This window comes from Pelmatolapia mariae, linkage group LG3_W (genome assembly GCF_036321145.2).
Source record: "Pelmatolapia mariae isolate MD_Pm_ZW linkage group LG3_W, Pm_UMD_F_2, whole genome shotgun sequence".
Classification (NCBI taxonomy): domain Eukaryota; kingdom Metazoa; phylum Chordata; class Actinopteri; order Cichliformes; family Cichlidae; genus Pelmatolapia; species Pelmatolapia mariae.
This window is the reverse complement of record NC_086229.1, coordinates 29,844,277-29,916,365: the sequence shown is the minus strand read 5'-3', so window position 1 is coordinate 29,916,365 and position 72,089 is coordinate 29,844,277. Positions and strand designations below refer to the sequence as shown.

Genomic DNA, 72,089 nt, shown 5'->3' with positions numbered 1-72,089 from the left:
GCAGTGATTGGTTACTGTTCCCACACATCAATAACCCACAGCGCCCTCCAGTGGTGGAAACACAGATAATACATGAAACATGAAGGAGACTCACAGCAGAGGCAGACGCTCCGTCTCAGACAGCCGTCACCTCCACAGCTCCACAGGTCTGCTCCCCGACCTCCTACATCACACAGAGAAACATCAGCACAGGAGGAGTAATGGTGCACATCAAACTCATGTGATGGTTCGTGCTGACAGCGTGATGGTGTTTGTTAGACAGTAGGAAGTGCTGTGAACTTGTTGTTCCTGCAGACACACGAGTGGAAGGAAACCTGGGACCAGCTGAATGTGTGATGTGTAAACACAACTCCTCTGTTTTCAAACGCACAAACATTATTGTTCCAACTCATCCTGCAGCAGGTTTTAAAAGAGTTGATGGGAGCGCGGCTGCTCTCGTCAGCTTTAAGGGATAAAGGAACAAGACTTTTACTTCTGTGCAGGTTTATCACCTTTTAGTTTACTGCAGAGGAACCGAACTCCACCCAGAACCAGAACCAGGAGAAGCCCAGAGACCAGACCTGCTACAACTGGGACCAGGAGAGAGGGAGGAGGAGGAGGAGGAGGAAGAGTAAAAGGAGTTTTTACAGGAGCAATGTTTGAGGAGGTGCTTGGAGGAGGAGGACAGTGAGGAGGATGGCTGATTGTAGGAGGATCTGCAGGAGAGATGATGAAGATGGTTCAGTCAGTTTATTATCAGGTCACAATCATCACATTACATCAGCTTTTACACAGGAAGTGATGTCAGTGTTCTGACCTCTGACCCTCAGAGAGCTCTGAGGAGATTTTCCACCCTGATCAGTAGCACAGTAGAGACCTTCATCAGCCTGTGTGATGTTAGTGATGATGTGCTCTCGTTCAAGACCATGATGACTTCCTTTGATGAAGAAATAAGCTTTAACCGTGTCACCATTCCTCTGTCTGCAGCGCAGATTGACATCACTTCCTGTCCTCACAGGAAGTGCAGGGATCTCCAGGATGACAGCTTTATCAGACCAGCAGAGACAAACAGAGTTAATGAGAGCAGAGTCACACAGAGACAGAGACACAGCTGGAACATCTCACCTGTAGTGTCTGATTGGACACTGAAGGAGACTCTGTCACTCTGCTGTCCAGAGGAGTCCTCACACCAGAAGGTTTCACTGGGAGCAGAAAGATCCACAACACAGTAGGAACCAAGAAGCCTCCCAAAGCCTGGAGCTGCTCCACAGTCCTCAGTGAGTCCTCCTCTGGTCCTCTTCACTGTCCATCCATCAGCTGTCTGTCCATCATCAACACAACTCAGATCCACTGAAGAAGATCCACTGAAGACCTGCTGAAGGTTTGGACTGACAGACAAAGACACTGGAGGACACACACACACACACACACACACACACACACACACACACAAACACACACACACACACAGACACACACACACACACAGAGTAAATGTATTTGTGTTCTTGTTGGAGTCTCACTGATTGTTTTCACTTCATCAACTCACCTGCAGAAACAGTCGGTGCAGACAGCAGCAGCACACACACACCTGCAACAGGAGGTTACTAAAGGTCAGAGGTCACAAACAGGCAGACCACAGTCTGGACCCAGACCCTGTCAGATCCAAACCAACAACCAAATCAGATTTTCCAACCTGCATTTAGCTGATGCGACTAACGTGGACCTGAAGCTTGTAAGAGGTGACCTTCCACCACTGAGACGAGTTTCTCAGCTTTGACTCTGAGCATCGTCACCATGTTTGGCTCCACACACTAAAGCAGTTTCTCCACAGTCGACATAATCACAGCTAAATATGGTTCCCAGCTCATCAGTGAGCTCCTCCACATGTGTGTGAGGCTCTGAGTCAGCCAGGGTTAAAATCCTGGCAGCACAAGCTGGAGCTCAGTTTACTCACAGAGCAGAAACGTGCAAAAGCACAGCAGAGTGGAAACTGTGGTTGAGATGTGTTACCAGTATAACTGAGACACAGTCAGTGTGTGAAACAGAAAAGAGGAAATTCAAGTTCTTTCTCTTTTTATTTATGTCCCTTTGAACATGCATCACATTGTATTATGTTAAAATGGAGCATTATGCATATGAACAGTCTTACATATGTGTTTACTTCTATGTTGCATCTACATATCTGTATCTGTGTGTTTATGTTTGATCCTCTGGACTTTAGCTTCAAGACACTGTCTCTGACACGACCTCTTTAAACTTTAGATTAATACACCTGGTTTACATGATCATTACACACACACACACACACACACACACACACACGGTTACCAAGACTACGTGAAGTATCCTCAGCAGATCTACTAGATGATGTGAATGCAGGACCACACCTACTGCAACCAGCTCATCTACACCACAGCAGGAGAGATCAGTGAGATGCTACAAGCAGCAGTGGCCTCCATGGAGAAGGAGACTAGAGGCCAAGGTCAAAGTATCACGGAGGGAGGTTGAAGTGGTCTTGAGCAGCAGTTCTCCAGGGTTTATGATCAGCATTCAAGTTTTTTCTTTGGACATATTTGGTTGTTTTCTCACTGGTTTCCAGTCGAGTAGAAGTCAGCAGGAAGTCACATGTTGTTAGTAGCATTAGCTTCAAATTCAGAACAGGGTGCTCTCTGTGCCCTGTGCTGTGTGGATGGAAGAGTCAGCACTGAAAATCCACCACGCACAGACCTGTACCTACCCCCATCACTCCCACAGATGGTTTTAAAGGTGAGTGAAAAGAGGCAGCAGTAATACAGAGATACTATTTCCTGAGGAGTGTGTTCTTTTTCATGTATTTACATTCACACACTGGTGATGGTAAGCTACATTATAGCCACATCTACCCTGGGTTGCATTAAGACTGCTAGACACTGGCAGCACCGGGCCCTCTGACCAACCAGTAGGCAACAGTGAAGTGTGTTGCCCAAGGACACAACGACCGGGACTGTCCAAGCCGGGGCTCAAAGCAACAACTTTCCGATTACAAGGCGAACTCCCAACTCTTGAGCCACGATCGCCCCGGACTGGCAGCCTTCCAAATCTCATCCTCTATATGAACATGTTCCCTCCTTTCATCCCTGAGGGAAAAAGAAGTGGCTGATTGGGACCCACAACCGTTTTCACACCTTGGCTCATGTGATTAGGTAAAAGATCATCAGGAGGTCCTTTGTACCTATTTGGGGGGAAACTCCCACTGGGTTTAAATCTGGGACTCTCCACCATTGGACCTTAGAACTGAAGAAGCTTCTCGGGTGAAACGTCTTCAAGCAACTCAAAGAAGTCCAGACGCTTTTCTTTCCAAGCTCTGTGGCCTGTGCTGTGCTCTTTAAGGTGGATGGAAGAGTCAGCACTGAAAATCCACCCACGCACAGACCTGTACCTACCCAAGGGCGTAGATTTGGCATGGACGGAAGGGACATGTCCTCACCAGTATCCAGAGATTATTGAATTGTCACAATAATTTGATCTCTTTGAGTAAAGCAAAACAAACCCAATAGAAGAAAAAAACAATCTGTCAACATCTCATTCACCCAGCGGTGCAGAAAGAGTTAAATTACGTTCTCTACTGGAGTCCTACATCATGTGACAAATATTTCAGGGAGCTCTGTTTAGTTTTAGCAGCGGCAAGCCTGCGCTGCGAGGACCTGCAAGGAGGACGGCAGCAAAAAAGGAAGAACCTGAATATTAGAAAGTATTTTTCAAAGAAACCTGTAAGTCACTCAAAGCCAAGTTAACTCATAAAATGTGTCCGTCATAATAACGTTACAGGCTATGCTAGGCTTTGGCACACATCAGTCTAAAATTATATGTAACCATTAATAACGTGTTTTGCAAACTAACTCAAAAACATGCAGCTCTGTTAGTTCTCTCAGTCTCAGAGCAGCATTTCTAATTTTGATTGAAACTGTCAGAGAAAACGGCAGCCTGGAGCAAGCCAGGATATTAGTTTAAGGTGGCTGTTAAAATTATATGTCTAACGTTAAAATGTTGGTGACACAGTAATTTCATCCTAATGGTACTGACATATTCATAGGGTTAATTTTTGAGACAAAATATCATGAGGTAGTCAAATATTCCACCTTGTAGTGCAGTTTGAACATTTTTTTAAAAAATGCACTCACCCTACAAACATTACTGATGAGTGACTCATCAGTAATTTTTGGTAAGTCCTTGTGTTTTACACCTTTTCATGTACACAGTGTCCTAGACCACTGAAATCAGTATTTTAAAATGCTTTTCCTGCTTGTTTAACCATAATTATTAGTGTGTAGTCACTCTGGTGTACTGGAGAATTATTAATGTGTATAAAAAGTGTTTTTATTTAAATTCATGACCTGATGGCATTGTTTTTGTAAACTGTTATTAAACGACGGTAAACATTAAGTAGACTGAACTCAATTTTTATCAGTTTGTTATTAGATCTCAGGTTAGGTAAGTTACCAGTACTTTATATTCAAAGAGCTGATCAACTCAGTTTATTTGAGTTGTCTTAAATTAGAAAAACTAAGTAAGCTGGAAATTTTGACTTTATGGTTTGAAAATGCCACGTCACTACCGTCCTCTTTTCTGGAATATGTTGAGCAAACCTGGAGAAGCTTCAGCTCAAGAGATCATTGTTGTCACTGCTGTGGATCTTTACCTGATACACTGACTCAGTGAGTAAATCTTTACTCTTATTCAAACTGTTTTTGTGCCTTCTCTCAGTTTAGCACCAGGTTTAAGAACTTGCTAGCTAGCTAGTGTTAGCCTAGCGTTGCTGCTGCCTCTGGGCTCATGTTACTTAAAAATTAACCCACAGCTTTAAAAACATATAAAATCTCTCAGTGAAGTTTTCTGTTGATTGTTTGAAATAGAAATATGAGCAGATACCAGATAAGAGCCCAGCTGTTAGGGGCGGGGCTTGTTTTCAACCCACTTTTATAACACATGCACTGCATCTTCTTAACCTCTGTATTTACAGGGAGTGCAGAATTATTAGGCAAGTTGTATTTTTGAGGAATAATTTTATTATTGAGCAACAACCATGTTCTCAATTAACCCAAAAAACTCATTAATATCAAAGCTGAATGTTTTTGGAAGTAGTTTTTAGTTTGTTTTTAGTTTTAGCTATTTTAGGGGGATATCTGTGTGTGCAGGTGACTATTACTATGCATAACTATTAGGTAACTTAACAAAAAACAAATATATACCCATTTCAATTATTTATTTTTACCAGTGAAACCAATATAACATCTCGACATTCACAAATATACATTTCTGACATTCAAAAACAAAACAAAAACAAATCAGCGACCAATATAGCCACCTTTCTTTGCAAGGACACTCAAAAGCCTGCCATCCATGGATTCTGTCAGTGTTTTGATCTGTTCACCATCAACATTGCGTGCAGCAGCAACCACAGCCTCCCAGACACTGTTCAGAGAGGTGTACTGTTTTCCCTCCTTGTAAATCTCACATTTGATGATGGACCACAGGTTCTCAATGGGGTTCAGATCAGGTGAATAAGGAGGCCATGTCATTAGTTTTTCTTCTTTTATACCCTTTCTTGCCAGCCACGCTGTGGAGTACTTGGACGCGTGTGATGGAGCATTGTCCTGCATGAAAATCATGTTTTTCTTGAAGGATGCAGACTTCTTCCTGTACCACTGCTTGAAGAAGGTGTCTTCCAGAAACTGGACTGGGAGTTGAGCTTGACTCCATCCTCAACCCGAAAAGGCCCCACAAGCTCATCTTTGATGATACCAGCCCAAACCAGTACTCCACCTCCACCTTGCTGGCGTCTGAGTCGGACTGGAGCTCTCTGCCCTTTACCAATCCAGCCACGGGCCCATCCATCTGGCCCATCAAGACTCACTCTCATTTCATCAGTCCATAAAACCTTAGAAAACTCAGTCTTGAGATATTTCTTGGCCCAGTCTTGACGTTTCAGCTTGTGTGTCTTGTTCAGTGGTGGTCGTCTTTCAGCCTTTCTTACCTTGGCCATGTCTCTGAGTATTGCACACCTTGTGCTTTTGGGCACTCCAGTGATGTTGCAGCTCTGAAATATGGCCAAACTGGTGGCAAGTTTTGACTTTTCTGAGCCTGTCAAGTCCTTCTTTTGACCCATTTGGCCAAAGGAAAGGAAGTTGCCTAATAATTATGCACACCTGATATAGGGTGTTGATGTCATTAGACCACACCCCTTCTCAATACAGAGATGCACATCACCTAATATGCTTAATTGGAAGTAGGCTTTCGAGACTATACAGCTTGGAGTAAGACAACATGCATGAAGAGGATGATGTGGACAAAATACTCATTTGCCTAATAATTCTGCACTCCCTGTATTTTAATACTTTGTGGTAGCTTTTCACATTACATCAAACTCTTGCAAGTCTAGAAAAGGAGCTGTTGGACAGAAAGACATCAGCTGAGTGGGAAGTATTTTGGTTACAGTTTACTTCCCACAATATATTTGTAGCTGTCACATTTATATTGATCAGGCTGAACTTGAATCATACTTTAGATCAAACTCGCTGTTTCCTTTATGCTTTGGTTTCCTGTCTTCTATTATTAGACCTGAGATGTGACTGCTCTGTGCTGTTGCTGATGACTCCAGTTAATCCTACAAGACATGCTGTGTAAGTAACAAACAACGACAGTTTGGTCTGCATTTATTCAAAGATCACAGACTTAGTTTAGAGGGTCCACACTGTCTGCACTGTATATAGTGAAGTCTGTAAGTTTTTGAACAGTGAAATTTGTTTTGTGCTCAAATTATTCTATTTTTAAAATTATGCTTTCATGACATTATCATGTGTCGGGTGGTGGTCAGAGCTATCAGTGAATGTCACCTCTCTGGTGGGGGTGGAGCCTGAGATTGAGTCTAAACTGAGGTCTGTTCTATAGCAAATGCTGGAAAAACATGTTTTAATAAAGCAAATAAGTTGTTGTTCTAAAGAATCTGATTGTTTGCTTGCAGGACACCAGCAGAGATGAGTCCTCCATCACTGATGGTTGGTCAGTGACCTGCAGGTCAAAGGTCATTGCATCTCCAGCCCACATCCACTGCTACTGTACTGAAGGGAAGTTAAAGACTTTCTGCTGCACTTACATTTGGATCATCTCGATCCATGACAGTCATTCAGGCAGTGATGCCTGGACTGGAAACAAGCATCCTTAAAATATTACAACACACCAGCTCCTGTGTTTGAATGTAAAACAAATGTGTTGTTTGATCTGGAGACTGAACAATAAATACATTTTATTTTGATTATAGAAGTAATGTAACTACAAACAAACTTAATAAAGTAATAAGAATAAACTAATAATAAGAATAATTAAATCTGAGACGTTGTTTCATTGTAAGATATAACAATGATGACAGTATAACTGTTGTTGTTCAGCAGAACAGTGTCCAGGATGTTGGCTGTTGTTTTACATTTCAAAATAAAAGTTGGGCTGATAGAAACACCATTACAAGAAGTGTTGTTAATTATTCTCTTTGAATCACATTTGCATACAGTGTTATATTAATATAAGTTACTACAAGTTGTTCTTTAATGTAGCAGAACTTGACATGTTTGTCAGTGGGTGAACACTCAGTGTTACACAATCATCAAGTTATTCTTAGAACTGTGCACTTAATGAATAAGTTGTCCTAATATAATCATCTTAAGCTTTACTCTGTTTTTTTGAGGCAACAAGTTTATTAGTTTTTTTAGTTCTGGGAGCTAATTAGATTTCACAGTGTGGATTTAGTGTCTGTGTCTGTCCTGCATGACAGTTTCCCACATTCCCGGCTGTGTGTAGCAGAGCTTCCATTCAGTTTAATGCTGATGAATAAAGGAGCAGCAGCTCTGAGTTTGACTCACCGAGGAGCAGAGAGACACACGGAGTCTTCATCGTGTCTGGATGACGACTGAACATCAGTCTGAGCAGCAGCGAGACGCCTTCAGCTTCATCACTTCCCCTTTAACAAGTTTAACACATGAAGTGTTTCACTGGCTGAACTCCACCACACTGTGTGGTTGGTGAGGGCGGGGCTTACTTTACTGCGCCGCAGCCTGTAGTTATCATGTACCAAGCTAACGTTCATCATTGTCCCAGCACACACACACTCAGGAAAAGGACAAAGCCCACCATCAGAACCATTAACACCTTCTCTGAGGAAGCTCTGGCTCAGCTGCAGGACTGTTTTGCTCACAGAGTGTCTCTGAACAGGACGACCTAGAGACTCACACAACCGCAGTGCTGGGTTACATCAAACACTGCATGGACACGGTCACCACGGAAAAGTGCTACAAACCGTAAACCCTGGATGACAAGTCAGGTTCAGGCATGTTAAAGGCAACTCTACATACAAATCTGGGGACCAGGACATGTACAGCAGAGCAAGAGCAGACCTTAAAAAAGGCGTCAGAGCAGCAAAACTGGACATTTCAAACAAGTTATCAGATCTCCTCTCTGATAACGACTCCAAGAAGGTATGGGAGGGCCTGAAACACATCACCAACTACAAAGGCAACTGGACAAATACAGATAACATGGACATCTCATTAGCAGAGGAACTTCCACTTCGAGAGAACTGCAGACACCCCCACCATGCACACTGCCCACAGCCTCCTGTGAGCACAGCAAACACACATTTAGCCTCCAAGAACAGCAGGTTCACTGTGTTCAGAGCAATAAACTGCCTCCCATAGGAGCTCAGTTTGAGTGGAGTTCTGTTTTTTCTCCTCTTGTACCTGATGTGGGTAATTTCCTTTGTTTTCCTACCATTCCACCTCTCTGACCTGTCTTCACTATGTGAATGTTTGTGCTGTGTATGTGTGGTCGGTAGGGTCCAGTTTTACTGCAAGTAATTGTACGTGTAACATGCAACATGTAAACTTTGCATGTGACAATAAAGATTGACTTTACCACAGGGGTGTGTGCTGAGTCCTCTCCTGTACACCATCTACACCAGTGACTGCACCCCCATGCATCCCTGCAACATCATCATCATCTGCAGCTGTTTGCCAGGTGTTTCCACTTCCCCTTTATTTAAGTCCTCTGTGTTGTTCAGTGTCAGCTCGTCTGTTCTCCTCCTACCACGTCACGTCAGGACTTTCACGATGCTCAGGTTATATTCATGTTCATGTTCTTCAGAGTTTGTCTCACACACCTGTGCAGAGTTGTGTTCATGTCACTGTTTAATAGTCAGTCATTCCAGTTTAGGCTTTAATTTAGTTTTGTTCCCGTTCCTGGATCTGTACATGTGATCAGCAGTATATTCTCCACACTACAGTGGAGACTATGTCTGCTGAGAAAATGTTTTTTACAAACACAGTTTCTCTCATGTTTCACATACAGAGAAATCATTTATGACACACCTCCAAATTTCTTTGTCCATTAAATATAAAAAGAAAACACCAGCTGGCACAAACTTGTCACTTATAATTAATTTAAAAAATGCAAAATAAATAAATGATTAAATCAATATGTGAGGAGTCTAATAAGTCACCCTGATCTGTGACTGAAATTGCTGTTTTACCCGAGTGACTCTGAACTAAGCAGGAGGCTCAGTTATGATGTCACATGAAAAAATGATTTGCAGTGGTAAGAAGATGAAAACAGGAACAAAAGAAAAAAGGAGGACGTGCCACAACAAAAATAGATGATTACTGAGGAAGGAAACAGCACAGAGCTGAGTGACAGAGCTACTTAGATGTTCTTTTAGATTATTGTAGGCTCTGCTTTAACTGTTGTTGTGATTTGCTGCTGTATAAATTGAATTAAATTGAATCGTTGCCTCTAAACCAGACAGTCTGCTGGAGCAGACATTGTCCTCATGTTAGGGTACCTGGGTCGTTGACCCAGTGGTTTCAGTTTTGTACCTTTTTATTGGTGTTCTTATCTTAGTTTGTTTTTGTGAAGGTTTTGGTTTCTGTTTTGCATTTCTAATTCTTCCCCAGTTCTTCTTGATGTTTGATTATGTAGTTCTCAGGTTTGGGTTTCTCTCTCTATTCTGTGTCCAGTCAGTGTGTGTCTGTTCCCACGTCTCTGTTACCTGCCTGCTTGTGAGTCTGTGTCTATAAGTTCAGTCTGTTTCCTGTTTTATTTTGAAGGTCCATGTCTTATGTTAATGTATCTGGTTTTGCTTCCCCTGTTTCGTTAGGCCTGATTTGCCCCAGCTGTGTTTCTCTGCTGTTACTCGTTCCCTGATTGCTGCTCTGTGTATTTAAGCCCTGTGTTTCTCTGTGTCCGTGTCGCCATCTGCCCTCATCTTGCTGTGTGTTCTGTCTGTGTGAGCTTATTTTGTAGTCCTAGTTTTGTTACCCTTTTGAGTTCAGCATTAAAGCTGTTTTGAGTTCATGTTTCGTTCCCTGAGTCTGCATTTTGGGTCCACCGTTCCTGCCTGCACACAGCCCTCACATGACAGGCTGAGAATATATAAATTGTAGTTGTTGTGGAAAATCTTGACCCAGAACAGCATTTATTAAACACAAAATAAACCTTTATTATCAGAGATAGTAAATCCAGATGGCTGAAGAAGGAAGGGTTCAAATCAGGTAATACTTGAGGCAAACACTTAAACAATCCGAGTACAACACGAATTAAAGAAAACTGAGGCTTAACTGCACATAAGCGAGTCAGGAAAAGACACACAGTTTGGAAAAAGAAGGCACAGGAAAACAGGATATCAAAATAAGACAGGAAACATCAAATATCAAACAGGAAACTGGGTACAAAACCCAGGATCATGACACTAATGCAGATATCTTCATTCTTGATTCAAGTCTCAGTTTGATCTCATATGAGGAAATGAAAACATTAAATATAATGAAAGGTCTCAGGCACACTATGGTATTTTGGTTGTTTCTTGAACATGTATGCTGCATGAGGTCATGCAACAATCATGCATGACCTGCCGGATACATGATGGACGGGTGGCATAACTGGAGGGTCGTGTGCCTGGCGGGACTGTATTGAGGACACTGAAGACACCTGCCTGTTCTGAACCATGATAACAGGGTTCTTGCTGATCAGAGCTGGCTTGGCCCTGACTTATCGAAGATTAAATAAAACAGAACCAGCTGTTCAAACCCCACAAGTCTGCCCACTGGGATTGAAACGATGGGATGAGTCGTGAGTTCTCAAAATGGGCTCATTGAGTGCAGCACAGATAAGATATTGGAGAAGTTTACGGCTGCCGTGAACACTCAGAATAAGATCTCTGAGTGCAAACTGGATTACATCATGGAGAAGCTCACGCCTCTCCAACGGGAGATTGAGAGACCAGTGTCGGACTGTTACAACAGCTTTGAAATTCACATGAGTTGTTCGCACTAAAGTTTAAACCACCATCATTTCATGTGGATACCCCTTCAGTGCCAGCTGCGGTCTCAAGGCTGGAGCTGAACAACAACACCCTGATAACGACTGTGTTTAGACTGTTCTTCCTATCCTATGCAAGGCCACCTGGGTTGGCTGGAAGACTGTTTACTTAGCCTGGCAGGGCGAAGGACACTGTCTCAGCTGAACTCTGGACACACACACACACACATATACACACAGATATACACTCATCCCCCCTCCACTTCCAAACGCCTTCGACGCTTATCCCGATGCAGACGTGGATCAAAGGAGACCAGCGCATACGCTGCAGGCACAGATGTGCTGTCTACACTGGCTGTCTCTCACCCTTTACCATCCCTGTTGCTTGTCATGCGTTTCTTTTGTGTATTAAGAGTTTTTCATGTGCTATGTGCAGAGGTGTTTCTTTTTTCTGGTCCCAAACTGATCTCCCTGTTGGAGCTCAGTCTGGGGGGAGTTATTTTTTTTCTCCTTGTCTGTCCTGATGTTGTGGATGTTATTTTCCACTGTTCCTGGTCGCTGCTCGTGCGGCTGACCGGCCAGCTACCCAGCCTGACCTGTCTCCCCAATGTGATGTTTGTGTTTTGTATGTACCGACCGTACACACAGACAAGGCCAGTCTCTCAAATGCCCCTCAGGGATAAATAAACTTGTCTGAATCTGAATTTCACAAGCCTCCCACTTCCGGCCTTCTTGGCCTTCGAGGACACGGCCCACATAACGCGAAGGCCGCCTCCTCCAAGGATGCAGACCCTGAATTGGGACATGCCAAGAGGCTTCAGTTTTCAGGCCCCATCTTATCTTAATGACCTTGTAGTACCATATCACCCTATTAGAGCACTTCGCTCTCACACTGCAGGCCTACTTGTTGTTCCTGAGTATTTAAAAGTAGAATGGGAGGGAGAGCCTTCAGTTTTCAGGCCCCTCTTCTGTGGAACCAGCTTCCAGTTTGGATTCAGGAGACAGACACTGTCTCTAAAATTAGACTTCAAACTTTCCTTTTGCTAAAGCATATAGTTAGGGTTGGATCAACTCTGTGGAGATGGACAAGTCTGTGATGCTTCAGTGTTCAGCTATTTGAACTTAACAGATGAATTAAATGGATCAATCACTCTTACTGGCCTCAGCAGTAAAGGCCCTCCATCAGGACCTGGGTGGTGTAAATCCATGTTCTTTGTTTTTCAATGTAAAAGGTTTACATGCTGTGACATTTTGTTTTTTTAGGATTTCAGTTTAAAAACAGTTTACAGTTGCTTGCAAAAGTATTCAGCCCCCTTGAACTTTTTGAATGGCCCAGTCAAAGTCCAGATCTAAATCCAGTCGAGAATCTGTGGCAAGATCTGAAAACTGCTGTTCACAAACGCTGTCCATCTAATCTGACTGAGCTGGAGCTGTTTTGCAAAGAAGAATGGGCAAGGATTTCAGTCTGTAGATGTGCAAAGCTGGTAGAGACAAACCCTAAAAGACTGGCAGCTGTAATTGCAGCAAAAGGTGGTTCTACAAAGTATTGACTCAGGGGGCTGAATAATTAGGCACACCCCACTTTTCAGTTATTTATGTGTAAAAAAAATGTTTGGAATCATGTATGATTTTCGTTCCACTTCTCACGTGTACACCACTTTGTGTTGGTCTTTCACGTGGAATTCCAATAAAATTGATTCATGTTTGTGGCTGTAATGTGACAAAATGTGGAAAAGTTCAAGGGGGCCGAATACTTTTGCAAGCCACTGTAGATGAGGTAACAGCTGCAGGTTGTTTTTGCTATTTTCTTCCTGTCAGTTGAAGACAGAGTAAGAAGTCTTGTTCCTGTTTTTCTCTGTGGTCTCAGAGTTGAAGAGATAAAAATGTGCAAACAATTAATTTATTAAAACTAAAGAAAAGCAGAAGTCCTGTGAAGGACAGTTTGACACATCAGCTGTGAGTGAGCTGTTTTCACATTAAAAACAGGAGTGACGTCATGATAAGATCAGCTCTGTGTTTGTGAGGACTCGTCTTACTTGGAGGTGCGATGTTTGTCTTTGTTCTGTTTGTTCCTGTTTCCTAGTGATGTGTTGGTCGCGAACGAAAAGGCTCTTAGAGCCGGATCTTTGAGGTGAACGACGCGAGCCGGCTCCTTATCGCGAGCCGTGGGTTTTGTTTGTTTTTTTTCTTTCTCTCACCCTCTCTCTCGCACTTTTTTTCCGCATCACTCGTGAGGCCTTGTGCTTTGCGCTGGGAAGAGGGGGGAGGGGCGGTAGTTACACTCGCAGTAGCACAGGAACAGAGCGGGAGGGAGAGAGAGAGAAAGAGAGCCAGGGATTAGAAAGGTATAGTAATCATCAACAACTATTTTCAGTTGCAGATGATAAAGGATTCAGAAAGTTTATTCATGCAGGCCCACATGACAGAGAATATGCATCTTCTTTTTGTTTTCATATTTTAATTTATATTTAATTGTGTTGTGGTTTGCAGTGTTTTGTGTTGTTTCTTTTTAATTTGTTTAAAAGGAAAAAGCTGAAAATTTAAATAGTTAAAAGTTGAAATGTGAATAGTTGGTTTTTTTATTATATGATTTATTTATTGCATTTTATGTGGAGTGAATAAATAAAAGTATATTTACGGTGGCCCCTACAGACAAAGCACGTACAAACTCCAAAACACGTAAAAACTCCAAAACATGTAAAAACTCCAAAACACGTACAAAACACAACAGAAGTGCTCCAGGATGCTCGGCGCAGTGTTGAGCTTTTGTTACCTAGTGGCTACACAAGCCAGCAAGTACCAACGACTGGAATTGGTGTGTGGTAGTAACAGCTAAATGAACTTTTTTTTAAAATTATTTGAATATATATGAGTGCTTGTGTATAAATACACAAACCACACACATATGCTTTCAATTGTGTAATTTAAGTGATCTAGGTAGCTCTGTTTTGGAAGTTCAGTTAACGCTAGAAATGTGTTTTTGTCAGGGCTCTGTGTGCAGGCAGGCGGGGAGGAGGATCCAAGTGCAGGACTCAAACACAGAATTGTAACTTAAAACCTCAGCTTTATTGCTGGCATGAAAACGAAACATAAACTGAGCAATGGTACTGAATACTAGTGATGGGTCCTGCAACACTGACGCACCGACGCTTGTATCAAGCTCACCTAGCGAAGCCTGTATCGGTGCGTGTGTCGCTTTAAGAAAAAGTCACGTGATCGATACAGCTGCTGTATCGCTCATTGCCAACGCGCGAAACTGTGTTTAAAAAAATACCGCATCCGCATCTGTCAACGGAATGAGTCGCCACAAAACAAAAAACCCACGAAATTACTCTCGCAAAGATAAAAAACAAAACAAAAAACAAATCTCTCCATAACAAAATGGAGCCCGAAAGAAAAAGAAATGTTTCTGCTGTGTGGGATCATTTTGATCTTTTAACTGCAAATAAGGTAATAGTTTGTCTGTCTTTGTTTCAGTGTAATCTATCAGAACAGGAAAAACAGCAATGTCACTTGCAGTGTAAATTATTTATTTCATTTTATGCAGGTTAAATGTCGCATCTGTTCTGCATTTCTTACACAAACAAAAGCACCTCCTCAGTGTTTAGGCATTACAGAGCCAAACATGAAAATGACGAGACAAACACACCGAGAATGAACACAGGTCGGCCTATATTGACACTGAACAGCTTTATCAACACTTTTCTTTTATTAATATGTGTTTTATTATTTTGAAATCAAGCATCTAGGAAGACTGTTCTGGACCAGGCAGTCCTGAATTTTATTCTAAAGGGCTGCCAACCCCTTAGTATTGTGGAGAGTGTCGGAGAGAAACATTCCAAGATCAGAGGATCCTTTAACGTACTGGGGGAATAGGAAGACATCTTATCAGAACTTTTTCCACCTGGCTTTACAGTTTTTGTGTACCCCAGCTTCATCTGTGCCTGTGAGTTTTCCAAAGCTGGGGAAATTGTGTCAAAAAAACGCAATAGACTGAATGCAAAAACATTGGATAAACTTATTTTTCTGAATAGAATTTTATAATAAACTCTGAGTCAAATGGGTAATATTATATTCACAATACTTTCATTTTAATTTTCACTTAGTGTCATTCACAATATATTTTATAGATGTCTACAATATTTGAAATGTAAAAGATATAAAATGATTCCATGGAAAGTACAATACCTTAGTGTACAAGTATGACTAGGTCATTGAATCAGTGTCTGTTGTGAGTCTCAAGTAAGTTGCCTGCAATGATATTTAAGGTCCAGCAGGTGTCAGTATGGAGCAAAACAGCAACACTGTGTCGACACAGTATCGATACAGTTTGGGGAATGTGCTGAAACGCTTCACGAGGCCTCATCTACCCATCACTACTGACTACTGAATACTGAATACTGAATAACTGAAGCACTGACACGGAAACACACTGGCATAATCTGATGGTACGACGCGACACTGAGCAAGGGCAAACACAGGGCTAATGTACACAGGGAAGTAATCAGGGAATGGACAACAGGAGGGAGACGAAGCTGGGAGAGATCAGGGCTAACGAGAAAGGGGGAACAAAGCTGCACACACTAACATGAGGCACACTCCTTCAAAACAAAACAGGAAACCATAAACCACTAAACAAGGACGCAGACTGAAAGGCAGAATATAACACATGGAACTCAAACAATACATGACCACAATTCCTAAAACACAAATAAACAGAAACATGAAACTCTAATACTAATCATCACCATTATCATCATCATCATCATCATCATCAAGATCATCACCACAAGAGAATGAGAAAACAATCCCAGATGCAAAATTAAACCAAAACATAATAAACTCAAAATACTGGGTCCAACGGACCCAGAACCGTGACAGTTTTGGAGTTTGTACGTGCTTTGTCTCCAGGGTCCACCACAGATATATATAAATAAAATAAAATGTATATAAATAAAACCACTATATAAATAAAACCACTTTTTTTTTTACATTAGTAATTCCTTTTGGCATAATTTTATATTATTGTTAATAATAAATTAATTAAAGCAACAAAACAACCTGAAAAGCCGGTTTGGAGCCGAAAGAGCCGGTTCTCTAAAAAGAGCCGGAAATCCCATTACTACTGTTTCCATTGCAGCTTATAGTGCTTTGGAGTTGACGTCACGCCGCAGTGCATTGTGGGATCACGGCGCCATGTCAGAAGGCAACAAATCAAAACAAACACACTGTGTTGGAGGCGGGACTGCCAGAACCATGCATTCAGTGCAAAAGACAAAGGGCTGTATTACGACCGATTGTGCCCAGACGCCAAGAGACGGTACTTGGAAAAAATAGCGTGCATCGGTAATGTGGACCTGTATGAAATAAGGCAGTGGCGTGGAAACCCAGACAGCCTACCGCCGTTGTCCTATCCCGATATCTTCGCGTAACTTGTCAGTGCATAGAGGAAATCATTTTCGTAATTATAAATTCCTGGAGGCGCACATCTGATTCACAAACGGTTGGGTACAAGATTTGGCCGTTTTTAAGCCTCCACGTTGTGAGTACATTGACCATATGACCAAGATACAGCCTGAGGTTGCACATAACATTGACTTCTCCTCAGCACCTGCCCCAAAATTTGCTCTAGATGAACGATTCACGATTGATACCAGCTGTGCGTTGCCATGTAAATAGTTTGCATTTCATGTGTATGTACCTGCTAAGTACATGTGAACAGATCTTGAATTTAAAAAACAAAACAAAACTCTTTTCTGTTTTATTGAAACCACTTTACAGAAAGTACAATTATTTACAATGAACTGTACATGCAACACAGCAGTTTTATGAATATTCAACAAGAGCAAGTTTCATTTGGCCCTGGTTTGACAACCACACTGGGGCACATATTCACCAAAACACAGCACACCTTAACAATCTTATCAAGCAGTGTTGTGTCTTCACCCTCACATGATATGAGTAATCGGATTGGCATTGTAGTGTGTAGCATTTTGAACTTGTTACGCAAACTACCTGTTACTCGCTCAACATGAATTCTCAGGTGGACAATTGCTCTCGTTTGGGGATGGCAAAGAACTCAATATCCGCTCGTCTGACCGCTGCAATCCAAGCCTGACGTCTTCGTTTAGTATTATCGGATACATCAGATCCCTCCCGTTGCCTCCAGGAGGGGAAACGATGAAAAGAGAGCCCATTTTCCAGCTTCTTGCCTTCTCTATCGTTTTATCTAACGTTGCAACCGACAACACAGCACGTACGAACCATAGCTGACGCTTCCGTGTGCTTTGTCTGGCCTACTGTCATGGCGGGAGGGGGCGTGGCCCCGTGACATCACGCTCCAAAGCCCTATTGATGCACACACTTTAAGTCTGTGAAGGTTCTCAGTCATCCAGGTCATCGTAGTCTAAGGAGCTTGGAAAGAAAAGCGTCTGGACTTCTTTAAGTCTTGAAGACGTTTCACTTCTCATCCGAGAAGCTTCTTCAGTTCTAAGGTCAAATGGTGGAGAGTCCCAGATTTAAACCCAGTGGGAGTTTCCCCCCTAAAGAGGGACAAAGGACCCCCTGATGATCCTCTAATCACTTTGCAAACTCCTTTGACTCTAATCACATGAGCCAAGGTGTGAAAATGGATGTAGGTCACAATCAGCCAGGGTTTCAGGTGAGCTCATTGTGAAACCTGGCCCCACCCTATCATGTGATTTCCTGAGGTCAGATGGCCCAGGATGTGAGTGGGCATTAAGGCGTCTGGGAAGGGATCTCAAAACTGGATTATAGATGGCAGACAGTTGGTGTCGTAAACCACCGCCTCTGTTCAAAGATGGTCGCTCACAGTGGACATAGATGGCTTCTTTCACTCCTCTTTCAAACCATCTGTCCTCTCTGTCCAAAATGTGAACATTAGCATCCTTGAAAGAGTGACCTTTGACCTTTAGATGCAGATGGACTGCTGAGTCTTGTCTCGTGGAGGTGGCTCTTCTATGTTGTGCCATGCGCTTGTGAAGTGGTTGTTTGGTCTCTCCGATGTAGAGGTCTGGGCATTCCTCGCTGCACTGTACAGCAAACACCACGTTGTTAAGTTTGTGTTTTGGAGTTTTGTCTTTGAGATGAACCAGTTTGTGTCTGAGTGTGTTGCTGGGATGTTGTGCTTGGAGAAAACTCTCCTGAGTTTCTCTGATACACCGGCTACATAGGGGATGACAATGTTGCTGCGTCTGTCTTTTTGATCCTCCCTCGCTGGTGTCTGATCTTCTTTTCTGTGCCTCTTTGCTCATTTTATAAACACCCAATTAGGATAACCGTATGTTTTAAGTGCTTCCTTTACATGTGTGTGTTCCTTATTTTTCCCTTCAGGCTTAGAGGGAACGTGTCATCCAAGCCAAACCAAACTCCAAACCAAGTCAAACTTTCTGTTTTGGGATTAGTCAAGAATGTGTTTACTGACCCGTGTCAGGGTTGATTCTCAGTCTTCTAGAGGCCCCAAGAAACAAGCCCATCAAAGCCTCATCAGGAAGTTATGATCACACAGTTTATGAAATTACAACAAATAAAACTACATTTTTTTATTTGTTTGTTTCCATGTTCATGAATTAACCTCAGTTTGTCTGAAGGCTAGTTTTTATTTTTTATTTTAGTTGACTCCTTTCAGTGCTCCATTCAAGGCCCACATTTCCTGCAGCACATTGACACCAATCATAAACTGATTAGGTTTGTTTTTGCATTACAACACTGCACGACTAACGTAACTCTGAATACTTTTATCATTACAGAATTTTCTTTCACTTGTCTTTTCAACAAAGCCGTCTTCTTTAGTGACGTTTGGCAGCATAGATGCTTCTCTAGGAGGGAAGTTGCATAAACCAATAAAGCACAAATATTATTACATCTTAGTGTTATTTGTCATCTGCATGTTGAATTCTACACTTCACATACTTTGATCATATTGTGTATTCTGGTGGTTTACACTCTTGTCTTAAACTGTCACACTGTTTAATTGAATTATGTCATTGGCCTAGATCATTTTTGTAAGTGTGTCAGCCTGTTGTTTGAATACTTATTTCAAAATCTCATATGGTGCAGAGCCTGCTGAGGTGATGTTCACTGTGAGAGGATGTGGAAGCTTTATTAGTGGGAAAAGCACAACCAGAGGTGCTAAAGCTCTTAAGATCAAACTGACAGAACATTATTGTTATTTCATCAGGACTGGCTCCAGTTGAATTGCTGTTTGGCTGTTCTTTGTCAGTCTTCGATTGACCTTTGAGAACTTTTCTGTATTTTTCAAATGTAGAATTGAGCGTCTGTGGAGGGACGTTTGGACAGGTGTGACACATTTATTATGATGTACTCACAGCTTGGAGGAAGATGGATTTCTCATCATCTCAGATACTCTTCATCTCTTCTGTGCCCAGCACTCCTTCCTCCCAAGTCTCAAGGTGGATTTGTTCTCTGTTGTCTGGAATGATCATCCCATTAGGACCGAGCATTTCCTGAACCAGCTGTGGGAACTGTGGATGCTGCAGCAGCCCACCAGAGAGCCACAGAGATCTGAGGAAAATGAGGCAGTTGAGTAATAATGGCAATGATTTTCTTTTCTTGACTCTTCTGTGTTTTGAAAATCATTTACACATGCTTCTTGATGTCAGCAAATCCAAATTGAGGGCATTGATTGGGAGAGCTCAGGGCCGTCATACCCACCCAGGTGTTTTGGTGCCAGAAATGGAGTCTCCACTGAAGGCTGAAGATATCGAATCTCCACACCTTGACATTGATCCCCTTGTGCCTTCATCTAGTTTTAGAAGAGACATTTACTGGACCACACTCTCACATGCTCTGTACCTACATCAGCATCCCTGAGAGTCGCAGCTTGGCCCATCACAGGGTGAAGTTATAAGAACGTCTTATTTTACCAAGTCCTCTCTCAGGTTCCTAAATCATTTATGGCATTGAGATAGTTTTTTAAATAATCTCTTCTTCTGTAATATAAGAACCTCTCCTGCTTTTATTGGTACTTTTCATTTACTTCCTGTTGCATTCTCGTCCCAAATAGATGCTGACAAGCTGACACAGTCACATGGAAGAGGGAAAGAAATCTGACAAAACTGTTTGTAATGATTTCATTGAACCTAATGTCTAACAATGAAAAATGTATAAAATAAATAAAGATAAAAGTTACACACGTCCTCTTTAGTTTTCTGTTTTACTAATACTCCATTGATCAGATGTGTGGCTGGATGATCAGGCTCCTAAACATGATGAAATGACCACAGTGGGAGGCCTTTGTCATCACACGCTTGAACTCATCATATGTTTGCATTTGCTGAACAGGCAGTGGGACTGTATCACTACATGCTGTGACTGTTGGGTAGCAAACTGCATGAACACCATACTGAATATGACAGGTGTGGTTGAACTGCACGGACACTCTGAAGCTTCTCTTCTGGCAGGACAGGAGTGTGGCCTTGTCCTGTGAGCCGCTGTGAGGATGTACTTGGGGAAAGGACGGCTGGACTGTCACCGGCCTCGGGCTCTTCACCTTTTTATAGACAAAGCAGTCATTTAGATAGAAGATTGGATCGTGTTTACCTGCACAAAGAGAGAATAAATTAAATGTAATTATTGACAAACACTCGTAGTGTAATCTACAGCTGTGGCCAAACATTTAGACAATAACAAGTGTTGCTTTTCACACAGTTTTAGATCTTTTTGTCAGATGTTTTCTGAAGGACAGAAACATCTAAGTTTCTACAGCATGTGATTGATTATATTTGCTCAGCTCTGTGTTCTAATTGTAGCTGATGAGAAATGACTGAACCATCCTAGTGACAGTTCTGGATCTTAGACTGTAGGATCCACAGGATCTACAGGACTGAAGAGGATCAGCTGCATTTATTCAAAGAGCTTCTGATGGTCCCGTTCAACTTTTCCAGGTTCCCATCCCAGTGCTGAGGGAATGATCTGTATTCCTCACTGTGAGGAAGAGGCTGGGAACCCTGATTTCCATCCACAGAAATCAGATTCATTCGATCTTCCTCATTAAGACTGACTTGTACAGTTTTATAAATCTGACAGCCTGAATTTGGAGACCTGACCAGAGTCGGTGCTCAGCTCTGCTGGGTTCATGCAGGCTTGGAGGGTCACTGTCATTTTATTATTCCCACTATTCAAACTAAACCACAGCTGAGAGTCTTGCACATGCTCACCTGGTTTGTTTCTGATGTAGAAATAAGTTGATGAGCTCTGAGACTCGCCTGAGCCATGCTGGCACGTCTCAGGAGGAGGAGGGCACCAAATGCAGAGGTCAAAGAGGAGCTGAGGTATGTGTGTTTAACTGTGAGGTCACCAGGAGGAGGAGGAGGAGCTGGTGATGAAGAGCAGCCTGTGTGTATATACAGTATAAAGTATTTAGTGTGTATTGAGCCCTGAGGAAGATGAAGGTGCAGCTTTGCTTTGGCCTTCCTCTGCTAGCAGCTAACTAACCTCAGCCAGATGTTCTGCAGCTGTTTCTCTAACATTAGACGTTTATAATGATGATGACCACAAGCATGTTTCTGCTGTTCTGATGGATCCACGAGCGTCCTGACTCTGTGTCACATGTTAGCTTCATGTGGGTCAAAGGTCAAAGCTGCTGACTGTCAGGAAGCTTCAGAGAAGATCAGACAAAAATGAAACACAGAGCTGAAGATGAAGCAGATCTACATGTGACTGTTGATGCTTTCAGATGTAATCAGTGTCATGAATAATCAGAAAAACATTTCAAGATTTCAAAGCGTTTATTGTCATATATATACAAAGAAAAGCATTTCTCTGTGCAATGAAAGTCTTTCTTTGCTGTCCACACACAGATGCAGGCTAATATATACAAATAGAACAAGATAAAATACAAATACTATGAATAAATGAAGGAGACTAAATTTAAGTGTGAGCTTGATATGAAAGATGATCTGATGTGCAACAATTACTGTTAAAATAGGTCAGCTGTTCAAGAGTCTGATAGCCGTGGGGAAGATGGAGTTGTTGAGTCGGGATGTTCTGAATTTCACACTTCTGAACCTTCGTCTCGAGGTAAGAAGTGTGAACAGTCTGTGTTGGGGGGATGTGGGGTCTTTGAGGATGGAGGTTCTCAGACTTGCTGCTAACAGGTGAGTCTGTTACCTGGACTGAGTGAGCTGCTGTGTCACAGCTTTATCAGTGACACACTCAGCATGTGTGTGTGTGATATGTCATAGTGCTTGAAACACTATAAACACATTAAAGGTTGATTCTTGTTTTCTTTTGGTTTGTGGAACAAAAATCAGCAACAAAGAAACGCTGGCGTAAAACTTGGTGTAGAAGTGCAACAAATGTAAGCCGGCTCATTTGATGGTGTGACGCTTGAAAAGGATTTGCGCACCTACATTGTTATTTACGGTTTAAATTGTGCTGCCTTTAGGTGCACCTGGTAAATTCAGGAATCTCTACTCCAAACCACAGCAGGTTGTTTTAAAGGCTTTTCTGGGTTAATGTTTGTTTGTTGGCATAAACATGTCTGTGATCGCTGTGTTGTTCTTTTTGATGCAGTATTTCATGTAACTCGCTGCTAAAATCATAACAATTAAGTTTAACAGTTCTAGTGCTCATGCGTCAGCTAGCATGCAGCCTGTTTCAGTTGCTCCTGTTTTTACTCTTTACTTTATTTACTTTATGTTGGGTCTGTTCCCACAAACCCCGCTAGTTCTAGAGACTTATTCATCATGAAAGAAAACAAGACAGTCGATCGATGATTACTTGCGCAAGGGAGGCCTCGTTGGTATCTTAGCTCATCACGAATGACCCTCCTCTCGCTGCCTTTTATTGAGAGACAGTTCACACAAAACACAGTAAGCAACGCCCACATGGTTCTAAGGCATTGTATGTATATGTGTGAACTTCCATATGTAAGTAGGAATGTGTGTGTGTGTGTGTGTGTGTGTGTGTGTGTGTGTGTGTGTGCTGAGACCTCCTGCTGGGCAGGAAGCTTACATCAAAAAGACCTTCACAAGGATGTTGCCTGTAATAAAGGACTACAGCCCCTCACCCAGAACCTCGAGAATCTGGGGAGGGGGACAGTGGAATTCCTTTCATCCTACAGTTAAACAATGTAGAAATGGATGGTAAGCATAAAAATGACAAACATTTAACAATTCACTCTAACACCTTATTTCTTTGTCCTTTACTGAGTGTGTTCGTCTGTTTAAAAGCTTTCTTTTCAAACATGTGGATCTGCTGTTACTTTCACTGAGGAATGGGACCGCAGCACAGCAGCTACACACCAGAGATCAGCTGAGCCGCCTGATGCTCAGATTAACTGGAGACGCTCAAACAGATGTATGACAGACTTTAAGGAGCTGCTGCCAACAAACCAGCAAATAAACACTGAATATTTCATGTGTGACATTTGTGAGTTTACCTTAAACACAGTCCGTCAGTCTTTTTGCTCTTGAACAATAAAATATTAAAAACTGTCTCGAGTTTATTTGGTGATGTTCTCATGCATGAGGCGAAAACAGCAAACAAACGTCACAGTAAATCTTTCCAGCTGATGTTGGGCATCCTCCACCTGCTGAATCCACTTCAGCCTCTTCCTGCTCATGTTCCTGTTTAGAGGCACAGTCAGTCTGTACAATGGAGAAAACTGAACACAGGAATATTTGGATTTTCCTTCTTTTTCTCTGCTCATGTTCAACTTGTCTGATTCAAGCTGGGAATATTTATTAGAATTCAAATTTAGACAGAAATAAAGTGAATAATATTATTTTATTATTACATTGATGCAGCACATGGTTCAGTTAGCTTTGTATAAACATATGTGTTAGAAATGTTCTTCAATCAGCTCTTTTTACTCTCTTACATTTCACAGCCAGGACTTTTTTACTTTTACTTCAGTAAAGAAGTTGAATTAGTACTTGGAGTATTTTTAACAGTAGTACTTCTACTTCAGTACAGACTGTGTGTACTTTTACCACCTGTGTCTGAGACCTCCTTCAGGGTCCACCTGAAGCTCTCAGTCTGCTGTGGAAAAAGGAAATCCAGGTGAGTTTCTCCTGATCACCTGAGGCCGCCATTACTGTGTGAACCCGCACACCACTCCTCACTCCTCCCACCCGCTGCACACAGTCACTGAGTACAGACTGGCTGATAAAGGGAGAGGCAGGGAGAGGTGGAGCAACACTTGAAAAACAAGAAGTTCAACATCATTTTCCAGAAGTGAAAGTGTGAGAGAGCAGCAGCAGAGCTGCAGTAGAGTCCTGTTTGTCTCTAAAAGAAGATTCACTGGAGTCCATCAGGTTTCTCTCAGCAACAGTGGTGAGTGCAGCTGATCACACTTCCTGTTTCTACACAAATCTTCACTCTGTTCACTTCATGCTGACTCATCACAGTCACACTGGATCCATAGAAATCTGCTCATGTAAGCACAGATCCACTGCAGGAACATGGAGCTGCTGCTTCAGTCTCACTGTGGCTCTGCTCAGGACTGTGGACTCAGTCTGTGCTCTGGACTTCAGACTGACTCCACACTTCCTGGTTATTCATCACTTCCTGTTCCTATTAGATTGATTCTGGATCTGATTGATCATAAGGATTACAGACGTGAAAACACCTGTTTATTCTTTATTGATATAAAGCCTTTGATACTGTAAACCAGCAGATTTTGGTCAGTACTTCATAAAGTCATTCAAACATTTTACAAAGAGAGATTATCTGACTTAGTGTATCCTGTAAGAGTCACAGATGTTCCTGAATCATTCAGAAAACAGTCGATGCTGCACTTTATAACTTTGTGTGGAAACATAAATCTCATTATTTAAACAGATGTGTTTAAATCATCCTGATAATCGAGGCTTTAAATATGTCAGAGTTCACACATCAGCTGTGATATTCAAGCTGAACTGGATCAAACATGTCATCAGACACAAACATAGATGATGGTGTTTAATCCCAAAGCTTATTTAAACAAACTGGAGACAGAATTCCTCCTTAAATGTGATTTTGATCAACAAAATTCACTGATCTCATTTTCACACACAGGCTTTATCATGGTGGCTTCTACCCCAATTAACATAAATCTTTGATTTGGACAAACAAATATATGAAATACAAAAATAAATCAATGTTTTCTGAGGATCCAGAATAATTGAATGATGTATCCCAGCGAGTGACTGGAAAAGTTCATCTTCTTCCATATCCTGAGTTTGTGAGGATGTTCCAGTAGGGGTGGGCGATAGAAACGATATAAATTTAGTCAACGATAGAGATCTTAACTATACTGCTCTATCGCGATAGCGCATGTTGATGATGTCATCAAGCTGCGCCTGTTTTGGTCGAAAGCATCGCAGCGGCTACAACCATTATCATCTGCAAATTATGCCGGGTGACAGTCATAGCAAAGAGATGAAGCACGTTTGAAATATGGGGAAAGCCAAAAACTGCGCTTCCTCCACTTCAGTAACATTGATTCATTAAAGTTGAATTGTCTCGCAGCTGTTCTATTCCCATGTTGTTGCAGTATATTAATAACTAACCTTGTGTTTTGGATGAATAATCTCAGTTGTTCTCCTGACTGAAGTTTGTCCCATGTATATCATCCTGCTATGCGATTGCATTTGTCCCTGACCACCAGAATCCCTTACGTTAACTTTTATCGAGTGGAAAAAAGTTGGCGTTCATCCTCCAGCTTCACTGTGCTAATGTTATGCTAACATAGCTGTGTCGCTAGCAATCACGTAGCACAACATTATATTCCAGGTACTTCAACTTCAGTAACCCTGCAAATGCCACTGCTGTTTAGTTTTCTGTCTTCATTTATGTTGGAAGTGGTAGCAGAGCTGTACGTTTTAATTTGTTTCAAAAATCTCTCAGTCAGTCAGAATATGGTATGTCATGTTTAGGTGTAAACTAGCGAGCTAACTTCCTGTTAACTTCTAACTCTGTTAAATTTAATAAATTCTGTTTTCATGGATGCCTGGATGTTAAACTTAATTGTTACACCCGATAAAGCAGCAACGCTGATGATTTTATAAAAGATGAAAGAATTTAGACCGTTTTTAGCTCTCAGTGTTCGTTTGAATAGAATAGAATAGAATTCAACTTTATTGTCATTGCACATGCACAGGTACAGGGCAACGAAATGCAGTTTGCATCCATCCAGAAAGTGCTTTAGCCGTGATATAGATATATTACAATATATATTAGCAATAATATAGATATGTAAGTATATTACAGAAATGGGTCTATTATGGTATGTTATAATGTACACGGTATGAAGTATGTTATGAATATTCTATAAGTATGTACAGGCTGTAGTGAGTACAAGCTATGTACAGGCTGTGAACAGGATATAAACAGTGTTGGGTAAGTTACTTTAAATTAGTAACTTAGTTACATTACTAGTTACTTCTCTAAAAAAGTAACTCAGTTACTTCAAGTTACTCGTTACTTTCAGAGTAACTAGTTACTAGGGAAAGTAACTTTGGTTTTACTCAGAATTCTCTTGTTAATGTGTTGCTTCCGTAACTGGATACCCAGCCAGATTGTCAGTCTTCTAGCTTGCTTACTTGCCACAAGTGCACTGTGCCACCTACCAACAGAAAGGAAAAAATAATGTGCACATTTCCACGAGAGAAATCCCACGCCTGGACCGTCGTTGACCACCGCCATGATTCTAGCCTGCTTTTTACATCCAACACAAAAACTGCAGTCGTGGTGCTTTTGATTGTACTCAGAACTTGGAAATTCTGCCTTCTGAATAGGAAGATGTAGGTAACACCAGACTGCAGATGAGCTGCATACAGAGCTGGACTGGGACAAAACAATCGTCCCGGGCATTTTGACTAGAGACCGGCCCACCATTATAGGAAAAATCATAAAGCCTTTGAATGAAAATAAACACTGTTGTGACAGTGATGTACACTGTTCTGATGGTATATATGTATCAATCTATCAATCGTTTGTTGTAAGACTCAGATAATTATTTTTTTAAAAGCGAGACATTTTAAATGAGAATAATAAAGAAAAGTATTTCCTTGTCCCCCCCTTTCCCTGTTAATGCCCTACCTGGCCCCCTGGCAACACTTTGCTAGACCCGCCCCTGCACAGTTACCAGCTGTCAGCTACTTAGAAAAGGATGCTGGTGTTATTTGTCTCTCAGAAACAGTTCATAACTTCCCTTCAACTCATTCATGTCACCTAAAAGGTAAACCTGTTTCTCCATCACCTGTTCAGCTCTGATGATTCAGTAAGGACATCTCCTGGTTTCATCTTCATGTTTCCCTCTCACCAGATAACCAAACCGATATCATGACCAGCAGCTTTACAGCTGTGGCTCCAGCAAACATCAGCTGATACTAGAAATTAATATTAAATAAATTCTAACAACAGCTGATCAAGCTTAAACGTACTGCTGTTGTTTAACGCGACATCCGCTGGTTTCCTCTTTCTGGCGCAAAGTGGGCGATAAACAAACAAGACAGAAAAGCCGATCAGCTGATCATTGATCAGTTTCGTGATTGAAGTAGAAACGGGAGAGGGAGGGGGGAGAGAATGAGAGAAGAAGAGGCAGCTGTGCAGCTTCAGCTTTGTGTCTTTTTCATTGTAGCTGAAGTCCGGGACAAACTGTGTTCCTTTTCACCTCAGTACGAAACGCGTAATATTTTCTCTGAATACGAGACGATTCTGTTTTTTAGGGGACGGTTGGCAACTCTAATAATTAACCGTATGAACAAAATAAAGTTCAACATCAGTAACATAGCACCCACCCAGCTGTATAGAAACTCCGTCATGCTAGCTAGCACGCAGTACGAAAATGTCAGCATACCGAAAATAAACTCCACCTAAACTTGGTTTATATCTGACTCAGATAGACTGCAGGTCATAACTTCTTACCTGAAGTTCAGTTCACCTGACACGCGGACCGGCGGCCGCTTCGGGTCTCTCCTCTTGCCTCCCTTTTCCTTCATCCACCTGCTGGCCTCCACCACTTGCTAATGTTATGGAATCTGTGGAAGCTCCGCGATATCCACCACACGAAGTAACGAGTAACGAGCCTATCTAAATCCCAGTAACGAGTAACGCGTTCCTGGTTTTGGCATAATAACTAGTTACCGTGCTCGTTACCACAATAATAACGTAGTTACTGTAACGCGTTACTTAATAACGCGTCAGTCCCAACACTGGATATAAATATGAAATAAAAAAAACTATACAGAAATATGAACTATGCAAGTTATAAACAGTTGTAGGATTAAAAATTATTGTATGTACAGAATGATTATTACACAGAACTATACAGTAGTGCAGTTAAGATAAGTGAGATATGTGGATAATTTCTACAGAGGCTATATAAAGTGCTAGTGGTTGTGAGTGGTGGTTCAGTCCATGTTATTATTGTGTGTTTGAGGGTACGGTTGTCCATTGTGTGTGTGTGTAGGTGGTTGTGGGTGTGTGTATGTTCAGTCCATGAGTTTAACGTGGGTCAGATGTCAGGAGGCAGAGTTCAGGAGTCTGACAGCTGTAGGAAAGAAGCTGTTCCGGTACCTGGTGGTCTTAGTCCGGAGGCTCCTGTAGCGCCTCCCAGAGGGCAGGAGGGTGAAGAGTCTATGTGATGGGTGACTGGGGTCTTTGATGATTTTCCCAGCCCTTTTCAGACACCACTTCCTGTAGATATCCTGTATGGCAGGAAGTGGTGCTCCGGCGATGCGCTGGGCAGTTTTCACGACCCTCTGCAACGCCTTCCGGTCCGAGGCGGAGCAGTTCCCGTACCAGACTGTTATACAGTTGGTCAGGATGCTCTCGATGGTGCAGCGGTAGAAGTTCACCAGGATGTCTGAGGACAGGTGGTTCCTCCTCAGAGTCCTCAAGAAGAAGAGGCGCTGGTGAGCCTTCTTGACCAGCTTGGAGCAGTTGGTCGTCCAGATGAGATCCTCGGAGATGTGGACACCCAGGAACTTGAAGCTGCTGACACGCTCCACAGCCGTCCCCTTAATGTGGATGGGTGGATGTGGGTCAGCATTCCTCCTGTAGTCCACGATGAGCTCCTTGGTCTTCTCAGTGTTAAGCAGCAGGTTGTTTCTGTTGCACCACTCAGCCAGACAATCCACCTCCTCCCTGTAGGCGGTCTCATCGTTGTCACTGATGAGGCCAATCACCGTGGTGTCATCTGCAAACTTAATGATGGTGTTGGAACCATCAGCAGGTCTGCAGTCGTGGGTGAAGAGGGAGTAGAGGAAAGGGCTCATCACACAGCCTTGTGGTACACCGGTGTTCATTGTGATTGTTGATGAGCAGCGGTTATCCAGCCGGACATGTTGGGGGCGGTTGGTCAGGAAGTCCAGTAACCATTTGCAGATGAGGGAACTGATGCCCAGGTCTGTCAGTTTCCTGATGAGTTGTGAGGGGTGGATTGTATTGAATGCTGAACTGAAGTCTATAAACAGCATTCTTTTTTTTCTTTTTTTTCTTTTTTTTTTCTTTTTTTTTTTTGTCTGTCCCATTTGGTTCTTTAGCCGTCAGAATTGTTGTCTGAAGACCAACAAGGATACCAAATGGATTTATTTTGCCAAATGGATCATCATGGCATTGCCGTATTGGTCCATTTGATCAAACTTTGTTGTTATTATTTATTTTATTTTCAGTTGTTACAGATGGGACAGACATGACTGGGGGATAGGAAAGGGAGAAAGAAAGAGAGGAAGGAAAAGAAAAACAGAAGGGAAAAGGGACAGTGAGAAAGGGCACTTACAAAGACAAAGAGAAGAAAAAAAAAATCTCCTGGATCACCTGTTGAGAGACAAAGAAGAGAAGACAAGCAAAAAAAACCAAACAAAAACAAAGCAACATGCTAAACACAACACCATCATGTTAATCTAGCTAAGTGTGAACAGCAGTAAATACTAAATATTGAAAGTTGTTGTGCAGCACGCAGGACAGACAGCGCACAATGTGCTTTGAAGTAGCAGCTAAGAAAGGTGTAGTTTATGTCTACGAACAGTGAACACCCGTGTGCACACCTGTGTGGATCAACGCGCTTGTATACAAAAGGTTTCCCCATGTAACGGTCTGCTAGAGGGTGTGGAGGCCCATAGCCCCGTCCCCCAGGGCATGAAGCAGGCATGGAGGAGATCCAGGCTCCAGACATCCAGAGGCCCCAGAGTGCGAGAGCCCAAGGAGTACCACCGGAGGGGCATCCGTGCCACCCTCCTGGGAAGGGCTGAGGAGATCCCCAGACAAGGGGTCACCCAGTAGCCACGGAGCAGAAGCCAGAGGGGGCTGCACTGGCGTGCCCGCCGGCTCTGCCGGCAGCCAGCTGTGCCAGAGTGAACCGAGAGCCCCCTTTGCCCCGGAAGAGGCCTGACCGAGCGACAGGCACCAGGCCCCGCCAAGTAGCCACCGGGAGTGAGCTGGTGCATACCTGAGCGCCCGCCCAGCCCCGGACACCAAGAACCACCAATGCACCATAAACAGCATTCTGGCGTAGGTGTTGTTGTTGTCCAGGTGTGAGAGGACAGAGTGCAGTGCGATGGAGACTGCATCCTCTGTGCTCCTGTTCTGGCGGTATGCAAATTGGTGGGGGTCCAGGGTGGGGGGGAGACAGGATTTGAAGTGTGCTAAGACCAGCTGCTCTAAGCACTTAGTGATGATGGGGGTGAGTGCTACTGGGCGGTAGTCATTGAGGCTAGATGGGTTGGAGTTTTTGGGTATCGGGATGATGGAGGTGGATTTGAAGCAGGCCGGTACCACAGCGTGGGCCAAGGACAGGTTGAATATGTCTGTGAGCACTCCTGCAAGCTCCCCAGAACAAGCTCTGAGAACACGCCCGGGGATGCCATCAGGACCTGCAGCCTTGTGGACATTGATCCTGCTCAGCACCGCTCCTACATCGGTGGGGGAGAGAGTCAGAGGTTGGTGGTCTGGCGTCATGTCTGTTTTGGTTGTGGTTGTGGGGTTCCCTCGCTCAAAACGAGCATAAAAGTTGTTGAGCTCGTTGAGGAAGGAGACATCAGAGGATGCGGGGGAGGTTTTGGTGGTCCTGTAGTCTGTAATGGTCTGGAGTCCTTGCCACATGTGTCGGGGGTTGGAGTTGGAGAAGTGTTCTTCTACCTTCTTTTTGTAATGGTGTTTGGCTTTTTTGATGCCCTTCTTTAGATTAGCCCTGGCTGTACTGTAGGCGTGTGCATCTCCTGACCTAAAAGCAGTGTTGCAGGCCTTCAGGAGGAGACGAACATCCCGGTTCATCCAAGGCTTCTGGTTGGGGTACATGGTGATCCGTTTCTGGGTGGTGACACTGTCTGTGGTTTCGGAGATGTAATCCAGTACAGATGAGAAGTACTGGTCCAGGTCTGTGTTGGTGAATATATTCCAGTCTGTGTTTTTAAATCTGTCCTGGAGCACTGCGTCTGTCCCCTCTGGCCACACTTTAATTGTCCTCACAGCAGGACAATTGACTTTGGGACCTGAAGCGGACGGAGTTTTGAACCCAGATTACTCCGCGAAGCTCCTTACTACGGCAGCCGTAATGCTCTGACAATCCATCAAAACATTTTTTAACAGATTTCTGCGCACCAAAATCGGTTCGAGGTCAGTAAGCACAACCAGAATTCATACATAAGGCACACTTTCGATTTTTGAGAAAATTAAAGGATTTTAAGTGTGCCTTATAGTGTTGAAAATACGTTATATAGAAGAAAAGAATATATTGTGATATATATCGTTACCGCATGTGCTTCAAATTATATCGCGATATGGATTTTAGGCACGGTGGCACGATGGTTAGCACTGTTGCCGCACAGCAAGAAGGTCCTGAGTTCAATACCACCATCAGGCCGGCGTCTTTCTGTGTGGAGTTTGCATGTTCTCCCCGTGTTTGCGTGGGTTCCCTCCGGGTACTCCGGCTTCCTCCCACCGTCCAAAGACATGCAGTTTGAGGGGATAGGTTAATTGGATAATCCAAATTGTCACTAGATGTGAATGTGTGAGTGAATGTGAGCGTGAATGGTTGTCTGTCCCTGTGTGTTGGCCCTGTGACAGACTGGCGACCTGTCCAGGGTGTACCCCGCCTCTCGCCCTATGACAGCTGGGATAGGCTCCAGCGCCCCCCGCGACCCTGGAAAGGATAAGCGGAAGCGAATGGATGGATGGGATGGATTTTAGGCCATATCGCCCAGCCCTATGTTCCAGTATCTGTGAGAGAAAACAGGACAGTTTTTAATGACGCACAAATGGACCAAATATACAGACACCACTGAATAAACATGTTCTCATAAATGCCATTAATATACTGGATCAAACAGTTAATAACACATTTCTGAGGTTTATGATTCATTGTCCTCCTCACTGTCACTTCTATTGGAACAGTCACTGCTTAATATTAATGGCTCGTTGATCTGGACTTACAATAAGAAGTATTTAGTCACCAACAAGGTCAAAGTTTACTTCACAGTAATTGATGGAATATATCCAACAAACTGATTTATTCAAGTATACAAATGATCTGGATGAATCTTGGAGCTTCTGTAAAACAGTCAGAGAAACAATTTCACATCTTTTTAATGACTGTATTTATCTTCATCCCCAAAGTTGATCCTGTTCATCTGGATGCTGCACTGTACAGCAGACACGACGATGTTAAGTTTGTGTTTGGGATGAACCAGTTTGTGTCTGAGTGTGTTGCTGGGTCTCCACCAGTTACTCTGAGAACTGAAGAAGCTTCTCTGATGAAACGTCTTCAAGAAACTCAAAGAAGTCCAGACGCTTTTCTTTCCAAGCTCCTCAGACTACTGACGCTTGTTTCTCTCTTTTTAAAAATGAAATTTAAAGTGAATTTTGAATCAAATGTTTCTTTTCTTTCTCCCTCAGAGTGCAGACATGTCTGCTGCCAGCAATCTGCGATCTGAAGATCAGTTTCTGTGCTCCATCTGTCTGGATGTGTTCACTGATCCAGTCACTACATCATGTGGACACAACTTCTGCAAAACCTGCATCAGTCAGCACTGGGACATGAATCAGAGCTGTCAGTGTCCCATGTGTAAAGAGACTTTCTACACTAGACCTCAGCTGAGGGTCAACACCTTCATCTCTGAGATGGTTGCTCAGTTCAGACGTGAAGCTCAGCAGAAAGCCAGCAGCAGCAGCTCAGAGCAACAAGCTGCCAAACCAGGAGAAGTTCCCTGTGACGTCTGCACTGGAACCAGACTGAAGGCCCTGAAGTCCTGCCTGGTGTGTCAGACCTCCTACTGTCAGACTCACCTGGAGCCTCATCTGACAGTGAAACGTCTGAAAAGACATCAGCTGATTGATGCTGTGGAGAACCTGGAAGGCAGGATGTGTACGAAGCACGATAAACTTCTGGAGCTATTCTGTAAGACCGACCAGACATGTGTCTGCGTGCTCTGCTCTGTTTTAGACCACAAGAACCACGAGTTTGTTCCTCTGAGAGAAGAATATGAAGGAAAGAAGGCAGAGCTGGAGAAGACAGAGGCTGAGATTCAGCAGATGATCCAGAAGAGACGACTGAAGATTCAGGAGATCACAGAGTCGGTGAAGATGAGTAAAGGTGCTGCAGACAGACAGAAAGCAGAAGGTGTTCAGGTCTTCACTGCTCTGATGGAGTCTGTTGAGAGACGCCTGAAGGAGCTCACGAAGGAGATCGAAGACAAACAGGAAACTACAGAGAAACAGGCTGAAGGTCTCATCAAAGATCTGGAACAGGAAATCTCTGAGCTGATGGAGAGAAGCTCTGAGGTGGAGCAGCTCTCACGCTCTGAAGACCACCTCCACCTACTCCAAAGCTTCTCCTCCCTGAAAGCTGCTCCACCCACCAAGGACTGGACAGAGGTCAGAGTTCATCCACCATCATATGAGGAGACTGTGGGGAGAGCTGTGGCTCAGCTGGAGGACACAATCAGGAAACTCATGAAGAAGAAGCTGTTTGAGGCTGAGCTGCAGAGGGTGCAGCAGTATGAGGTGGATGTGACTCTGGATCCTGATACAGCAAATTCCTGGCTCTTCCTGTCTGATGATGGAAAACAAGTGTACTGTGGTGATGTGAAGAAGAAACTTCCAGACAACCCAGAGAGATTTTCTCTGTGTCCTTGTGTTTTAGGAGAGCAGAGTTTCTCTTCAGGCAGATTTTACTTTGAGGTTCAGGTTAAAGGAAAGACTGAGTGGGATTTAGGAGTGGCCACAGAGTCGATCAACAGGAAGGGAAAAATCACAGCGAGTCCTCAGGATGGTTTCTGGACTGTGAGGCTGAGAAATGGAAATAAGTACAGTGCTCGTGCTTCCCCTCCAGTCCCCCTCTGTCTTCATCCTGGTCCTGAGAAGGTGGGGGTGTTTGTGGATTATGAGGAGGGTCTGGTCTCCTTTTATGATGTAGGTGCTGCAGCTCTGATCTACTCCTTTACTGGCTGCTCCTTCACTCACAAACTCCACCCATTCTTCTGTCCCAGTCCTAACGATGGTGGTAAAAACTCTGCACCTCTGATCATCTGTCCTGTCAATCAAACTGAGTCGAACAATGACTGATTTTATTTGATTCAATTCAATTCAATTCAATTTTATTTATATAGCGCCAAATCACAACAAAAGTCGCCTCAAGGCGCTTTATATTGTACAGTAGATCGCACAATAATAAATACAGAGAAAAACCCAACAATCATATGACCCCCTATGAGCAAGCACTTTGGCGACAGTGGGAAGGAAAAACTCCCTTTTAACAGGAAGAAACCTCCGGCAGAACCAGGCTCAGGGAGGGGCGGGGCCATCTGCTGCGACCGGTTGGGGTGAAAGAAGGAAAACAGGATAAAGACATGCTGTGGAAGAGAGACAGAGATTAATAACAGATATGATTCGATGCAGAGAGGTCTATTAACACAAAGTGAGTGAGAAAGGTGACTGGAAAGGAAAAACTCAATGCATCATGGGAATCCCCGGCAGCCTACGTCTATTGCAGCACAACTAAGGGAGGATTCAGGGTCACCTGGTCCAGCCCTAACTATATGCTTTAGCAAAAAGGAAAGTTTTAACCCTAATCTTAAAAGTAGAGATAGTGTCTGTCTCCCGAATCCAAACTGGAAGCTGGTTCCACAGAAGAGGGGCCTGAAAACTGAAGGCTCTCCCTCCCATTCTACTTTTAAATACTCTAGGAACAGCAAGTAGGCCTGCAGAGCGAGAGCGAAGTGCTCTAATAGGGTGATATGGTACTACAAGGTCATTAAGATAAGATGGGGCCTGATTATTTAAGACCTTGTAAGTGAGGAGCAGGATTTTGAATTCAATTCTGGATTTAACAGGAAGCCAATGAAGGGAAGCCAAAACAGGAGAAATATGCTCTCTCTTTGTAGTCCCTGTCAATACCCTGAACTGATTGATTTTTTCCTGAAGGGACCAAATGAACATATTGAGTGTAAATCCTCTACAGTCTCCATGTTTCTATAGAATCTGATCATCAGGACTCTGATTCACACTTTGATTCTCATGGAGTTTGATTTGAACAGAAGAAAAGTTGAATCAGGAAATGTTCCCACTGATGGAGACTCGAGCTGAAGAGCAAATATCAGAGAATAAATGTCCAAAAGCTTCATTTACAATAAAGTTTGTTCAATGCTTTGAGTGAATCCAGACTCATGTGTGGCTGTTATACGGAGCATCAGAGTCCAGCTGAGTTATGTTGGATACAAACTGCTTATTTTGGCTCTGTGAGGATTTTTGTTCACTGAAAACTGATAAGACGGATAATATTCAAAGAACTCTGTAGAGATTCATGCATCCATGTTCTCCACCTGCAGGTGTGGAGGAGAAAGGTGGAGCACAGACTGCTGCATCCTTCCAGTCACATCATTTTGATGATTATATTTCCATGTTGTGATGATTTGGGTTAAAGAGAAACAGAGTTGAACGGCTGCAGTCACAGCATGAAGAAGATGCTGAAGCTGAGCTGTCAGTGAACATGTTTCACTGTGATTTGATTTGAAGAATATAAAGTGTGTGTGGCTGCTGACAGCTGCAGTCTCTGTGAGTCTGCATGTTCAACACACACACAACTTTCCCCCTGAGGCAACGATCCAGCAACAACACAAAGAACAGCTACACACACACACACACACACACACACACACACACACACACTGTTAAAGAACACTTTACTGTTTAGGGCAGAATTCCTCCTTCTTCAGTAACAATGATTTGAAGTCTCTACCAGTGACTACTGCGGTTTTGGATCAGTAACAATTTACTGAAACGTGTTTTTCTTTATGCCGTACAAACTATTTTAAAAGAGCTTTGATCACATCTTTGCTTTTTCCTCCAATCGTTTATTCTGATTATTTTATTTAGTTTAACTAACAAAGGGTTAAAATTTAACTCTTAACCTGATTTAAACGTTTAATTTCTCATTAACTCAGACTTTTAATTTATTTCCTTGTTTAATGTTTTATTTCTTTATCCTTGTTTAACTTTTGCCGATCCTTTCTGTTTAACCTTTTTAATCTGACCTTTGACCTATTAATTTTAACTTAACAGTACTCTTGTTTTGACCTTTGACCTATTCATTCCTTATAACCAAAAAAACCCTTTTATCTGATATTTTCACCTTATTTAACGATTATATATATATATCTATTATATTTTATCACCTTACCGTATTTTGACCTTTGACCTATTTCCTTGTTAGCCTTGATAAACCTTGATCTTCCTTCATCAAACGTGAAATTTCTTTCACCTTTGAACTTAAGGCTTAAATTAAACCTTCGTTTAAAACCTTCTTAACAACACATAATTCCAACTTTCTACATTAAACATGTATCTTATCATATAAACACTCGATCAGTGAGAGAACTTTAACCTAACTTTAACTTTAGGCCTAACCAAATTAAGCAGCTAATCTCGTCAAACTCATAGCGACAGTAACTGACAGTGAATTATTTTAATGTTCTTCATTGTATTTGTTAGAAATTTTTTTTTATTTTCCTTTAATTGCAGGACTTTGGTAAAGTTAAATCCAAAGTATTAACCGACCTTTGAGGTGAAGTGCAGCTGCGAAGAACGCTACGGCAGGCAATGAGGTGCGTTTAATGTCACTCTGTTAATTTGAGTGTCCATAAATCAGTGGTTCCCAATCTCTTTTTGCTGGGCCCCCCTTTGTTTTACAAGAAAAATGTCGTCCCCCCCCCCCCCCCCCCCCCCCTCCCGCACGTGGCATGCACGCGCACAAACACATCCTCCAACCACACACACCCATATTTTGCTCCATTGCTGTTTATTTCACACCTCAAACATTTAGTAAACAATTAAGCAAATACAAGTAATCTGCAATAAATTACAGGTAGTAAGAAAATAAACTACTATTTCTTTTACACTATATCCGCACCTACACGGGTATTTTTGAACACGCAGCTGTTTCGTCCACACGTAAACGACTTTTCGAATCACCACAGAGACGTGTGGACGAGGATTACAGAGTTCGTCACGCAACGTCAAAGGTGTGTGCCTTTTTTCACGTCACGCTGTGCTCCACGTTTTTGTTTACATGAGATGAACTGCAGAATGGCAGGTAGAGACAAAATACTGTTAATCTGACTACCTTCAGGTTTTACACGCTTACATATACACACGCAGTTACTGTCCCTCCATTTACAAAGGCAGAGGCGTCAGGGTGTGATTATTTTAAGTGTAGTTGTTTTTTTTCCTGTGTAATAATATTCAACATTGCTATCAATACATTTTTCAAAAACATAAAGAACTGTAGGATACTGTTTGTCTGTGATTTGGACCAGGGGAACAAATCGTGGCAGGATCAGCCTGATGTTATTTGTATCCCACTGTAACTTTACTGTATAAAGAGCTAATTCAGGGTATGCACGCTTGAAGTACGCATTTTAAGTGCGATTACGTCACCGCCACGCGACGACGGCTGTCCCAATATGAAGTGTACTCCAAATGCATACTCCAAATGCGCCGTCGATTTCCCCAAATATCAAGCGTGGTCCGGTGCACGCTGCGTGGTCCCATATATCCCACAATCCATAGCGCGGTGGTGGGTGTGGATAATTTTGCCGCAAAATACGGCAGTCGGGAGCGGCCGAAGAGTGAACTGTCAAAAGTAAGTACTGAATATGATGTCACTGGGAATGTTATTAAACATGTGCGAATGTTTAATAACAAAGAACATTAAAACATTACAGTTGGTCATATGTCGGCAAAGTTATGTGACATTAGTGATGTTTGTACTTTCAGCGTCAGCTTGGTTTTAAAGCCTCTACTTCCAAATATATATATAGTTGACCTTAATCTTACAGAGAATGTGATGATTTTATGGATAATTAAAGTCAGGCATATATCCATTATATCCAAAACATTTTTTTCTCCTTCATTTCTGTCACACAAAGCTGTATTAAACGTTTCTCGCAGTTAATATCATGGTTGCTAGGCAACCTGAACAGCTCGACGGAGGCTAGACCGTCCCATTTCACAAGCCTCTCACTTCCGCACTTCTCATACAGTACGCACCGTACGTAGTACGGGTAGTGTGCCTACTTCAAGCGTGCAGACCCTGAATTGGGACACAGCCAGAGTTAGCCTGTGCCTGTTGTGTTTTGCTTGGACGTGTCGTCTTATAGGGTCAGGAGGTCAAAGGTCAGAGCTCCTGTGGGTCTGAGGGTGGCCTCATGCTGGAGAAGGATGAAGGAGTCTGACCTGAGCCCTCCAGAGGACGACAAAGCAGCACAGACAGAGAGCTCCATTCAAACTTTGCTGCCATCAGTAATAATTCTTCAAATATAATCATCAGTGTTTGAGCAGTTATGATATCAGGGACAATCTAGACACGTGTGACAATACTGAACATGTCACATGACACACCTTAAACATCATGTGATCCAATCTCAGTCTGCACTTTCATTCATGACTTCAACAGGTTGAAATGAGCTTTGAAGAAACATCCATTTAGTGCTGAAATATTCAAACGCTGCAGGAAGAAGAACAACAAAGTGATTACGGATGTTTGTGTTTCAAACAGGAAAACCGGCAGAAATAAATCACGACCTGCCAACAATATGGGAGTTTCCGAGGTGCACCTGAACGCAGCACACGTGTTTCGATGCTTGTGAGTGTCCTCAAATGCCTCTCTGGGTGTTTCCCTCCTGCTCAAAGTTTACTTTCACTTTCCTTAACTTCGTGGAGTGGAGCTCTTTGGTGTGTGAACAAACTGTAAGTTTGCTTTGTTTCCTCCTTAAACAGTTTGTCTTTAGGAACTTTAATAATAATAATAATGGATTGGATTTATATAGCGCTTTTCAAGGCACCCAAAGCACTTTACAATGCCATTATTCATTCACTCTCACATTCTTACTGTTTGTTCAGCTCATGTTTGATTTTTTCACACAACAAACTGTGTGTTTTTATTTCCGGTCTCTCCATTAAAGTCAGTGTGTAATGTTTTTCAACGAGGTGGAATGTGTCCGCCATTAAAACACACTGAATGTTGCCTGAGCTCGACCGGAGAGCTCCGGGTCTTTTTATTCGCAGGGACAGCAGGAGACGGAGAGCGGACTTCATAAATGAATATTTTGTTTACATGTATGTTAGATATAGATTCAACTTGTTGTTCTTCAAAAAAAGAAGAAGAAGAAAGTGGAGACATCAACTGTTGGCTCTGCTCCAACCCTCCTGAGCTGAGCTTCAGGTTTAAACCCGCCTCCTTCCAGGAAGCAGCTCACCTGTGTGTCCATGTTTAGTGTCCAGGTGTGACGTGGAGCCTGTAGTTGGTGTGCGTTTTGAAGAACGCGTGTTCTTCATGTCAGAGAGCTGCTCAACATGTTTTCATGTTAGTGTCTTTAGGATTTGATTAAAAAAAAGCCCTGATTGAATTCACTACCCAGGTTAAGTGGAATGAGTGGAATATTTCCCAACAAAGAAATCCAATAACAAAAGATAAGATCAGTTTCTTTTTTTCTATCTTCTCTTTTCTTATGCTAGTTTTATTTCTCTGAATCTCCACAGCAGCAGGTGGAGGAGATGGTGTCAGCATAGATTCTGTTTATAGAAGCAAAATAGACTTAAGGATAATTTAAAACACTTTCAGACATCAGTATATGTAGCCACTAAAGCTGGTAGTTCTAAATTTCCCACGAGAACGTTCTTTCACATAAAAGGAGGAGGTGAGCGCGCGCACACACACACACACACACACACACATTTGGACAGCACACATGATGGAAAGGAGGATTTCAGTTGATGTGCACATGAATGATTTGTGTTTCCTCTGCAGGTGAAGGTAGAAAGTGTGTGTGAGCTGAATTGAGCAGCATGGATCAGTGTGAGGACAGAGCGGAGGGAGTCCCTCCCTCTAAATCCACTCTGTGTGGGGAACATGAGAGCCAGACCAAAGCTCAGAGGTGAGATGACCATCTCTAACTGTCCATGACTCTTCTCCATGTCACAGCTCAGCATTCACATCACTGCTCCATCATTATTCACAGGAAGAAGCGAGGAACTAAACGCAAACATGAACCTGGACCCAGCTGTGTGTCCTTAAAGAGTGACCGGTCTAAAGCTGACATTATTGATTTTAAAGTCCAGCCTCTTTCTGCTGCAGTGAGGTGAGCTGTGAACTCTTTGAACTGAACTCTTTGATTTAACTGCTTGATGTTGTTGGATATAAACTGCAGTGCAAACACGTCATTCCCTAAATCCCATTTAAACTGTCTCTTAAAAACAAGCCTTTGGGTTCTAAACAACTGAAAATCACCTAAAGCAAACCAGAAATAAAACATATTTTTTTAAAAAATCTAACATTTGGTCTTCTCCAAAGTGGTTAATGTTGTTTTTTGTGATCCGGCTGAGGAACATTCACATTACAGATTTTATTACTACATGAATTCCTGGAAATAAAATGTCACAACAGAAAGAAATATTTGCTTTGTGATAAAAAAACCCCCACTGAAATTAAATCATTAATTTTAAATCAGGCGTGTGTCGTCCGGCAGAGAGGTAATGTGTGTGTAAATGTTGTTGTGACTCAGTGTTTGTGAATAAATCTCTATCATGTTTAATGTCAGCTCAGCTTTTTTTCACACACATTTCTATTTTTTTAATTTTTAATTTTTCTCCTACAGTGTCGGTCGTTGTGTCTTTGTGCAAGACGCTTCACCCGTTGCCTACTGGTGGTGGTCAGAATGTGTCTGGTACAGAGCAATAGCAATTATCCAGAGTCTTCCCCTGACATATGCTGCATGTAACATACTGTTGGTATCCTTTAAACGACTTGTCAGGGGAACAGTGGTTGAAATCATCCTGGATGAACTTGGGAGAGTCCGGTGATAATTGTTCCAGTTTGTACAGTTTTGGTGAAGTACTCACTCACATAGCTTAAGCTGCATCAGCTCTGGGGTGGATGTAAACCAAGGAGATGGAAAGCTGTGGGAATTCTCGGGAGAGGCAGTAGGGGCGCAGGGAAAAAGCCAGAAGCTTGATGTCTGTAGTGCAAAGCTTCTCCCGCAGAGTGACTGTAGAGCACCAGCTGCTGTTTACATGCAGACATACACCGCCGCCATGTTGCTTATGGTGCATTCATGGTCTTCTTCCAGACGAAGAGGTAGTGAAAATCCATCAATATGCATTGTGCTGCATCATCACTCGTGCAAGTGGTTGACGCAGGCTTGCAGCTCAACCAGCTTGTTGCGGAGAGACCACACATTAGGTTAATGGACAGGAGTGCTCGTTGTTTGTGTGTCTCCCTCTTGAGTCTGGCTCTCACCCCTTCTTCTTTAATCCCCTCCTGGTTACCTTGTTTTTGTGAGTTTTTCGATTTCCGTGTCCAAGAGTATTTCATCGGGAAAATAAGTCAGTAGGAGCGGAGCGGAAAAGCCGGAGCCTGGGCTGCAGCTGCAGCTGAATGAGGGAGTCTCTGGTGTAGGTGAGCCTTGGGGTCATGTCGGAGTGTCAGAAATGAGTCCACAAATATGAGGAAAAGGAAAGAATATGAAATGTACAGAGTAGACGGCGAAAAACAACAATGGAAAGAGCATTAAAGTTAGAAAAGAATGCAAAACTGCTCAGCTGACCGGCCAGTCGACCACAAAAACAGTGAACTGGAACTGGAAACCTCAAATCACAGGCCGAGGGGGCGGTGTGGCAGCAATTTTTTACACCAGCCTGTGTATAAGCCTTACACAGAGTTTCTGTTTGATTTCTCAGACTTTTTATCTGATTTAGTGCTCAGCTCAGATAAAATAATTATTGTGGGTGATTTTAACATCCATGTAGATGCTAAAAATGACAGCCTCAACATGGCATTTAATCTGTATTAGACTCAATTGGCTTCTCTCAAAATGTAAAAGAACCCACCCACCACTTTAATCACACTTGATCTTGTTTTAACATATGGCATAGAAACTGAACATTTAACAGTGTTTCCTGAAAACGCTCTGCTGTCTGATCATTTCCTGATAACATTTACATTTACAATAATTGATTACACAGCAGTGGAGAGTAGACTTTATCACAGTAGATGTCTTTCTGAAAGTGCTGTAACTAAGTTTAAGAATATAATCCACCCACTGTTATCATCTTCAATGCCCTGTACCAACATAGAGCAGAGCAGCTATCTGAACGCTACTCCAACAGAGGTCGATTATCTTGTCAATAACTTTGCCCCCTCTCTATGTTTAACACTGGATACTGTTGCTCCTGTGAAAAATATTCAAATCAGACATAATTGACTCCGTGGTATAATTCTCAAACACGTAGCCTAAAGCAGATAACTCGTAAGCTGGAGAGGAAATGGTGTGTCACAAATTTAGAGGATCATCATTTAGCCTGGAGAAATAGTTTGCTGCTTTATAAGAAAGCCCTCCGCAAAGCCAGAACATCTTACTATTCATCACTGATTGAAGAAAATAAGAACAACCCCAGGTTTCTCTTCAGCACTGTAGCCAGGCTGACAAAAGGTCAGAGCTCTACTGAGCCAACAATCCCTTTAACATTAACTAGTAATGACTTCATGAACTTCTTCACAAAAAAAGTTTAATCATTACAGAAAAAATTACCAGTAATCATCCCACAGATGTAATATTATCTACAGCTACTTTTAGTAACATCAATGTTAAGTTAGACTCTTTTTCTCCAATTGGTCTTTCTGAGTTAACTTCAATAATTAATTCCTCCAAACCATCAACGTGTCTTTTAGACCCCATTCCTACAAAACTGCTCAAATAAGTCCTGCCATTAATTAATTCTTCGATCTTTTTTTTAAAGTATGTTTATTGAGATTTTTTGATATAAGAAAAAAAAGAGAAACCCCCCCCCCCCAAAAAAACAACAGACAACATAACAGCAAGGGCTAAAACACACAAATAAGACAAAAGTTTACACTGCAATGACAAAAATGCTATTTCTATAACATCATTTGAAGTAGTATTACTAGTAAAAGTACTATATTAAATTATTCAAAATTACTTCAACTGGCAATAAACAGAAATAAAACGCTAAGGTGGTAGGCTGAGTTACTGGTGATTGATCAAACAGGATTTTGTTTTAATACATGGTCTAAAAATGGCTGCCACACATCAAAGAAATTACTAAGTTTGTCCCCTAATGTGTACCTAATTCTCTCCATATGTAGTAGAGCAGTCAGTTCTGTTAGCTACATTTTGAATTGAGGTATAATATCTGACTTCCATAGAGTCAAGATAATTTTCTTAGCAATTACCATTCCGAACAAAACTGTAGTTTGTGCAGAAGAGCTGAGGTGTAAAAGGGAAGAGGAAGATCCAAACAATGCAATTATTGGGTCCGGCTGTAATGTGCAATTATAGATACCAGAAAAACATTTAAAAATGTCCAACCTATAGTTATGCAATTTGGGACAAGTCCAAAATAAATGAGTGAGAGAGCCTTCTCCATGTTTACAACGATCATATATCACAAATCCTGTGCAGTTTAGTTTTTGAATAATGAAGTCTATGAAGCACTTTGAATTGAATTAACTGATGCCTTGCATTTATAGAGCAAGAATGGATCCTACACAGACTCCTCTCCCACACCTCATCTCCTATTTGCAAACCAAACTCATCCTCCCATGCCATCTTCAAAAAGTCAGGTTTAAAATTTAAATACTCAGAAAAAGCTTTCACAAAACCAGAAACCAACTTTTTAGAATCCGGGGAACTCAGGAGTGTAAAAATTGACCCCTCTTCTGGAAGAGATGGAAAATTAACAATACTCTGACGAACATAGTTTCTTATCTGTACATAATGAAAATGTGACGCAGGGAGAGAGAACTTGATCTGCAACTGAATAAATGATGCAAACTGGCTGTCAATATATAAATCTTTGAGAGTAATAATACATTTCTGTGTCCAGACCTCAAAAGAGGCATCTAAAAATGAGGGTGGAAATGCATGATTACAATATATTGGAGTATGGATCAAAGTGTCTGGTAGAGCACAACCCTTTCTGATTTGACTAAAGATTTTAACGCAGTTTGAAACTATAAAATTATTGACCTTGGTTTGTGGATTAGAGGACGAAAAAAGAAGAGCAGGGAGGGAACTATTCTCAACCCCACCACTCTCTATGACCACCCAAGGTGCGGTATCGGCAGACATGACCTTTTTGTACCCTTCCTGCCAGTAAGCAAGAGTTCTAGCATTTGCAGCCCAATAATGAAACTGAAACAGTGGCAGAGCAAATCCACCCTTAAGTTTAGACTTGCATAGATGAACTTTTGATATCCTGTGAGTTTTAAAGCCCCAAAATGGTAATACTACTGTATCGATCACTTTGAAAAATTGCTTATTCAAAAAAAATAGGTAAATTTAAAAATAAATATAGAAATTTAGGAAGGGAAACCATTTTAATTACGTTAATGCGACCTACCATGGAAACAGGGAGAGCCCTCCATTTCCCAATGTCCTTTTTCAGTTTTTCAACTTGTTCAAGATAATTCAACTTAAACATCTATTTAGGATCCTTAGGCAAAATAACACCCAAGTATTTCAATTTGTCTGTAATTTTATAAAGGCAACATCCAAGTTTGCAGTTAAAGCCACAAACTCACTCTTCTGTCAATTAATTGTATAACCTGAGATTTCCCCAAATGACCTCACCACATCTAAAAGTACAGGAACAGATCGCTCAGGATTTGACAAGAACAAAAGAACATCATCCGCATGTAAAGAAATGTAGTGCTTGATATTCCCCAATGGGACAGGTTCAATAGAGGGCTCATTCCTAATGGCTACTGTAAGAGGTTCAATAGAAATTGCGAAGAGCAAAGGGCTCAAAGGGCAGCCTTGTCGTGTCCCGCGGTGTAAAAAAAAAAAAAGGCGTTGATCTATCTTGGTTAGTAAGAATGGAAGAAGAGGGATGCCTATATATCATATCAACCCATGATATAAACTGTTCGCCTAAACCAAACTTCTCCAGTACCCGAAGTATATAGGCCCACTCGACCTGGTCAAACGCCTTTTCAGCATCTAAGCTCAGTACTGGAACTTGGAAGCTCCCCAGTGCCTTTGATACATTATGTTCATCAATCTTCGAACATTAAAGAAGGAAAACCTCTGGGGGACAAACCCAGTTTGATCCGCATGGATAATTGATCCAACATGTCCATTTAATCTGTTTGCCAAAATTTTTGTGAAAATTTTCATATCCAAATTCAACAAAGCAATAGGTCGATAAGAGGAACATTCTGTTTCATTCTTTCCTTCTTTCAATAACAAAGAAATATTAGCTTCATATAGCGTACGGGGAAATCTTTGAGTATGGAAAGAATGCTTAAACATTCTCAAAAAAAGTGGGGCCACCTTTTCAGTGTATTTTTCTATACAATTCAATACCAAACCCATCTGGGCCTGGGGACTTTCCATTGGAGAATGACTTAATAGCTTTCGAAACTTCTTCAATAGTAATATCTGAGTTTAAAGCCTCTCGTGCAGCATCATTCATTTTCGAGAGATCCAGCTTCTCTAACCAATCAGAAATATTGCCCCAAGATTTCGACATATAGAGCTCTTCATAATATTCTCTAAATCGCTCATTAGAAGCTTTAGAGTTAATTAAAATTTCGCCTGATCTTGATTAAATTTTGTGTATAGCCCTACTGGCCTGTAGGGCTCTCAGCTGCCGAGAAAGAAGCTTATGGGGCTTATCTCCAAACTCAAAATGCTTCTGTCTGATCCTAAATAGCTGATGTGTTACTTGACTAGATAAAATTGTGTTATACTCAAACTTCCTTTTAGTGATGTCTTGACACAATGAGGGACAAGACAAGGCCTGTGGTACTGTTCTAACTGTGTTAATTCAGCTTCTTTTTCGAACTGGCGTTTCCGGCATTCATTTTTTTAATGAAGATTCAAAAGAAATAATTTCTCCTCACATTACCACTTTAAATGTTTCCCATAAAATCGAATCAGAAACGTTTATCATTAGTTTCCAAGAAATCTGATATTTTAGTTGTCATAAATTGGCAAAAGGATGTCTTAGACAGGAGTGACGGGTGAAAACGCCATTTACCCTGTTGTTTCGTATCACAGAAGTCCAGGACTAAAGAGGTTGGAGAGTGATCTGAGATCAAGATGTTATGATAAGTTGAGCATACAACTTTAGACATCAATTTAGAATCAAGCAAAAAATAATCTATTCTGGAGTACGATTTGTGCACTTGTGAAAAATAAGAGTAATCTCTTAATTCTTCAGTCTTAAATATGATCAACCTATCTCTAATAATCAGCTATGTACCACAGGCCTTCAAGCTGGCTGTGGATAAAACTTTACTTAAAAAGCCATCTCTAGACCCAACTGTCTTAGCTAATTATAGGCCAATCTCCAACCTTCCTTTCATATCAAACATCCTTGAAAGAGTAGTTGTCAAACAGCTAACAGATCATCTGCAGAGGAATGGCTTATCTGAAATGTTTCAGTCAGGTTTCAGAGCTCATCACAGCACAAAAACAGCTTTAGTGAAGGTTACAAATGATCTTCTTATGGCCTCTGACAGTGGACTCATCTCTGTGTTTGTCCTGCTAGACCTCAGTGCAGCGTTCGATACTGTTGACCATAATATTCTATTAGCGTGATTAAAGCATGCTGTAGTTTGTATCACATTTATCTAATAGACTCCAAATTGTTCATCTAAATGGAGAGTCCTCTTCATACACTAAGGTCAACTACGGTGTTCCACAGGGTTCCACAGGGTTCAGTGCTAGGACCAAGTCTGTTTACATTATAGATGCTTCCCTTAGCCTAAAACGCTTGCCTGATATTGACACTTAAGTATGGGTCTGTTGATTGATTTAACTGACTGGCTTCAAGTTCCACACCACATGGCCGCTGGACCTGTATGCCACTCCTTCCTCGCTAGACTGCTATTACAAGTCCAATCACTGTCTTGCAAGCTCCATGATGGCTGAGAAACTACACAGAAATTTATGTAGTTTCCAAGGGGTCAAGTATGGATGGCTAACTCTGTGCCTTAATCTTGGCAGGTTAGAAAACGCTAATGACACATGTCATCTGTGTCATTACTGTTAAGATAATTAGACCATTGGAAATATTACAAAAGATTTACCAGTCTTTATTCTTGTAAGAGCTCCAGGTATTTATAGGTGTAAGCTGTTTTTTTTTTTTCATTTTTTATTTATTTATTTATTTTTGCCAGCAGCATTAAGATGGTGTTTTCTGAGAACTAAAACTCAGCAGTTAAAATATTGATCTTTCTCCTGTATTGAACTAATTCTTTATGATTCCTCCACAGAGTGGACCAGCAGAGCTCAGAGACTCCCAGTAGTCAGTCTACCCAGCAGCATCAAACACAGCTGGACTCCATATTTATGGTCTGTACATGTACAACTACTTTTACATCTATTCTGTTCAGTCATTTCTCAAAAAGAACGGCTATTTATACTTCAAACATATTGCAAGTATTAGTTTTTTGTAGTATTAATTGCAAGATAAGAAAAGTTAGAAGCACAACTAAACATTGTTTCAAATAAACAATGAGCTTTGACAGCTGGGCTGGTCAAAAAAAATGTGTTTGTAATTTTATCTATACCCATGACCACCTTGACACATATTGCTACAGACATGTCCTTTAATTTTTGGCTGTCATGGTAGTGTCTAATAAACTATGTAAGCTGGATAAATGATTGGAAAACTTTAGAAAAAGTTATTCATCATATTATTATAGCATTTATTCCACTTTAAGCAATGCAAAGTTGAGTTATCTGATCTCAGAATTTGATTTATTTTTTTGCTTGTTTTTTTTAACATTCCAATTTAACAACAATTAACAATTGCCATGATGTAGCAATATTCACTGTGTTTCCAGAATCAGGATTTGCTGTGGACTGCAACAGAAATATGATTATGACAACACCTTCATATAACCTGGCTATTTCTGTCTGTTGTTCCTGGTTTCCCTCTGTTCATTGTTCCTCTCTTCTTCCACTGCACCACCAGTTGAGGTTATAATGTAACATATTAATTCACACAATACTCCTTTCCAGCTACTGCAGGACAACATCATCACTTTTGTGAAGAATGAACTGAAGAAGATTCAAAAAGTTGTCAGTACAGATTTTCCGAAATACTTGGAGGGTCAGAGCACTGTTGAGGAGCAAGAGGGTGAGGATGAGGAGCAGAGGAGGAGCAGCAGAGAGGCATTTGTGAAGATCACACTGGACTTTTTAAGGAGAATGAAGCAGGATGAGCTAGCTGACCTTCTGCACAAAAGTAAGAGGATTTCCATAAAGATTTAAGCTGCTGGCTAAAGAGGTTGCTTACTAATGTCTAACCCTAAAGTGCTAGTCAAACATAAATATAAAAATTCTGGACTTATATTTGGACTATTCTGCTGTACAATCTCAAGCGCCTTGATGCGAATGTTGTTGTGATTTGGCGCTATATAAATAAAATTGAATTGAATTAAATTATTATTTCTTTTAGAAACTTCAAATAGAGACGTCTATTGGAGTGAGTGTAAACTTAAATCTACACTAAAGAAGAAGTTCCAGTGTGTGTTTGAGGGGATCGCTAAAGCAGGAAGCCCAACCCTATTGAATCACATCTACACAGAGCTCTACATCACAGAGGGAGGGACTGCAGAGGTCAATGATGAACATGAGGTCAGACAGATTGAAATGGCCTTCAGGAAACCAGACAGACCAGAAACAACAATCAGACAAGAAGACATCTTTAAAGCCTCACCTGGAAGAGATGAACCAATCAGAACAGTGCTGACAAAGGGAGTGGCTGGCATTGGGAAAACAGTCTTAACACAGAAATACAGCCTGGACTGGGCTGAAGACAAAGCCAACCAGGACATCCAGTTCATATTTCCATTCACTTTCAGAGAGCTGAATGTGCTGAAAGAGGAGAAGTTCAGCTTGGTGGAACTTGTTCATCACTTCTTTACTGAAACCAAAGAAGCAGAAATCTGCAGCTTTGAAGACGTCCAGGTTGTGTTCATCTTTGATGGTCTGGATGAGTGTCGACTTCCTCTGGACTTCCACAAAACTACAATTATAACTGACCCTAGAAAGTCCACCTCAGTGGATGTGCTGCTGATAAACCTCATCAGGGGCAAGCTGCTTCCCTCTGCTCGCGTCTGGATAACCACAAGACCTGCAGCAGCCAATCAGATCCCTCCTGAGTGTGTTGGTATGGTGACAGAAATCAGAGGGTTTGCTGACCCACAGAAAGAGGAGTACTTCAGGAAGAGATTCAGAGATAAGAAGGAGGCAAGCAGGATCATCTCCCACATCAAGACATCACGAAGCCTCCACATCATGTGCCACATCCCAGTCTTCTGCTGGATCACTGCTACAGTTCTGGAGGATGTGCTGAAAACCAGAGAGGAAGGACAGCTGCCCAAGACCCTGACTGAGATGTACATCCACTTCCTCGTGGTACAGGCCAAGGTGAAGAAGATCAAATATGATGGAGGAGCTGAGACAGATCCACACTGGAGTCCGGAGAGCAGGAAGATGATTGAGTCTCTGGGAAAACTGGCTTTTGATCAGCTGCAGAAAGGAAACCTGATCTTCTATGAATCAGACCTGGCACAGTATGTCATTGATATCAGAGCAGCCTCAGTGTACTCAGGGGTGTTCACACAGATCTTTAAAGAGGAGAGACGACTGTACCAGAAAAGACTGTTCTCCTTCATCCATCTGAGTGTTCAAGAGTTTCTGGCTGCTCTTCATGTCCATCTGACCTTCATCAACTCTGGAGTCAATCTGCTGGAAGAACAGCAAACAACCTCCCAGACACGTGAAACAAGAGAATCTGCAGAGACACGCTTCTACCAGAGTTCTGTGGACAAGGCCTTACAGAGTCCAAGTGGACACCTGGACTTGCTCGTCCGATTCCTCCTTGGTCTTTCACTGCAGACCAATCAGACTCTCCTACAAGGTTTACTGACAAAGACAGGAAATAGTTTACAGAACAACCAGGAAACTGTCCAGTACATTAAGAAGAAGATCAATGACAGTCTGTCTGTAGAGCAAAGTATCAGTCTGTTTCACTGTCTGAATGAACTGAATGATCGTTCTCTAGTGGAGGAGATCCAACAGTCCATGAGTTCAGGAAGTCTCTCCGCAGACAAACTGTCTCCTGCTCAGTGGTCAGCTCTGGTCTTCGTCTTACTGTCATCAGAAAAAGATCTGGATGTGTTTGACCTGAAGAAATACTCTGCTTCAGAGGAGGCTTTTCTGAGGCTGCTGCCAGTGGTCAACGTCTCCAACAAAGCTCTGTAAGTAAATATGTACTCATTTTAAAGATTTTTGTAACAAAATGATATAAAGTGTATTTGTCTTGTCTGCATGAAACAATAAAACTATTTTCAATAATAATTGTTTCAGACTAAGTGGCTGCAACCTCTCAGACAGAAGCTGTAAGGCTCTGTCCTCAATTCTGACCTCCCCGTCCTCTAGTCTGATGGAGCTGGACCTGAGTAACAATGATCTGCGAGATTTAGGAGCGAAACTTCTGTCTGCAGGACTGGAGAGTCCATATTGTACACTGGAAACTCTCAGGTTAGAATTCAGACAGTGTTTTTCACTAACTGTAATGTGACCTTTCTATTCTTTTATATTAAAAGAAAATGTCTGCTTTGTTGGCATTCTATTCAACACAACCTCACGTTTAAATTGGCAGTTTCTTTGTTTGTTTGTTTTTTCCATTTTGACTTACTGCCTTAACACAACCTAAAATCTCACAAAAAACACTTAAAAAAATGGTTTTTTTTATTTTTTTAGCGTTAAATCACCAACGTGTTTAAGAAATCATTTAAAACTTCAACCGCTAATATTAACTAGAGCAAAAATTTACTGCTCTTGAGTATAGTTTACCTTTCTTTCACTAGAGGAAGCCAAACGCACCATCACTGTAGTTTGCCATTCATACCACTAGATGGACTGTAGTTTCATATTCATTTCAATGGGACGAACATTTGTGCAGAAATTTCATATATTGAAAAGTATAAAGGGCTATAACCATCAAAAGTCATAGAACACCATTTGCGATCAAGCCAGATGAAACTATATAACATATTGTAACATCCCTCCGACAGAAGACAGAGACGATCGGTGATCTGGTTACCATGTGTTTTTTAAGAACAGTAACACAGGCTACTGTGGGCCGTAGCCAATGCCAGAACAACAAGGGAAAAAAACGTGCTCCTCCGAATCAAAACAAAAGTTTTTACAGAACCCCCGATAGAACCCTGCCATCCCAGAAACCGACGCAACGTGCGCTGAGTTTGTGACACTGGAAAGTCCACAACAACCTGAACAGGCCATACCTGCCCTTGTCCCACTTGCTTGCCCACATAGGTAATAGTAGCCTTCCCGAACTCACATTTAGAAAGGTTGAGCGTGAGGGAGGCATCGTTGAACAGCCCAAACACCTCAGAAAGTGTTGCGAGATGTTCAGGCCACGAGGTAAAATAGACAACTACGTCAACCAAGTATGCCTTGCACTTAGATGCTCCACAAAGCACCTGCCACACAAGGCGTTGAAATGTTGCGGGCACATTATGTAACCTGAAAGGCATCACTGTGTATTGGAGGAAGTGATCGGGCATTACGAATGCAGAGATCTCCGAAGCGGTAGGTGTTAATGGAACCTGCCAGTACCCCTTTAATAGGTCCAGCTTTGTAACATACTGAGCAGAACCAACACGATCGAGGCAATCTTCCATCCGCGGGACCGGAAACGAGTCTGGTTTGGTAACCGCATTCACTTTCTGGAAATCTGTGCAGAAGCGGGCCATATTGTCCGCTTTCGCTACCAGAATACAAGGCGAGCTCCACACGTCATGACTGAAAATGGCAAGACCATGCTCAATGAGATATTCAACTTCCTACTGCATCAAGATCCGCTTTGTGTAGTTTACACGATAAGCGTGCTGTTTTTATCGGCCTTTCCACCGTGATGTCATGACACAGGACAGATGTTGCTGATGATGCCTACGGTAGTCAGAAAACAAAGGTTGACACAGTCACTGGAAGCAAAACCAGCACCTTCTCCCCCGGGGCAAAATTCCGAACCACAGATTTCTTGTCAAAATGTGCTTTCATACTGCCCTGGGCTCGCCTCAAGTGGTCGCGGGCCAACTGCACAAGAGAGATGTTCCTTAAAAGCACACACATAATCCAACGCATTATCCTCCACCCGATGCGATTCGGACAACCATTTCTCCTTAAGTAATCGCAATGGCCCACATACCGTGTGTCCAAAAACAAGATCAGCTGGGCTGAAACCAAGGGATTCCTGCTTGGCTTCTCAAATGGCAAACAACAATAAGGGAAGCTAACTCAGAGGAGCGATTGCTTACCTAGCCCCCAAAAAACATAACCAAACAACAATCACTCACCTCACTGACTAACTAAACATGAGAAAACTGTACCCAACTGAAAAGGCGATCCACTCCTTCTTCCTCCTGGACTTGCAAAGCAACACAGAGCATGTCGCAGCCCCAGCTGGTTGGAGTAAAACCGAGGATGGATGATTGCCGTCCTCAACCGCGCCGCCTTATACTCCGCCTCCAGAGCAGCATTCAGTCCTGGTGTACCATCTTCCGGATCCACCACTCCTGGAGGCGCACCTGCACACTCACATTATAACTGGTTTTCCTTGGCCTATCGAAAAAAATATTACAATATTACATATCCGAATTTGATGAAATTGTCTATTTCTTCTTAAACAAATTAAACAAGAAATCTTACAAAGTCTTCTTCAGGTGTTTGAGGGTGCATGGAATTTAACCAACAAGTCTACATGTATCTTGGACTTGGCATTTGACTATCATTCATTTGTTTGTGACAAATAAAATTTGAATTTGAATGGATATTTTATCCATAAAAATAATTGAAAATAAGCCTTTAGTGAAGTGTTAACAAATGTATTGTTTTTTTTGTGTGTGTGTGTGTGTTTATATAGTCTATCAGGCTGTCTGATCACAGAGGAAGGCTGTACTTCTCTGGCTTCAGCTTTGAGCTCCAACCCCTCCCATCTGAGAGAGCTGGACCTGAGCTACAATCATCCAGGAGACTCAGTCCAGAGTTTGTTGGCTGGACTGAAGGATCCACATTGGAGACTAGACACTCTCAGGTATGGAGAGAATGTCTGATAGAGGATGAAGAGCTGAAAACATCAGCTGTGTCCAACATTCAGTTCCTGATTTTTTCATGCAGATGTCACAAATGAAGGGAAGATTTTTTTCTTGCTCATTACAGACAATCTAAGGAGCTTGAAAAGAGCAACTGGACTTATAAATCTTTCTTGCAGACATTTCATATGAGAAGCTTCTTCAGTTCTAAAATCAAATTTTGGAGAGACTTAGGTATTTAATTTAATTTAAAATTTGGTTATCTCTAAAAATGGTCGTTGAACCGTTATTAATTATGTGCCTCATCACATGAGCCAAGGTGTGAAATAGATAGAAATGTTCAGCTGAGTCTTACCCTGTAAAGGTAGCTGCCATCTCTGTCCCACATCTTGGGTAGCACTGCTCTGTGCTGTCAGGGTCCCATGTATGGGTTGGGCTATGTTGTCCAACAGGGATGACATCTTAGCCACCATTCTCCTTTCTCCATTCTTACTCACCACCTCCACTGGGTCTAGAGGGCATCCTAGAAAAAAGCTGGCCCTCTGGATCAGCCTGTTCAGTCTCTTCCTGTCACCAGCAGAGATGGTGCCGCCCTAGCAGACCACACCGTAAAAGATGGCTGAGGCCACCACAGAGTCATAAGTCTTCAGTAGTGAACGCTTCACTCCAAAAGACCTCAGTCTCCACAGCAGGTACAGCCTGATCTGCCCTCTTCTGTAGAGGGTGTTTAAATTGTGAGTCCAGTCAAGTTTATTGCTCAGATGTACACCAAGGTACCACAGCCTCAATGTCCATACCTTGGATGTTTAGTGGTTGTAGTAGATGATGTTTTTGCTTGTGGAAGTCTACCACCAGCTCCTTGTTTTTTCTTGTGTTGATCTGGAGGTAGTTCTGCTGGCACCAGTCATCAAAGTCACTGAGTGAGGTGTTCCAGAACATGCCCGGAACACCTCACCCAGGAAGCACCCAGGATGCATCCTTGTCAGATGCCTAAACCACCTCAGCTGGCTCCTTTCAATGTGGAGGAGAAGCGGCTCTACTCTGAGCCCCTCCCAGATGGCTGAACTTCCCTACCCTCTCCTATCTCTAAGGGAGAGACCAGCCACTGTTTGGGGGAAGCTCATTTCCAATCTCTAAGGGAGAGACCAGCCACTGTTCGGGGAAGCTCATTTCCACTGCTTGTATCTGTGATCTTGTTCTTTTGGTCACTACCCACAGCTTGTGACCATAGGTGAGGGTAGGGACGTAGATCAGACAGGTAAATTGAGAGCTTCGCTTTTGCGCTCATCTCTCTCTTCACCACGAAGGACTGGTGCAGCAGCTGCAGCACCAATCCGTCTGTCGATCTCCGGCTCCCTTCTCCCATTACTCACAAACAAGACCCCGAGATACTTAAACTCCTCCATTTGGGGTAGGAACTCGTCCCGGACCCAGAGTGGGCACTCCATCCTTTTCCGGCTGAGAACTATGGCCTCGGATTTGGAGGTGCTGATCCTCAGTCCCACTGCTTCACACACGTCTGTGAACCGTTCCAGAGTGAGCTGGAGGCCAGCAACCGATGAAGCCAACAGAACCACATCATCCACAAAAAGCAGAGATGAGATTCTGAGACCACCTACGTGAAAGACCTCCGCCACTTGGCTGCGCCTATAAATCCTGTTCATAAAAATTAAGAACAGAATTGGTGACACAGAGCAGCTCTGGTGGAGCCCATCACCCACAGGGAACAAGTCCGAATTATTGCCGGCAATGTGAACCAAGCTCTTAATGGTTGTATAGGGATCAAATAGCCCGTAGCAATGTGCCAGACACCCCATACTCCCATAGCACCTCCCACAGGACACCCCAAGGGACACGGTCGAATGCCTTCTCCAAGTCCACAAAACACAGGCTAGCCAAGCCTGACAAGATACCTTCTTCAGCCTTGTGGCTCCCTTCACCTCTGGTGTCCACCATTTGGTTTTGGGGAATACCACCACGACAGGCACCAACCACCTTGCGGCCCCAACTCAATGCTGCAGCTTTGGCAATGGAGATGCTGAACATGGTCCATTAGGACTCAATGTCCCCAGTCTCCCTCTGGATGCTGTTGAAGCTCTGCCAGAGGTGTGTGTTGAAGATTTCATGGACTGGGGCCTCTGCGAGGTGTTCCCAGCACACCCTCACTACATGTTTAGGCGCACTGGGTCTGTCCAGCGTCCTCCCCAGCTCAGCCCCTCTCTTTACCTGATTGTCCAGAACATATGGTCGCAGGTGATAAGATTACAAAATTGATCATCGACCTGTGGCCTGGAGGGTCCTGGTGCCATGTGCGCTTATGGACACTTTTATGTTCGAACAAGGAGTTTGCTATGGCCAAACTGTGATTTGCACAGAAGTCCAATAACCAAACACCACTTGGGTTCAGATCAGGGAGGCCGTTCCTCCCAATCACGCCCCTCCAGGTATCGCTGTTGTTACTCATAAGAGCATTAAAGTCTCCCAGTAGGACAACAGAGTCTCCAGGTGGAGCACCTTCTAGCACCCCACCCAAGAAGGCTGGGTACTCTGAACTGCAACTCGGAGCATAAGTGCAGATGACAGTCAGGACTCGTTCCCTGAACCTAAGGCGCAGAGAACAAACACTTTCATCCACCGCGAAGAACCCCAATGTACAGGCAGCAAGCCGAGGGGATAGTAGCATACCCACCCCAGCCCGCCAGACTGAGACAGAGTCCACCCCCTCTCCGGGAGACTGGTTCCAGAGCCCAAGCCATGCGTAGAGGTGAGCCCGACTATATCTAGCCGGTACCTCTCAACCTCACGCATTAACTCAGGCTCATTCCCCACGAGAGAGGTGACATTCCATGTCCCTATTGCCAGTCTTGGTAGCCGGGGATCGGTCCGCCAGGGCATCTGCTCCTGGCCTTCTCCCGGCACACAATGCACCCGACCCCTACGGCACCTCATGCGGGTGGTGGGCCTGCAGCAGGATGGGCCCATGTCCCCTTTTCTGGCTGTGCCTGGTCGGGGCCCATGGAATAAGGCCCGACCACCAGACGCTCACCCCCGGGCACCCTCCCCAGCCTGGCTCCAGGGCGGGGCCCCGGTAACCCTATCCCGGGCAGGGTAAACTGTTCTCTCAATGCTTTCCTCATAAGTGTATTCATGAAAATGTTGCACTGTTACTTTATCAGTGTCTAACAGTATGTAAATGAGAGCCATGTAATGTCCAGTTGTGTATGCTGAAAGAGACTGTGCCGGTCTGACCTCTCCCCCCCTCCTCCTTTCAGGGTGGAGCCTGCTGGAGTCCGATGGTTGAGACCAGGTCTGAGGAAATGTAAGTGGGTTTTTAATGTGATTCATGAAAATAAAGAAGCACACATTCAACCATCTTCAAACTGTCACATCACTCATTCACATCTCTGATGTCAGGAGTCAATCAATGAACAGATGATTAATACCTGCAGCTGGATTGTGTTTGTTCTCTCCATCAGATTCCTGTCAACTCACAGTCGACACAAACACAGTACACACAAAACTCCAACTGTCTGAGAACAACAGGATGGTGGCACATGTGGAGGAGGTTCAGTCATTTCCTGATCATCCAGACAGATTTGATTACTGGCCTCAGCTGCTGTGTGAAAATGGTCTGACTGGTCGCTGTTACTGGGAGGTCGAGTGGAAAGGAGGGGTTTATATGTCAGTTAGTTACAGAAGAATCAGAAGGAAAGGAGACAGTAAAGATTGTTGGTTTGGATACAATGATCAGTCCTGGAGCCTGATCTGCTACGATGATGGTCCTCATTCTGTCTGGCACAATAACAGAGGAACATCCATCTCCTCCTCCTCCTCCTCTGTCTCTAACAGAGTAGCGGTGTATGTGGACGTTCCTGCTGGCACTCTGTCCTTCTACAGAGTTTCCTCTGACACTCTGATTCATATTCACACCTTCAGCACCACATTCACTGAAACTCTTTATCCTGGGTTTAGATTCAGGTATCTTGGTTCCTCAGTGTCCCTGTGCTGAGTTGAGTTTAACGAGTGTCCTCCTGTTAGAGAAACACTCTTGACTGTTGAACATATAGTTCAGTCTGTACATGTCTCTCTTTCACTCAGAAACACGTTTTCAGATTCATGGATTCAATCAGTTGATGTTTGAAACTCTTCTAAATGATTCCTTGTAAACGTCTTCCTCTTCAGTCCTTTAAAGATGGAAGCTCCCATTATTCCAGGATCCACATGTTGTTTTTCTGTCTTTTTACACTCAAAGCTTCAGAGTGAATATCAATATGTTGTTTTTCTCTGAAGCTCAGTTCACAACTATCTCCTCTGCATTTTCAACAAGTCTGCACTCATTAAAATGACTACGAATGTTTGATTTATCTTTCTTAATGAGATGTTTCCAAACTCTCCACATCTCTTACTCATTGTTGGAAGCTCATGATTTCAAAATGTTTCAGCCATATAAGCTGAAAATATTTGCTCAATTGTTTTGAATGCAGTTCAAGCAGAATATGATTGCACTGAGGGATCATAATGCATGCGGCTTATTTAATAAACAGCAGACGCTGATTATTTGTAACTAGTCTTGTGTTTTTCCCAAATTGAACAACAACAAGAACATGGTGCAGGATGTTGATAACAGCTTCATTATCAAACTCTTAGAAACATGTAAATATCTGTGTATAGCACTGCATATGTTGTGTATCACTTTAGTTTGTATGAAACATGAAAATGTTTCACATGTTTATGTCCACAAAGCAGAATGAGTCTATTGCTGACAATAAGTGATGTACAAACAGAGTGAGCATTTCTGAGACCCCCAAAAATTGAGTAGTAGTTCACTAAATGAAAAATGGACTGTGAGCTCAGTTCCTTCATCATTAGTATGTATTATATATGTCTATGTATTTTATTACTATAATATATATTAGGTATCACTGCTGCTAGTTTCAATCATTGTGCAAATGTGCTGTTTATAAGGTTGGAAACCTGCAGTCAGCTGAGACTGAAGAGGTCACCTGGATCAGTGACCAAACGTTTCTCCCACTGAAAACGTCCAGATGAGCAGAATCAACCTTTTGGGATCAGCCAGCAATGCAGCTGTCAGTGTTGCTGGGTCATTGACCCAGTGATTTCAGTTTGCTCATGTTCAGTTTATTTTTGCCACATCAATGTTGTTCTCACTTCCTGTTTTTCCCGTATCAGCTCGTCTCTCATGTCGTTAGCCAGATTATGTTCAGCTGTGTACTCACCAGTCTCTCATTATCATCCGCATCAGTCTGTGTATTTAAGTCCTCAGTTTCCTCCAGTTCTTTGTTGTGTCATTGATGTTGATGTCGTCTCTCCGCATGTATGTTCAATTCAGTCAGTCAGTCAGTCAGTCAGTCAGCCGGTCCAGTCCAGTCACCCAGTCAGTCATTTCAGTTCATGTTCTGTTCATCCAGCCTACCTATAATAAAACACCATTAACACCATTATCCTGCACCGTGAGTCCAGCGTTTGGGTCATCTCTTCCTCGCATCCACACACGACATGCCTGACAGAATGACACGACCCGTGCCAAGAAGACACGCTTTTGACCCAGTGGACTGGGACCTTTTTGAGTGGCAGGAGGCAGCACTCTCCTTGTGGGCGGAAAAGCTTAAGGAGAGACAGCAGCTTTTCGCAGAGCGAGAGCACATCTTCGAGGGTACTCGCTTGGCTCTGGACAGGCCTTGGAGACGCCGCGTTCACCCACCTTCTAACTTCCCTGCACCGGAGCATATGCCGCGGAGAGTGGGCGTTTCGCGCCGCACTTCGGCGCCTCCCTCTCCCACAAGTTCACTCCTCGCTCACACGCCACCTGCCTCATTCACCAGAACTTCAACCTCGCCATGGCACAGCGGCTCCGCCTCCCACCTCAGCTCAACGGAGGCTCCCATGCCAGAGGCTCGGCTGTGTACCCCGCCCACTGTCTCTTCCCGGAGAAAGCATCGCACACCCCGCCATAACATGGACCATTTTCAGCAACTCCCAGTGGTGAGTTCCAGTGACTGTTTTCCACCCTCTCCATTTAATTTTTCACCTAAAATAAATAATAGACTCATTTCTGATTCATGGGGAGTTTCCCTTCTAGACGATGATGTGGACTGGGAAGTATTTTTCTGCTCTGCTCCCCCAAAGACTGTTCAGTTAAAGACTGTAAATAGTGGTGGCAGAAGGACCAGAATAATCCCTGATAAACCTGTCAGTATCACACACCCAGTCACTATTTCCAGCCCTGTCAGTCAGCCTACACCCATCACTCAGCCATTTCCTGCCAGCACGGCGGCCTGGATTCGCCCTTCTTCTTCAACTGTTTCACCTTCTCAGGTGAAGACAGCTACGGCTCAGCCTGTCCCTACAGCACCACCTCAGATGGCTAGGGCCCAGCCAGCAACCTCTCCTGTGCCAGCTCCCCGGACGAGGGCAGCTGTGACCCAGTCCACCTCCCCACCCACTCCTGTTTCTCGGGTGGGGGTGCTAGCTGACCTGTCCGCTGCTCAGGCACCAGCTTTACTATCCCAGGCTGTATCTCAGCCATTAGTCACACCAACCTCAGCTCAGTCGTTAGCCTTGCCAAGCTCGGTTTATCCCTTAGCTTCCCCAGTCCAGTCAGTTTACACGCCTGCTTTTCAGCTTCCAGCCCAGTCAATCCAGTCCCCTGTAGGTCAGTCTCCTCCTGTCCTCCAGTCCCCTGTAGTTCAGTCTCCTCCTGTCCTCCAGTCCCCTGTAGTTCAGTCTCCTCCTGTCCTCCAGTCTCCTCCTGTCCTCCAGTTCCCTGTAGTTCAGTCTCCTCCTGTCCTCCAGGCCCCTGCAGCTCAGTCTCCTGTCCTCCAGCCTGTCCAGTCTGTTGTCCAGTCTTCTGTAGTCCAGTCAGTTAAGTCTGTCATTCAGTATCCTGTAGTTCAGTCGCCTGTTGCCCAATCTATTCAGTCTCTGGTCCAGTCATTCATTCACCATCCTGTTCAGTTTCCTGACCTGCAGCCACAGCATCCAGAGGTAGCTGTGAGCTCGGCCGCTTCTCAGCCAGGGGTTTCCGCATCCGCTGACCTGGCCGCTTCTCAGCCAGGGGTTTCCGCACCCGCTGGCCCGGCCGCTACTCAGCCAGGGGTTTCCGTACCTGCTGGCCCGGCCGCTACTCAGCCAGGGGTTTCCGCACCCGCTGGCCCTGCCTGTCTCCAGCCAGAGGTCGCCGCACCTGCTGGCCCTGCAGCTGCACCTCCGCAGTCACCTCGTCCTCGTCGGATTCGGCGTCAGCGACCCCCTTCCAGGCCGCTGACTGGACCTCGTCGCCAGGGTCATCGACCACCGGACCTGCTCAGTGGCCGCCGCCATCTTCCTCGTGGCCGCCCGTCATTAGATTTACTGCTAAAACTGGATCCAACTGGAGCTCTTGTTGGTATCCAGGGTGCAGCACGTCTGTGCTGAGCAGAATAAATAAAGCCAATAAGATGTCTCTGTATGAGGAGGCGGGGTCACAGGAGGTTAACAGAAACTCTGCAGCACCATCATCAGCTCACATGGAAACTTTGATGATTCACTTCTGTGGTGTTTTTACAGCAACACGTCACAAAATTAGCACCACCTGTTTTGTGTGTGAGCTTTGAGTTTCTTGTCTTCATTCTGGATTCTTGTGTTGGTGTTTTTACACACGGCAGATATTTCCTGGTTGGTTCCTTGATGATCACATCAAGCTTTCTGAAGCTTGGATTGAAAACGCTTTTCAACTCAGGCCTCTGTGGTGCCATCTAGTGGACAAACATATGAAGTGCAGCGTGAAGCTACAAATTAAAACAAACTGCTTCAGCTACATTTATATATAACATACTATAACCTATATAAATATATGTATTGTGCATTATGTAGGTTTTAGACCCTCACTCTTCTTCACTTCGTCCTTAAACATGTAGAAGGAGAGCAAAGTGCTGCCACTCTTATTGCTGCCACTCTTATTTCTGACAGGAACAGAAGAAACCACAGCAAACTGTTCCAGTTATTCATCTTCATCACAATCTATTTATTTATTATGCTGTCTTCAGTCTGAGGGTTTGAAGTTTCCATGACTTAAACTGGGACTCACTGTTTAAAGCACTGAGCGCTCATAGAGAGATGCTCCATGAGTCCCAGTACAGACTACAAACATGGTGGAAACTTTGATATCCACACAGTCTGCACGTCTGTGAGTAACTGTGATGAAGATGTGCAGAGATCTGTGTACAAACAGGAGAAAGACTGTAAAGACTCTGTGCTTCTAACAGCCTCTGTTAAAACATATGTGAGGCTGTTTGTTGTTGTTGCCATGGAGCTTTTCACTGTTTGGGTCAGCGTCAGCTTCACAGGTCATGTGATCAGGTTTGTTCTACACTGTGAAAGCTAGATGATGGTTCAGTGTCAGGGTTTGTTTGCATTCATCAATAAATATCTAAATAAATAAAAGACTCCATGTTTTTTCTTTCAAGGCGAACATGTGACCTCAGCAGGTCAGCTGATCACAGCCTGTACTGAAGCTCACATTAGAAATCATTGTGAGCTGTGATTCTGTTCTCTATGCTGAGCCACTGGAAAAGCTCTGATGGTTTCCCCCAGCTTCCAAACCCTTTACCTTGGAAGCAACAGGAAAGAGTTCTGTTTAAATTCTCTGTCACTGCTTGTGTCCTATAGAACAGATTCAAGTGAACAACTTGGATTTACATTAGAACAACATTTGGATTCTCATCTATCATCTATCCATCCATCTTCATCCGCTTTATCCGAGGCCGGGTCGCGGAGGCAGTAGCCTAAGCAGAGAAACCCAGACCTCCCTCTCCCCAGCCACCTCCTCCAGCTTATCTGGGGGAACACCAAGGCATTCCCAGGCCAGCTGAGAGATATAATCTCTCCAGCGTGTCCTGGGTCTGCCCCGGGGCCTCCTCCCGGTGCGACATGCCCGGAACACCTCACCCAGGAGGCGCCGATCCTTGTCAGAATACCGAACCACCTCAACTGGCTCCTTTCGAAAGGATTCTCATCTAATTATATTATATTATTAATGTTAAGGTTCAGTTTGCATGCAATTACAATAGGTTACAATTGTCCGACAATGAGCTACTTTTTACTTTCAGTACATTTCAGAACTTTTACTTTTTATTAAAGTATTTTTCAACACTAGTATCTGTACTTTGTTGAGAAATCAGTTTTACCCCGGTTCTTTTTTATTCCTCAGGTCTCCAGAGATGCACCGGACCCAGTAGTCATTTTTACAAAAACGTTATTCATCTTTATTTATTTATTTTATTGCTGCTTACACTGACTCCACCCTCTCTGACTGTTACTGTTTACTGCTGTGGAAAAGCGGGCTGAACGTAACAAAAGCTGAGTGAAACAAAATGCTGGTCAAAATGTTTGTGGCTGTGTAATTGTGGACCCTCTGTCCCACAAGCCACTCCCTGATTTTGTCATCGTGTATCTGGGATGAGGTAACATCAGAAACACATGCATTCCTCCGCAGTCCAAGCATCATTACGTCACTGAGTTATTTGGGAAAACAGCAAGAAACTCCCTCCTGCAGCTGTGCACACTGATGTCATCATTTATACTCAGTTCAGTTTCACGAATCAAAATCTAAAGCATTTTGCTCCACATGTCCACATGCAGTTTTGAGACAAATTTCACGCTGCCAGCTTCATGCAGCTTTCCACAAACTAAGCTACAGTTTGTCTTGCAAATAAATAGATTTGGCTTAAAAACAAAGGAACTGTAACAACCATGAAAAACTAAGTGTGCTATCATTACTTATATCAGTGTCATCCTGTGGCTCCATGCTTTACTTCACACTCTTTAATGTTTTTATATACATTTTCTGAACAGCATTAACATGAGTTAGTGTGACCGATGTGTTTCTGCATTGTGTCTGACAGAGACAGGTAAAAGAAAGAAAAACCTCCAGGTAAATAACTTGCTTGCTCCAGCTCCTCTCCCACAGGGGAAGTAAAGAAAGGGCTGCATTTATTTTTACATTAAACATAAAGTACAAACTTAAATGTAACATATTTGACAAAAAACACCAACACAAAATTTGACATACCTGACAAACAAAGGTAAAAGAAAGAAAAACCTCAAAATAAATAACTTGCTCACTCCAGCTTCTACAACCAAATACAAACAGTGGGGAAGAGGGTTAGCTCAACCCATCACAACTTCCAAGCCAGCCAGAATTATATATTCATGCTAGCATTAATGGCACCTAAAATACATTTTTGGCACACACATACTTCACTACGTCCAGATGAACAGAATCAACTGTTTGGAGGCCATTATATCTATTGGCAAGATGTGAAGAGCAGGATCCAAGTCGACTACCGTGTACAGCACAGGTTGCCATTTGTCAGAGAGCGTCCTTTTCCGTCTGACTCCCTTGTTTGCCAATGACACCTGGTCTCCCAGTGAAAGAGGCAGAACCTTCACCTTCCTGTTGTACTGGTCAGACTGCTGTCTCTGCTCCATTGTGCTGTGTTCCTGGGCTTGGAGCAGGGCAGTGCGCAGGTCATCCATCAGTGACTTGACATAGGTATCATAGTCACAAATGGTGTTGTCATGAAGGACATCCGGAAACATGAGGTCAACCTTGGGACCCTTCCAAACATCAGGTAGAATGGTGCAAAGCCGGTGGTCTCGTGTGCCGTACAGTTATTCAATTCAATTCAAAATGTATTTATATAGCACATATTAAAACAACAGTGTCGACCATAGTGCTTTACAGTCAGTAAAAGCATGAGACAATTAAAACAAACAATAAAAGAGGACACCAAACACTAGGTAACAACACAACAAGCTAGACCAGCCAAATAGACAGAATCAAAAGCCAAAGTAAAAAGATAAGTTTTAAGACGTGATTTAAAAGACTGGATAGACTCAGCAGTACGAATATGAACAGGGAGGTTATTCCAGAGTCTAGGTGCCACGGATGCAAAGGCCCAGTCAGCCTGTGATTGGACAATCTAAGTGCTCTGTTGGGATTGTATAAGTGGAGTAGTTCAGAAAGATAGCTGGGTGCTACATTATTCAGAATATTAAAAGTGAACAAAAGAATTTTAAAATCTATGCGATATTTAACAGGGAGCCAGTGTAATTTGGCTAAAATTGGAGTTATGTGTTCGTCCTGTACATGTGGCAGAATTGACAAATAAAGTTGACTTTGACTTTGACTTTGATGGATTCTCGTACCTGTAAATGACGCGCAGCTGCATTCTGAACTAACTGAAGCCGTCAAAGAGAAGATTTAAGAGAAACTCACTTCACTCACTTCAGGAAAGTGAAGTGAGTGAAGTGGATCGGGTTTTCACCACTGCAGAACACATCCACATATGTCAGGGAAGTGGGAGGGGCAGTAGGAGTGATGGGAGGGACAGTGAGGGGAGCAGTGGGAGGAGCAGTGGGAGGAGCAGTGGTTTGTAATGAACTGTGTGGGGAGGGGAAGGTAACAAAGCCTGCTGGTGTCCCTGTAACTGTGTCGCTGATCCATTTCTGGTACTGGGACACAGGACTGTAGGCTGAAGGAGATGAAGTGCATCCAGGCAAACTGAAAACTCCACTCTGGAGCCAGACTGATTTACTCTGAGTCATGAGTGGCACTCCAAGAGTATCCTGTGGAAAGACAGTGATGAAAGTTATCAGGACAGATGTGTAACTCTTAGAGGTCGACCTTTTTCACCTGAGAAAGTTTCAACTTTCTCAGGTGAAAAAGGTCGACTTCTCAGAGTGCTCTGAGAAAGTTTTAACTTTCTCAGAGCACTTTTTTTTAAAGCAGGAACTTTTTCCAACAGATATGTAACTTACATCTTTATGATTCATTTTAGAGTTTCAAAAAATCAGATCTTGGATCAGTGGATGTGCTGCTGATAATTCTGTGTTTTCCAAAGGTTGCATAAACGTATCAGATGAGTTCAGGTTAAACTGGTTCGTTTGCAGGGCTGTGGTGAAGGTTACAGAGGAGCTCGGTGCAGAGCGTGGTCAGTGTTTGAGTGCACCAAGGTTAGCAGACGCCAACGTCGATTTATGCGGATCCTTAAGTTCTCTTTTGAAAGCTGGTGTTACAGAGTGCAGGCTTTGGATTTCAGCCACAGAGCTCATGTAACATCTGTTTAGATGTTGTTGAACTGAGAGGTGACTGTGACGTGACGTCAGCTGATCACAGCTGCACACAAAGAAACAAAACAAATGACTGTGCGACTGAGTCTTTCCCATCATATCTTCATTAATGAGCCTCACAGAGGTGCGTAGTTGTATTTATTAGCAGCAGTGTTTAACCACTCAAACTTAACCCTGAAAATAAAACACAATTTAAAAAAAGATTATTGGAAATTCAATGCAGATTTGTTAATTGATGATGGGCATGTTAAGATGGTTAAAGACCTCCATAAAATTTGCAATGATGGAACAATTGAGAATTTTCAATTACGTTTAGTAAAATGAAAAGTAGACAACAAAAGGAATTTGAAAGTAAATTACTTTACAATATGAATAACTATTGTAATAGACAGTTTATGTCAGAGGCTGATAAGAAATCCCTGTTGTCTTTACAGGCTCAGTTAGATGATTTATACAAGAAAAAGGCTCGTGGAGCATACATTAGCGCTCATGCAAAATGGATAGAAGAAGGTGAAAAAAGTACTTTCTGGAGAAACGGAGGCAAGAGAAGAAATCTATTAATACATTAATTGTAAACGGGGAAGAATGCACAAATCATAAGACTATAGCAGAAGAAATACATATGTTCTATTCAAATTTATACTCATCTAAATATTTAACTACTGATTCATTTACCTTTTTTGATCAGATTGAACCTTATATTCAGAGAAATTTGTGATTCTGACATATTACTGGGTGACTTAGGTCAAGCCTTAAACTGAAAATGGACAAAGCTCCTGGTCAGGACGGCTTGACTGCCATCTTTTATAAATTCTTCTGGAAAGAAATAAAATAATTTTTCTTCAAAACTATCAGGGACATCATTAGTAATGAAACATTAGCAACAACAATGAAACAGGGTCTTATCTCCCTTATTCCCAAACCTGGTAAAGATAAAAGATTAATCGATAATCTACGACCAATTTCTCTCTTGAATGCAGATTATAAAATTCTTGCTCATGTTATTGCAAACAGATTAAAGGACGGCTTAGATCAGATTTTTAGTGAAACACAATCTGGGTTCCTTAAAAATCATTCTATCCACAATAATATTAGATTGGTTTTAGATCTACTGGATTAAAATCACTTAATTGAAGATGATGGTGTGATTCTTTTTTTAGACTTTTATAAAGCATTTGATACGGTTGAACATCCTTTTATTTTAAAAGCTTTACAGTATTTTGGTTTTGGTAAAAAATTCATAGATTTCATTTCTTTCTTAAACTCTGATATCAATAGTTCTATTTCTTTACCTTTTTGAACGTCTAAACGATTTAACATCAGTCGAGGAATCCGTCAGGGGTGTCCAGCTTCTCCGTTACTTTTCATTATTGTAACAGAACTTTTAGCTATTTTCATGAAACACAATCCAAATATTCAACCACTGAATTTGATGGGAGCCCCATTGATCATAAGTCAATTAGCAGATGATACTACACTATTTTTAAAGAACCTGTCACAGGTTCCTCTCGCACTAAATGAAATTTCACTATTTTCAAAGGCCTTTGGTTTGTACCTGAATATTAGAAAATGCTAATTATTAACTATTCATGATTGTAAACCCAGTATCTCTCTTAACATAGCTGTTAAAACTGACATTAAATATTTGGGTATTATAATCTCAAATAATACAAATATTGAGAAAATCTAAATTTTGAGCATATTACCCAGAAATCTAAAAAGATCCTAATCTGCTGGTTACAAAGAGACCTCTCCATCTTCGGACGCGTCTTGCTTACTAAAACAGAAGGTATCTCTCGACTGATTTATCCATCACAGTGCTTATATGTTTCCAATAGACTAATCAATAATATAAATCAAATTAACTTTAAGCTTGGTGGCATTGAATCTCTCTTAAAGTGTGACTTTGAAATTTCCAAATTACCAATTAAATTATCTAATTTTCATAAACAGGTTCTCCAGTACTGGAAAATTTACAGTACAAGCATAATTTTTCTCCACATACAAATTCGATTTGGAACAACAGATGTATATTGATAAAAAGAAAATCCATCTTTTATAACGATTGGATGGATCATGGAATTTGGACCGTTTTACACCTTTTAAACAATGACAGCAATGTATTATCGTATAATAAATTCAAAGATAATTATGGCTTATCATGTACTCAAAGTAAATTCATTAAAGTTGTGAAAGCCATTCCCCCTGCAAAGATTCACATGGCTAAAGCCCGTTTAACCTATTCTTCCTCTATAATTCGTGAACCGTCCTTAATTATTGATGATCGTCAATTTGAAGGAAAGACATGTAATAATAAATTTGTAAGGACACTTCTAACCAAACAACTTTTTTCCTTCTCAATTAAAAAGAAAATATTTGTTTAAAGATAATAATTCGAGGTTTTTGACTAAGTATCTTTCTTTCCCAATTCCACCAAAAGCAAAAGAAAATCACTTTAAAATCTTAAATGCTATGTACCCGTCCAATGCCTATCTTCACAAGAAATTCAATATAGATACGAATGTATGCACTTTTTGCAACACTGATATTGAGACTACAGAGCACCTTTTTTATTCATGTGAAAGTTGCAGATCTTTTGGGGATGATTTTCAGTACTGGTTAACCTCTAAAAATATTGACTGCCCTTCTCTAACCTTTCAAGTAATTAGATTTGGCCTACAAACAGAAAATAAGAAAATAGAATTTAGGATTAACAACTTATTTATAGTCGCAAAATTTTTCATTCATAAATGTCGCTTCTTAAAAATTACTCCGATTTTTGCTGGCTTTAAAAATGAAGTCCTTCTATTGAAGGCTTCATTAGACAAGTGTAACCTAAATAAAGCTCACACCTTACTTGAATTTTTGATGCTGCTTTTCAACTGATGTAGCTAGACTGTGTGTGCGTACTTTTGTTTCTTTTTTGTTTTTTAATTTTTTTTCTCTTACTTTATATGGAAGGTCATTTAATGTACTTGTATGCTGCTTTATGTTATTTCTGACCTATACTCTTCTTTTGTTCTTTGTTCGATGGCTGCTTTGTTCTTAACCACCTATACTTGTACATATCTTTTTGATTTGTAAGATATGTGCTGTATTTGTTAATTTGTACAACAACAAAAAAAGACCCTGAATTGGGACACAGCCTGAGGTTCTTCTGCAGGAGTCAGACATGTTTGGTTATCTGTGGTTTGTTGCTGGGAAAAACATGAATCAGTTTCACAGTAATGACTGCGTCCATCTTGTATCTTATTTTTAAAAAGGACAGCACAGGTGTTGGTGTCCATGTCACACTCAGAGGGGGCAGCTGAAGTCACCTTTATAAGTTAGACCATGGTTGTGTCCCAATTCATAGGCTGCATCCTCCTGAGGACGCATTTATAGACCGATTACGTCACAGCGACGCGCCGAAGGCTGTCCAAATTCGTAGACTCCTCTGAATGCAGCTGACAAATGTGTCCTCCTTTTCCCCGAATTTGAAGGATGGTTCAGGTGTGTCCTTTGTGCCTACCATATCCCAGAATTCATAGCCAGCCAAACTCCAGTTTCCAACAATGGTGGCCGCTACTAAATTTTAAAATTACTCATACTAATATTTCTGAGTCACAAAATAAACTTTTAACATATTTTCAGGCAAGAAAGTAGCTGTGTAAACATCAAATATCTGCTCGGTTTATCAAGGTATCGCATATTTGCAAAAGTGCTTCGACATTTTCGGAGACGTCTGTTACCCACCAGCTCGATAGCTAGCTGGGAGCTCGAGGGTCACTGAAGAACGGCACAACTCCCGGCACATCATTTTCAGACCCCCGCGGACTTTCGCTACTCAGGTTAAACGTAATATATAAGTCACTTAGACAACCTAAAAATGTTATTGTTGGGCTTTTTCAGTGTTTTGTTTGTTCGTGTGAGACGGTCGAGAACTTACGTCAGTGTCCTGTTATATTTTAGATAGCAAGGAGCAGATGGACGAGTTTATTAAACTCCACTGAGACAGCGGTGACGTTAATCAGAAGGCTAGACCGTCCAATTTCCCCAGCTGTTTACTTCCGGCCTACCCGACCTTCTGAGGACCCGGCAGATGTAGACCGCGAAGGCCGGGTCCTCAGGAGGATGCAGCCCATGAATTTGGACACGACCTATGTCCAGGAGACTGAAAGAAGAACAGAATCAATACAATGAAACAGGAGCAGACAGGACTGGCTCACAGACGCCTTCTGCTGGTTGCCGGTTAGTGCATAAAACTGTGTTTCATAAACACTCAAACACACATTGTGATAGATTTCCTGTGACATGTTCATTTTTACTGTGTTCATGTGGCTTTTGTTAAAGGTCTTTGGCTCTGAGTGTGTATGTTCAGCTTGTACTTTAAATGATTATGTCCTGTTATATCTGAGCTGTGAGGCTCACCAGCTGCTGAATATCAACATCTGAATGCAGCACTCGTAAAAACAGGAAGGTTTCAGGTTGTTGAGTTTTATTCATAAAGTCATAAAAAGCACTTTAAAGCTTCACACAGAGCACATGGTCATCTGCCTTTAACACTTTTCACGTCCATGCCTCTGGCGCCCTCTACAGACGGCAGTAGAAACTGCTGCAGAGCTGTGAGTCAGTGGGATGTCACACGATGTTGAAGTGTGTGTCAGTGACTCAGTGAGCAGCTCTTACTGACCCACAGTCTCTGTGAACACTTTACAGAGCTCCCACAGATCTAAGTGCTGACTCACCTGTTCAACATGCCAGAGGAAGCTCACATACACACAGAGCTCTGACATCATGACTCATGACATCAGCTCAGTGTAAAACATTTCAACAACTTCTTTAAGCAGTTTGGCAAAAAGGATCCATCACTTTTATCTAAAGGAGGCTTTTTTTAATCACACATGCTAATATCACCCTTAAATTTGACCCAAAATGCACTTTGTGAAGGTGGATTCAAAAGTTCATACGTTCATATATGTATCTACATCACAGATATGAAAGGTTTTCCTACTAGATCACAGATCCATGTCTGATGGTATTGGTGCAGTTTCTAACAGAGCTTAAACATGTTTTTCAGGTCATAATTTAATAAAATGCTGGAACTCAGTTAAAGCACCACATTTAGACCCACCTGTGTGCACTTCAAGGGCCTGACACTCTTTTCTACAGAGGCCACATCAGAGCAGTAATATACTGGTTTACAGAGTCAGAGCGAGAGGAAGGATATTAATACAGCTCTGAGCCTGTAGATGAAAACATCCATTACTGTGCATGTGTGTGGTTGTTGTGTTACCTGTCCTCCTGCCAGCCTTCCTCTGAGGTTTGATGGCCACCTGACAATAAGTGACCTCAGGAGGACCTGAAGACATGAAGACATGAATGAAGTGATGCTGCTGGATCAGACACAGGAAACGTCTCAGACCTGAGAGACCTGAATCAGCTGAACGTGTCTCTGAAACACGTCTGAAACGCTCTGTGAGAACCATGAAACTGTTTTTGATAGAAACCCCACAAAGAACAGATCCAGATGGGGGGACAAAATGGTTTCAGGACATTTCTCAAATAAAAATGATTTTATCTTCATCTGCTGTTCTTAATAAAGCCAAAATAAAACGTGCTACATTAAAAACACATCAGTGAATGAACCTAAAGGAATCCTTCCCACCAGGTGCTCACACAGTCTGTCCCATCCTGAAGTTAATTTTAACCCCCTGTTCCTGCTCCAGGAGCTGAGCTCTCAGACTCTCAGCCCATGCAGCAGGTCATGGTTACATGTCCTCTACCTTTGATCACCTCTGTGATCCTCAGAGCCGCTATCTTCTCTAACTAGACTCAGACATGATTATCATCTTGTGTCACAGCAAGCGATAAACAGACACACTGGTCCACAGTGTGGATTCTACACTTTGCCTCTGCTCAGTGTGAAATGGACACGATTATTTATTCACAGCCAACCAGTCGCTACTGACAAAGGAATGTAGGAAGTACAGTCCAGGTTACAGAAAATTTAAAAGAATATAGAATTAACAACTTAATT

At 42.5% G+C, this 72,089-nt stretch overlaps 2 protein-coding genes across 2 annotated transcripts; both read left to right on the top strand.

The window, feature by feature from the left end:
• Nucleotides 1-32,977: 32,977 nt before the first annotated feature.
• On the top strand, nucleotides 32,978-34,851 carry LOC134621840 (E3 ubiquitin-protein ligase TRIM21-like). Its single transcript, XM_063467973.1, has one exon. It carries the CDS (start codon nucleotides 33,160-33,162, stop codon nucleotides 34,849-34,851), a length of 1,692 nt encoding a protein of 563 aa, XP_063324043.1. The 5' UTR covers nucleotides 32,978-33,159.
• A 4,658-nt stretch (nucleotides 34,852-39,509) lies between these two features.
• On the top strand, nucleotides 39,510-58,329 carry LOC134624366 (NACHT, LRR and PYD domains-containing protein 4E-like). Its single transcript, XM_063469341.1, has 10 exons — nucleotides 39,510-39,531; nucleotides 40,592-40,718; nucleotides 40,803-40,922; nucleotides 48,083-48,161; nucleotides 48,834-49,059; nucleotides 49,273-51,079; nucleotides 51,189-51,362; nucleotides 53,770-53,940; nucleotides 57,211-57,257; nucleotides 57,415-58,329. Exons 2-10 carry the CDS (start codon nucleotides 40,630-40,632, stop codon nucleotides 57,945-57,947), a joined length of 3,246 nt encoding a protein of 1,081 aa, XP_063325411.1. The 5' UTR covers nucleotides 39,510-39,531; nucleotides 40,592-40,629; the 3' UTR covers nucleotides 57,948-58,329.
• The last annotated feature ends 13,760 nt before the right edge of the window (nucleotides 58,330-72,089 follow it).

Bases quoted from the DNA above. Each gene is read 5' to 3' on its own strand.
- LOC134621840 (XM_063467973.1), top strand. From the start codon at position 33,160: ATGTTTCTTTTCTTTCTCCCTCAGAGTGCAGACATGTCTGCTGCCAGC.
- LOC134624366 (XM_063469341.1), top strand. From the start codon at position 40,630: ATGGATCAGTGTGAGGACAGAGCGGAGGGAGTCCCTCCCTCTAAATCC. The intron at 40,719-40,802 runs GTGAGATGACCA...CATTATTCACAG, and splicing joins AGCCAGACCAAAGCTCAGAG to GAAGAAGCGAGGAACTAAAC. The intron at 51,080-51,188 runs GTAAGTAAATAT...TAATTGTTTCAG, and splicing joins AACGTCTCCAACAAAGCTCT to ACTAAGTGGCTGCAACCTCT.